At 33.7% G+C, this 72,089-nt stretch overlaps 2 protein-coding genes and 1 pseudogene across 2 annotated transcripts in view; 1 reads left to right on the forward strand and 2 right to left on the reverse strand.

Moving 5' to 3' along the window:
* The window catches only part of LOC133673343 (uncharacterized), a 909-nt gene extending 510 nt beyond the window's left edge, over positions 1 to 399 (reverse strand). The window contains exon 1 of the mRNA XM_062094078.1: positions 1 to 399. This exon is cut by the window's left edge and continues 510 nt beyond it. Coding sequence (XP_061950062.1) covers positions 1 to 399 — 399 coding nt within the window.
* Positions 400 to 8,613: 8,214 nt separating this feature from the next.
* Positions 8,614 to 11,729, reverse strand: LOC133672547 (pentatricopeptide repeat-containing protein At2g17670-like; annotated as a pseudogene).
* Positions 11,730 to 28,562: 16,833 nt separating this feature from the next.
* Positions 28,563 to 55,934, forward strand: LOC133672414 (butanoate--CoA ligase AAE1-like). The gene is made up of 2 exons (XM_062092821.1): positions 28,563 to 28,804; positions 54,313 to 55,934. The coding sequence occupies exons 1-2, from the start codon at positions 28,604 to 28,606 to the stop codon at positions 55,765 to 55,767; spliced, it is 1,656 nt and encodes a 551-aa protein (XP_061948805.1). The 5' UTR covers positions 28,563 to 28,603; the 3' UTR covers positions 55,768 to 55,934.
* Positions 55,935 to 72,089: the final 16,155 nt, after the last annotated feature.

The following is a 72,089-nucleotide window of genomic DNA, read 5'->3' on the forward strand; positions in this document are numbered from 1 at the left end:
ATTGCTTCCCATGCTTGAATCTCTAGCCCCACGCCTACGTATCACGGACTGCAGCTCCTGGACATGTTCTTTCATTGTCAAGAACAAGTCTCTTACCCTGCTAAGCACGTCTAACAGGGCAACCGAACCCTCAAGTGCCTCTTCCACTTGACTCAAATGCTGATGGTGAAAGGCTTGTTGGGTGAGTGGTGAGTGAATGAGTTCCTGAATGCAATTAAACAACTCTGCTAGCTTAGTCAAACTCATTTGAATAGTGTCAGCTGATAAAGGATTTGTAGATGATTCCCAAGCTCTTAGCTTGGTTAGCTGAGCTTCAATTTTGAGAGAATTTGGATGTGACCTAGAAGGCAAGCTAATGGACCTAACAGGGATAGATTTAATGGGAGACAAGCTAGCCATCTTTACTTACTGTGCAAATGCTGAATATCACTCGGATAGTCACAAATGAATGCCTTGAATGGAGACCATGCCCTACGTACCCTAATATTTATACGAACACAACGATGAGGAATTTGCTTGTTAATTCAATGCCTAAGGAGTAGGCTCATGTGATGGCAATGTGGGTGCAAGATTCTTGTAACCATTTTAGCCAGCAACCTACAAACCCTAAATTGTTTCTTAAATCTTGAGGTCTGGAAATGGGCAACAATAACAGTATTTATAATCACCATGAAAGTTTGTGAGCCATAACGCCTCCCCTAATCATTGATCGTACCTGTAACACTGACAAAAGTAGTTTTCAATTATATCCCTTGCAAGGAGGTCGTGAACATGAAAGGCTGGCAAATTACATGATTATTTAATCTCAAAATTAAGAACCCAAAATTAATTCATCAAGCTAATCATTTGACGAGAAAGATAACGACAAAAAGAGACACAATTCTGCATAAAGAAAGGATCTTTCAGAATCTAAGGTATTGTCGTCATAACCGGCAATGCATGCTTCATAATTTATAAAGAGGAGGTTCCAATTTCATTATGTACTATTATATCCATGGGCGCTGAATTCCGTAGTAATGTGTACCATATGGGATCAAGGTTTGCACCATGTACTGTCAATCATTCTTGGGGGACAAGGAGACAGTATCGTGCTCTATATGTTTTTTGTTTTTTTATGTTTCTTTGGCAAATCTTGTACCACGCACCTATGTGTGATGTATGGTAGGGGTGATTGTTATAATATTTGTTTTTTTTTAACATGCTTTTTAAAAATAAAAAAATATTAAATTGATTTTTTAAATAATTTTGGATGATTTTAATGTATTGATATAAAAAAATTTATTTTAATATATTTTTAAATAAAAAATTATTTTAAAAAACACACTACACTACTATCTCAAATACCAAAATCTTTTCAAGATGAGTGCGTAAGGTTTTGTACAGTAAAAGACAAAAAGACTGCCCACAAGTCACATGAGCATTTCATGCAAAGTTGTTACAATCACGAGCTCACTCGTAAAATCTTATGATTTTACAAGTCAACATGTATCTAACGTGCTATATTGGACTAAAAACTCGAAATCAGTAAAATTAGACTTAACTCGTGTAAAATCGGTAAACTCGGTCTGATTTTACGAGTTTGCTAAATTTGTGATATGAACCAAGTTAAGTCCAAATTTGGTCTTAAAATGTCTGCTGATCAGTTTTGCAAGATTGAACATATCTTTCAAACTGTATATTGGATAAAGTTGAAATTTTACAGGGAAATATTAGATACATGAAAATATATTGTGGTAAAGTTTCAAGTCAAATGGAGTTAAGGAACATAATATTTTAGAGGGTCAAAGTTAGTAAACTAATAATATCAAATATGTTAAATAAGGCCTTCGTGTACTGTTGGGGATATATCTAGAGCTATCGATGGAATTTTGCTAGCTTCGATTAAAGTTGGGATAGAAACTAGACATCTAAAACTTTCCAACTATATATCGTAGGCTCAATAATTCATTCAAATAAGAGAGAACGGCATGTTTGAAATCAGAACTCAAATCTGCCAAGAATATGCAAAAATTGGAGATTCAGACTACATGGAGAAATTTTAATATGAAATTTTTTTTTATTGTTCTATTTTATTTATTTATTTAATTTTAAACAATTATTTTTAATTTAAATTTTTTCTAGCACATTAGACATTGTTTAGGAGTTTATTTCATTATTGAATTTATGTTAATTAATTACTAATTTAAACTCATTAGCTTGTAACCTAAAAGGGGTCTATCAAAACTTATTGTGATGGGAACAACCAGGTTGTCACTAGATTTATGTGTGCTTCCTACCTTTCAGTGATTTTCCTGTATTGAGAAATTTTTTTCCGAGACTTTTTATTTTTCCATGTTATTAATTTATTGATTCATACTATATATCTCTCTTATTTTATTTAGATCACTAATTGATTTAAATATTGTTGACTCATTTTATCAGATTTTAATGTAAATTAATTAATTTCTTTGTTAGAATTATCAATAAATAATTATTTTAAAAAATTATTTATAATTTTATAATTCAAGTTTACAATCCGAGTTTATATTATATTTTTCATGTCGTGTAAAAGAAATATTTTTAATATTGTATTTGCACAAAGCACGAGGACATCGTTCCCATATCTCTTTGGGGCTGTCCATCCGGAATTCATACCTTTTGGAGCCCACTGAGGTCAAAAATTTATGAGCAAGCGATCACTAATCCTAAAACATTGTGTTCGACAGTCAAAAAGTGAAGCTCATTCCTGCCCAACACAACTGGTTTTTGCATTTCTATTCAACTTTGCATTTGGATATGTCCAAGCGCAATGCCAAATTTACCACTAGAGATTTCTCGAGATTATTACTGCAATTCAGATCATAAACACAGTACATACAACAAATTCACAATATTGCACTCGCTTCTCGATGCATTTTTGGGTATTTTTTAAAAGAAAGTTGAGCCCTATCCCTATATGTTTTCACTAAAATTAAGACATGAATCTGCAAGAAGATATGCTGCCGAACCTCTGACTGAAGAACATGCACCATTTTATTTAATATATATATTTTTTTGAAGTTGGGTCAATATCCCAGACTGCCGCACACAGCACAAAATTTTAAGAGAGTTAAGAATGCTAGGTGTGCATGTATAATATCCAAATTCAAGGCTGTCGTATCTTTTGCATACCTTAGCGACCACTGGCCAGTAGCTTTAGATATGAGAAACTTGGTCGAGGGGGATGCAAGGGCTGTAAAAAGATATTCACAAGAAATAATCAACACCGAAAAGAAAAGAAAAGAAAAGAAAAAAACACCTCAAATTGCAACAATCACTGGCATATTGAAGATAGGATAAATTAGGTAATGAGCATATAATGTTTTTTTAATAAAAACAAATTAACATGGTAGTAAAAAACTTTAATCAAATGACACGCTTTATATTATTTTATAAATCCTCATCTAATTATGGTAAAATTATATATTATTTTAATATATTTTTTTTTAAAAAATATTTTGAAAAATAATTATTATTGTACTCTAAAAACCTTCTAAAATGTTGAGGAAAAAAGGTTGGCATTAAATAAAGATCCCTGATAATCTCATAAGCAGCAAAAGGGTGCAAAATCATGACTATGTTTTAGTCTTCTGATGGCACAAAGGTGGAGGAGGAAGAAAACAAACTGAATCCAAATTTTTAAAGATAATTAGCAATTCTTGGAAAAATGACAGGAAATTCAAATTCAAATTCCCGGTCATTAGAAATTCGATCCTCTCTCAACAAGCATAATTATTTCTAAAGAAACAGAAAGCACAGTCTTACTTATTGTGATCCTCTCTTCGGATTTATTTACTTGTAGTTTCCCGGTCATTAGAAATTCGATAAAAAAGTTGAAAATACCCTCTCTTTCTGTCGGCATAATATTGCTTCATCTTTAAAAAATTTCTTCCTTTAGTTATTGACATGTAGAAAACCATATCAAAATGGTGTCAATGTTTTTCTTCTCAATTCTCAGGGCCAACAAGAATGAATATTTTCAAGCTAAAGCAGCCCAAGTAACAAGTTTCACAGAGTTATGACCAACGGCGCATTTCAGCAAAAAAAAAAGGATTAAATTGTTAGCCTGAGATGCATTAATTACCATGATACAAGCAGAGCAGAGAGAAAAAGAGCAGCTAAGCAAACAGAATTATTAATGCAGTAGACAATGATAAGGATATATAAAGCTCAGCATAATGAGCCTGCCGAAATACACTGAGATCGAGTCTCATTGTGTTTAAACTTCTATTTCTCTGTTTACCCTTAGATTCCTTTCTATTTGTAAACTCTTGTAAAGATAAATGTTGTATAACAAACTTTGGGTGTGTATATATATATATGGCAGAGATAACACATGCCCTCTCAAGCAATAGTAAAAATATTTTAATTCTTTCATGGTATCAGAACATCTCAAGCAATTGTCTCCCGCTGCATTTCATCTTCCAGCTCAAGTGATTTCCATCAAACTTGATGGAACTAACTTTCTTGCATGGTCTGCTCAATTGCTTTCCCTGTTTTGAAGCTATGGACTCATGGGAATTGTTGATGGTTCTGATTTTTGTCCAGGCTCAAGCGATTCTTAATTCTGCTTATCTAGCTTGGCAGTATAAGAACCAAATAATACTTGGCTGGATTATTTCTTCATTGTCTCCCACGACGGTCTCTACTATTTATGGCCTTGAGACTTTTCGTCTTACTTGGCAAGCCCTTGGTGCACGTTTTGCTGCGCCCTCAACTTCTCATATTTGTCTTATCAAGAGAAAGTTACAGTCTTTACAGCAAGGTTCCTTATCCTGTTAGAATTTTTTTAGATGAAGTTAAAACTCTTGCTGATGAACTCTCTGTTGTTGGGAAACCAATTGCTGATTCTGATTTAATCTTATATGTTCTCAATGGTCTCAATTCTTTATTTCATTCCTTTATCACTACGTATATGCTTTTTTCTCGAGAGAAATCTATGCCATTTTCAGATTTCCATACAGAACTGTTGAACTATGATCTTATGCAACAATTTCAGAGCCACTCTATTCAACCTGAGGTTGATTCCTATGCTCTTTACTTCCATAAACCTGGCTCCAAAATCGGTTTTCACTACAACAATGCTAAATCTCGCTTCTCAGGGATGCCTAAAGGCTCGGGTGGTGCTTCTTCTCAGTTTAGGCAGCCATTACCTCACTTACTTCGCACATCTTCCGTGGCTTCTTTTGAAACTCGTTCTCGCTCCCCATGCCAAATCTGTAAGCGTGAGGGGCATCAGGCCTTGGATTGTTTTAATTAAATAAGTTACTCATTTCAGGGACATCATCCTCCTATTGAATTAGCCGCCATGGTTGCGGAGGCTAATACCACTTATCTAAATCAACATCAATAGTATGCAGATAGTGGTGCTAATCTTCATGTTACCTCTGATATTACTAATCTTGCAACCTCTCAACATATGAAGGGGATGATTCTGTTAGGTAAGCAATGGAACAGGTTTTCCCATATCTCATGTTGGCGATACTTCTAATAAAACCTTGTCTTCTATTCTTGCTTTAAATAATATTGCCTATTGTCCTCAAGCCTTTGCTTATCTTCTCTCTATCAATAAATTTTGTAACGATAATAATGTTCTGTTTGAACTCACTGGTTCTGATTTCTATGTGAAGGACATCCAGACGGGGGACATGCTCCTGACGGGGCCAAGTGACAATGGATTGTATCCGATCAACCTTTGTCAACTTTCTTCCTGACCATATCATACTCTCACAATGACTGTTGGCGTTAAGGCTTCTACCTCCACTTGGCATTGTCGTTTGGGTAATCCTTCCACGGATATTCTTCATCGTGTCATTTCCAATTTTTCCCTTCCAGTTAGTGATTCAATCAATAAAAAGTTTGTATATGTCTCTTGTCAACTAGGCAAGTCTATACAATTGCCATTGTCTAATTCTTCAAGAGAATCTACCGCTCCTCTTGAAATAATCCATTATGATGTCTGGTCTATTTCCACTTTGTCTCTGAGTGGTTGTCGCTATTATGTTATTTTTAATGATGATTTTACTTGTTTTTATTGGATGTTTTCTATTTCAAATAAATTCGATGTTTATTCTACCTTTGTTAAATTCAATCTTTTAGTGGAAAAACAATTTAACTCCACTATTAGACAATTTCAAAGTGATAATAGTGATGAATATTGTTCTACCCTCTTTAAACAGTTTTTTAGTGACAATGGTATTTTCATCGACTGTCATGTCCACATATATCTTAACAAAATGGTCTCGCTGAGAGGAAACATTGCCATAATATGGATATGGGGCTTACTCTTCTTGCTCAATCTGGCTTGTTTAAAAAATTTTAGGTTGATGTTTTCCTAACTGCTATCTTCATAATTAATCGATTACCTACCGAAGTTCTTGATTATTTATCACCCTATGAACGACCTTTTCACCATCCACCTAACTTCACCTAATTTTGAGCCTTTGGATGTAAATGTGTTCCATGTCTTCGCCCTTACACAAATGATAAATTATCATATCATAGCACACCTTGTATTTTCATTAGTTATAGTTCTAATCATAAAGGATTTTGTTATTTAGATCCTTCCTTCAGACGTGTCTACATATCTCGAAATGTGATTTTTAACGAAGAGAAATTTCCTGCACAATCCATTCTCACAGATCCTGTCAGCTGCGTCCCCTCATCAGGTAAGACTCTAGGTTTGTCCTTCACTCTTCCCTTCCATATTTCCTGCTCATCCTCTGATTTTTCTCCTCCCCCTGAATCTTCTTTACCACAATAATCTCCTGCCTGTGACTCACCTGACACTCATAGTACTCTAGAATTTATCTCTCCTGCCTACCATCTCCACTCTTTTATCCCATCTCTTGCTTATGTTCACCCCGAGCCTCTGTTTTCATCTCACCTATGTCAGTTCTTAATCCTTCTGCTGCTCCCTAGGAGAGTGCACAGCTTAACCTCCAAGCAAGAGTTCTCTTTCCTTCTATGTCTTCCTCTTAGATTATCACCAGATCACAGACTGGTAATCTTACGCCTCGTAGGTTTCCTGATTTTCATTTATATTCTACTCATCACCCCTTCCAAGCATTGCATGTAAGTCTGGTTTTTCCTGAGCCACAAACCTACTCACAAGCGGCATCAATATTCGAGTGGCGTGCAGCAATGGACAATGAATTCCAGTCCTTATTAAAGAATGATACTTGGTCGCTGTGTTCTCTTCCTCCTGATAAGAATGTGGTTCCTTGTACATGGGTTTTTAAACTCAAACGGCGACCTAATGGTAGTGTTGAACGTCGCAAGGCTAGACTGGTAGCTGTCGGTTATCTATAGAGGAGTGAGGTTGATTTTCTTGAAACATCCAGCCTAGTTATCAAACCTTCTACTGTCCGCATGGGTTTTGCTCTTGCCATTTCTTTCCACTAGGACATTTAGCATCTTGAAGTTTCTAATACCTTCCTTCATGGCTTGTTAGAAGAGTAAGTTTCTATGTCCCAGCTAAAGGGTGGATCCAATACACCCCCATTTTATGTGTAAGCTTAATTCATAAATCTATCTATGGGTTAAAACAAGTCCTCGCGTGTGGTTTAATCGTCTGTTCACTACTCTGTTGGCTCTTAGTTTTCACAGTTCCCAAGTTGATCCTTCATTATTTACCTCACTTAGAGAACATCCATGCATTTCTGTTAGTTTATGTGGATGATATTCTTGTTACATCGAATGATCAGAATTTTGTTAGCTCTCTTATTTCTCAACTTCAAGTTGAGTTTGCTCCGAAGGATCTCGATCAGTTGACATATTTTCTGGGCATTGAGGCCACACACTATTCTACTGGCTTACATCTTCGCCAAACAAGGTATATTATAAATCTTTTGGATTGTGTGGATCTAATTGGTATTCATTCTTATCGTGCTCCCTGTGTGTCAGGCTCTAAGTTGTCCAAATTTGATGGTGAAATTCTACCAGACCCCTCTGAATATAGGCACACGGTGGGTGCTTTACAGTATGTCACTCTCACACACCCCGACATTGTATACTTCATGAATCAACTTTGTCAATATCTGCAAGCATCAACCTCTGCTCATTGAACAACAGCCAAATATGTGCTGCGATATTTAAAACATACACTTGAGTATGAACTCTTCTACAAAACTAGTTCCTTTGCCATTAATGCCTATTGTGATTCTGATTGGGCTGGTGATCTTGATGACAGACGTTCCACTTATGGTTATGGCGTTTTTGTTGGACCCAATCTTATCTCCTGGTCGGCTAAGAAACAACCTGTAGTGTCTAAGTCCAGTACTGAAGTTGAATACAAGTGTTTGGCTCTCGTTACTGCTGAGGTATATTGGTTGCAAATGCTATTGCATGAGCTGCATGTTTCTCTTGCTTCTGCTCCATTCACGTGGTGTGATAATATTAGTGCCTTATCTCTTGCCTTAAATCCAATTTTTCATGCACGATCCAAACACATTGAAGTGGATTACCATTTTGTCTGAGAAAAAATGGCCAACAAAGATATCCTTTTTCAATATGTCCCCACCTCTCTACAACCTGCAGATATATTTATTAAGGGACATACCGTTGATCGATTCTGTTTTCTTTGGGATAAACTTTCTATAACAAATCTCCCTGCCAGCTTACGGGGGAATGATAAGGATAAAGCTTAGTATAATGATAAGGATAAAGCTCAGCATGATAAGAATAAACCTCAGCATGCTGAGCCTGCCGAAAGACACTAAGATCTAGTCTTATTGTGTTTAAACTTCTATTTCTCTATTTATCCTTAGGTTCCCTTCTGTATGTAAACTCTTGTAAAGATAAATATTCTGTAACAAACTTTGGGTGTATATATATATGGCAGAGAGAACACAGGCCCTCTCAAGCATTTGCAGAAATATTTTAATTCTTTTAGACAACACACCATCTTTACAGCAAGTCCTTGCTCTCTAGCTTTCTTCAACCACTTCTACATACTCTCCATTGTAATATAAACAGCAACATCAGTTAAACTCTTACTCTCTACATCTTATTCAAACACCTCATAAGCTTTCGCAACTCTACCTTCCCTACAAAGAGCCAACACAACCGTAGCATAAGAAGCTGCCTCAAGCTTTATGCTATCCTTTTTCATCACCCTATATAATTCAATCCTATTATTCAACATTCTTCCTTTGCAGCGTATTATAAGTACATGAATTAGAACTACATCCTTTCAATTCCATCTCCTCTAACAGTGCCATCGCACCAAAAACATCCTCTTCTCTGCATATCCCATTCATCAATGAAGTATATGTAACCACATCAGCAAACTGACCCAATTCCACTATAATTTTCAAAAATTTCTTGGCTTCACTGACTCTCCCACACTTAGACAACCCAAAATTCAACATGTTATACATAACAAGATCAGGCAACACTCCTTCCTCTTTCATTTGCTTATAAATCCTAACAGCCTCAATCCCTTTACTTAACATACAGTAACCTTTCATAATTGTATTGTACATGAAAGCATCAGACTTTAGCCCACATTTCTTTAACACACCTACCAATCTATCACCCTCACAAATATTTTTGCATTACAAACATTATCAATCAATATAGTACAAGTAACAAGATCAAGCTTTATATTAAAAATATTCTTCATTTCATCAATAAAACTATAAACACTATTCAAAATCCTAATATTACATAAAGACTTAACTAGAAAATTGTAGGTTAAAATATCAGGCTTTGAATGCTTTTAAAAAAAATTCCTTTACCAATAAAACATCATAATCTACTCTCCTAACAGAACACAACGACCTAATTGCAACATCAATATCAACTTGATTAGGCTTAAACTCGTTATTAACCATAAAGTTTAAAACCTTTTGATAAGAAGATAGTGAAGAATCAGATTCTCTGCAAGATTGTGAAAGCAAAACACGGTAAGTTGATCGATTAGGGGATAAAGAAAGGAGGGTCTTGATCATGTGATCAAGGAGAGAAATGGAATCATCAAGGTGGGAATTAAAACGTAGGATTAAAGGAAAGAGTTGTGTAAATGAAGGTTGTCTAGTTGTAACACAATATCAAGTTTATTGCAAAACCATCATTGTAAAAACAACATAGGTGCATAGAATATAACTATAAAACATATCAAAAAATCTCTCATTTTGATTAGAGGGCCAAGCTTTGATGAAAGAGGATTAATCTTTGACTGAATTCTACCTTGAAACCTTATAAATACCCCTGAAAAATAAAAGCTGAGTAGCAGCAACAAGGAGAGAAAGAAGAGAGAGGAAGATAGAACAAAGGAATTCCAAGAGTTTAGGTTTAAGAGCCTAGTACAAAGATTTCCTTAACTTTAAGAGAAAGTTGCAAGCTTGGAAAAGATAAGGTAGCAACCATTGTTAGAGCTTGAAAAGTATTAAAAAACACTTTTAATCTAATAGGTGATGCCCATGAAGCACATCTCTAGCTCTCCATTGCATGCTTCAATGATGTTTTGAAATTGTTTTTGGTGATACATTGTATTAAACTTGTATTTTGATTAATGCATGAAATGTTGTTTTTCTTTGCTTAATTTTGATTTGAGTTGTTTGTTACTGTTTACTAGATGTTTAGAAAATATTTTGATGTATATTTGGTTGAAATAAAATGGTTTTTGTATTCTGTCAAATATGGTAGTAGGTGTTTGATGCTCTTTTTTTTTGGTTTATTAGTGTAATTTTTTGTTCATGAGCTTTATTTGGGTTCCAAGTTGTTTAGAGAGTCGATTTTGAGTTGAAATTTGATGTTGTTATTGGTTGCCATTGGGGCTAAAGTTTTGAAGGTGGAATCTAATGCATGATTTTGATGATTTGATCTTTTTTTTATTAGTTCTTTTAATTCAACTATGTTTGGTATTAGTAATGTGGTTTGTGAGAACCAAAAGCAGTGTGGTTTAAGGCTTGGAAGGCCATTTCTTGGGTTTAATAGTGTGCTTGGTTTTTCTAGGTTATTAGGCAATATTCTTCATGTTATTAAGAAGAACATTGCCTTAACTTTATGATTTGGATCAATTTTAGTCAATTTGTTTACACTAAACACTTCGTGATACTTGATTAGTTAATAATCTAGGGTTTATTAATATCAAGAAATGGAGTGATCTTGTTGATGCTTTCTTGAAACAATACAAGTTCAATATTGACAACACTACAGACCATAAAAACTTGATGGCGATGAAAAAGAGCAACAAGGAAATTATAAGGGAGGATGTTCATAGGTGGAAAAACAAAGCAATGCATATTATAAGCATTTGATGGGTAGCTCCACCCAATATTTTTATGATGTTATTATTACTAGGAGAATAGAACAAAGGATAAAAGGTGGTAGAATATTAAAACCTACCGAGAAGAAAGGGTTTAATAGGGGAAAACAGATGTTAATGTGAGTAATGTGGAAAGAGGATATATAAGGGTAAAAAGAATTAACAAAGCTACTAGACCCCATCTTCCCAAATATCCAATATTAACTTTGCTAAGTCTCTTTCGGTAAACCAGCCCACCAGCCCGCTAGAAAACCAAGCCGAAAATAAACCAAAAAGAGTTTATCAAATAAACTTAGAACAACTCCCGCCTTTACCTATGCCCTTAAAAGAAATGTATGCAAAATAGTTAAACATAGGTCATGTGGCCCTTCTTTTATTTTCACCACTAAAGCCTCTCTTATCAAATTGGTACAAATTAGATCTAACCTGTGAGTACCATGCCGAAAACCCTGACCATAATATTAATACTTTCTTAGCATTCAAGAGGAAGCTTTTGCAATTATTCAAAGCAGAAAAGTTAACCTGTAAAGATACCCCCAACATTAATTCCACCCCTGCCTAATCATGCTTATAGTAGTGAGGGAGTAAATATTGTGGTGTTTGGAAGAAAGAAAGAAAAGGTTTTAAGGGTAAATAAGGATATCTTATATGACATGCTAGTGTAAGTTGAGTGTTTTCTAATAAAAAATGAATTAGGTTCAAGAAAGAGTGATGATTTTTGTAGGTTCCATGAAGCAATGAAATATAACATCGATGAATGTGAAGAGTTTCACCAGAAAGGTGATACAAATGATGACTTGTGGTCTGTTACAGGTAAGAAATGAGGAAAATGATGATATCATAGGCATGATAAGTTTCTAAAGGAAGAAAGTAGAGATGTACAGGCTTCAACATATCGAGAATGGTCTATTGAATCGTGTCCCGACAAGGCCTGTTGTTACCTATAATATGAACTATAATGCATTGCCTTATAATTATAGAAATTCTCTTAATATAGAGGGTCCTGCTCCTATGTTTCAAACCAAAATTGATGGATTAACTCGAAGTGGCAGGTGTTTTACATCTGAAGAACTAGAAAGGAAATGGAAATTCAAACGTAAAGAGGTTGTAGATGCCATCAAAGATATAGAAACAAACAAACCTGTGAATGAGGAAGAAGCTGTTGAATTCCTAAAGTTGATGAAGCACAATAAGTATAGTTTGATAGAGCAACTGAAAAAAACCCTTGCAAGGATACCCCTGATACCTCTTATCCTAAGTTCTAAGTCACACCATAATGCGTAGGAAAAAGTGTTAAACGAGGCATATATGCCCCAAGACATGACCCAAAGCACTATAAAGCATCTGGTCAGAAGAATTCATGTGACAAATTACCTATATTCACTAAAAACGAGCTCGATGCCAAAGGAACAGGTTATAATAAGCCTCTATACATCATTGTGAGGTGTAAGGATTGCACCATTGGAAACGTATTGGTAGATAACAATCCAACTTTAATTGTACTCCCAAAACATGTGCTGGAAGAAATGCTAGTTTATTCAACGCATATGCTATCAAGCATCATGATAGCTAGGGCTTATGATGGTTCCTCAAGGGTGGGGACCATTGAAATAGAGTTATTCATTGGCCCGCATGTGTTTTTAGTAACCATGCAAGTGATGAACACTTATATGTCATACAACATATTATTAGGAAGTCATTAAATACACGCTACTAGCGTCATGGCATCATCCTTGCATCAATGTATGAAGTATATTGTGAATGGAACATTGGTGATAGTTAAGGCCAAAAAGACCTTGGCAATGGTGTAGAATGTGGTCGTTCTCTACATAGAAGCATAAGGGAGCAAAGATGCAAATCTCCATGTTTTGAAATTGTTAGTGCAAAATAGATGCTAGAAAACACAGTATTAAGAAAATCAATAATTTATAAAGCCACAAGAATGACAACCAAATATTTCTTAAAGTATAAACTTCATTTCTAGTATGATCCTATCTCTGGGAATCCTGAGAGGATAAGTCTGATAAGGTTGAAGACTGAAAATGATAGATTTGGGCTTGGCTTTAAGCCTGGAAAAAAAAACTATAAAAGAGCTATTGATATTCAAACCAGAAAAAATGTTGGCCAGGCTGAAAGGAAGGGAACTAGAAAAGGAAGAAATTGTCATCCCTTTGATCGAGAAGGTATCATTCCTAAGGATGCTTATGCAATGCACTATGAAGATATGAAGGATGTCCCTACCAAATACTTGGCTGTTATGGGCATCAACATATTGGAACAATATGACAACAAAGTCAAGAGCTACAATGAGAAATGAAAGGTTGTGGAAGAAGAAGAGTTTCTATAACAACTATCTGTCCATACCGTGTAAGAAACATTTGCAAAGATCTTAGTGCAAAAACTAGCAAGTAGCGAAAAATTTCAAAATTGAATGATCTAAGAGGCTGTTATAGTCCTCAAAAAGTAATTTTTTCCTTAAATTTTTGTTTATGGACCTTCATTGTACATATGAACAGGAAGAAATCGAGTTTGTTTTTTAGATTTGTAAGGTAATTAGACCTTACAGAGAATAATACTTTACGAGGTGACGTGCCCGCGCTCTACCATGGGCTTATAAAATAAATGCACTTGATAGTGTTATAATTGTGAACCAACACTAGATAAGTAATAGAAATTAAAGGTATGATGAAGCAAATATTTCATGACGGAAAAAAAGTTGTGTTGGTGATCAAAAACTTAGAGACTAAACAAAATGATTTGTAGCAATCTACAGTGTTTTATGAAGAAAGATACAGTGCTTTCGCCACATGATTTAGTTTTTCAGTTAATAAAAAGCAAAAAAATTACAAATCTAAATTCTCCACCAACTTAATATTAAAAAAAAACCAACAAAGATTATTTTGGAAGGAAAAAAACCCATGAGAAAAAACATTGCAACAATTGACAATGTTTTGTTAGGAAAACTATAACGCTTTTCCTAATAAAATAAAATAAAAAACCATTTAGAGAAATATTATAGCAATCCACAGTGTTTTGTGTTTTGTTTTTTGTGAGAAAAACTACAACGCTTTCCTCATATGATTTAGCTTTATTGTAATTATAATTCTTAACCAACTCAATATTAAAAAAAAATCGACAAAGATAATTTTGGAAAAAATCATAAAAAAATCACATGAAAAAACACTGCAACAATTCACAGTGTTTTAAAGAAAAACAATTACAAAGCTAAATTCTTAATCAGCTCAATATTAAAAAAAAAATCAACAGAGACAATTTTAGAAATAAAAATAACAAAACAAGCACCAAAAAAAGAAAAAAAATCATGTTGGAAACACTATAGCAATTCACAGTGTTTTGTAATAAAAGCTACAATGCTTTCCCACATGATTTAGCCTTATTTGTAATGACTTGTAATTGTAATTCACAAACAACTCAATATTAAAAAAATAAAATTAAAAAAGATAATTTGAAAAAAATATAACAAAAAAACCATGCGGAGAGACACTGTAGCAATCCACAATGTTTTATGAGCAAAGCTACAATGCTTTCCCCACATGATTAAGCTTTATTACAAAGTTAAATTCTAACCAACTTAATATTAAAAAAATAAAATCGATGAAGATAATTTTGAAAAAAAATATTACAAAAAAAGAAAACACAAAAGAAACTGGAAAAAAACCGTGTGAGGAAAAACTGTATCAATCTATAGTGTTTTGTGAGGAAAAACTTGTAATTGCAATTTTTAACCAGCTTAATATTTAAAAAATAAAATTGACAAAGATAATTTTTGGGAAAAACATAACAAAAACATAAAAAAAAACCATGTGGCAAAAAACACTGTAGCAATCACCAGTAATTTTTTAGGAAAGTTACAGTGCTTTCCTCACATATTGTAACTGTAATTTTTAACCAGCTCAATATTAAAAAATAAAATAACAAAAGATAATTTTGGAGAAAACCATAAAAAAAAAACCATGCAAAGAAACACTATAGCAATCAACAATGTTTTAAAGAAAAAAAATTACAAAACTAAATTCTCAATCAGCTCCATATTAAAAAAAAATTGACAAATATAATTTTGAAAAATAAAAAAAATAAAATAGAAAAACTATATGGAAAAACATCGCAGCAATCTACAATATTTTAAAGAAAAAAATTACAAAGCAAAAATTTTAATAAGGTCAATATTTAAAAAGTAAAATCAATAAAAATAATTTTGAAAAAAAAGAAAAGAAAAAATAAATGAAAAAAAAAGAAAAAATAGGAAAGTTGAAAAAAAAAGTAATTTTGAAAACAAAATTGAAAAAAAAAGAAAAAAAAGGGAAAAGTTAGAAGAAAAAAAAGAAAAAAAAAGATGAAAGCACTGTGGATTACTGGATTACTGTTGTAATTCACAGTGCTTTTAGGTGTTAGGAAATAGTGATTTCCCCACACCCTTTAGTTATACGTATAATTTTCGAGAAAAGTTACAGTGCTTTCCTCACATATTGTAACTGTAATTTTTAACCAGCTCAATATTAAAAAATAAAATAACAAAAGATAATTCCGAAGAAAACAAAAAAAAAACCTTACGGAGAAACACTGTAGCAATCAACAATATTTTTTAAAAAAATTACAAAACAAAATTCTCAATCAGCTCCATATTAAAAAAAATCTACAAATATAATTTTGAAAAATAAAAAAATAAAATAGAAAAACTATGTGGAAAAACATCGCAACAATCTATAATATTTTTTTAAAAAAATTACAAAGCAAAAATTTTAACCAGGTCAATATTTAAAAAGTAAAATCAACAAAAATAATTTTGAAAAAAACAAAACAAAAAATAAATGAAAAAAAAAATAGGAAAGTTGAAAAAAAAAATTTGAAAAAAAAAGGGGGCAAAGTTAGCAAAAAAAAAAAAAGAGGAAAGCACTGTGGATTACTGTTGTAATCCACAGTGCTTTTGGGTGTGGGGAAACGGTGATTTCCCCACACCCTTTAGTTATACGAGATGACATGCCCGCGCGCTGCTGCTGGTTTATAAAACAAATGCACTTGATAGTGTTATAATTGTGAACCAGCGCTCGATAAGTAATAGAAATTAAAGGTATGATGAAGCAAATATTTCATGATGAAAAAAAAATTGTGTTGGTGATCAAGAACTTAGAGACTGAACAAAATGATTTGTAGCAATCTACAGTGTTTTGTGAGAAAAGATACAGTGTTTTCACCACATGATTTAGCTTTTCATTTAATAAAAAGAAAAAAAATTACAAAGCTAAATTCTCTACCAACTTAATATTAAAAAAAAACAACAAAGATAATTTTGGAAGGAAAAAAACCCATGAGAAAAAACGTTGTAGCAATTGACAATGTTTTGTGAGGAAAAATATAGCGTTTTTCCCTATAAAATAAAATAAAAAACCATTTAGAGAAATATTATAACAATCCACAGTATTTTATGAGAAAAACTATAATGCTTTCCTCATATGATTACAGTGTTTTCACCACATGATTTAGCTTTTCATTTAATAAAAAGAAAAAAAATTACAAAGCTAAATTCTCTACCAACTTAATATTAAAAAAAAACAACAAAGATAATTTTGGAAGGAAAAAAACCCATGAGAAAAAACATTGTAGCAATTGACAATGTTTTGTGAGAAAAAATATAGCGTTTTTCCCTATAAAATAAAATAAAAAACCATTTAGAGAAATATTATAGCAATCCACAGTATTTTATGAGAAAAACTATAATGCTTTCCTCATATGATTACAGTGTTTTCACCACATGATTTAGCTTTTCATTTAATAAAAAGAAAAAAAATTACAAAGCTAAATTCTCTACCAACTTAATATAAAAAAAAAACAACAAAGATAATTTTGGAAGGAAAAAAACCCATGAGAAAAAACGTTGTAGCAATTGACAATGTTTTGTGAGGAAAAATATAGCGTTTTTCCCTATAAAATAAAATAAAAAACCATTTAGAGAAATATTATAGCAATCCACAGTATTTTATGAGAAAAACTATAATCCTTTCCTCATATGATTTAGCTTTATTGTAATTATAATTCTTAACCAACTCAATATTAAAAAAAAATCGACAAAGATAATTTTGAAAAAAATCATAAAAAAATCACATGGAAAAACACTGCAACAATTTACAGTGTTTTAAAGAAAAAAAATTACAAAGCTAAATTCTTAATCAGCTCAATATTAAAAAAAATCGACAGAGATAATTTTAGAAAAAAAATAACAAAACAAACAACAAAAAAAGGAAAAAAAATCATGTTGGAAACATTGTAGCAATTCACAGTGTTTTATGATGAAAGCTATAGTGCTTCCCCACATGATTTAGTCTTATTTGTAATGACTTGTAATTGTAATTCACAAACAACTCAATATTTAAAAAAAAATTGAAAAAGATAATTTGAAAAAAATTATAACAAAAAAAAAACCATGCGGAGGGATACTGTAGCAATTCATAATGTTTTATGAGTAAAGCTACAATGCTTTCCCCACATGATTAAGTTTTATTACAAAGTTAAATTTTAACCAACTCAATATTAAAAAAAAATCAACGAAGATAATTTTGGAAAAAAATATCACAAAAAAAGAAAACGCAAAAGAAACTGGAAAAAAATCGTGTGAGGAAAAACTGTATCAATCCATAGTGTTTTGTGAGGAAAAACTTGTATTTACTTGTAATTGCAATTCTTAACTAGCTTAAAATTTAAAAACATAAAATTGACAAAGATAATTTTAGGGAAAAACATAACAAAAACAGAAAAAAAAACCATGTAGGAAAAAACACTGTAGCAATCAATAGTAATTTTTGAGGAAAGTTACAGTGATTTCCTCACATATTGTAACTGTAATTTTTAACCAGCTCAATATTTTAAAGAAAAAATAAAATAAAAGAAGAAAATTTTGGAGAAAATCATAAAAAAATCATGCGGAGAAACACTGTAGCAATCAACAATGTTTTAAAGAAAAAAATTACAAAACTAAATTTTCCATCAGCTCCATATTAAAAAAAAGCAACAAATATAATTTTGAAAAATAAAAAATAAAAAAATAAAATAGAAAAATTATGTGGAAAAACCTCGCAGCAATCCACAATATTTTAAAGAAAAAAATTACAAAGCAAAAATTTTAATCAGATCAATATTTAAAAAGTAAAATCGACAAAACTAAGTTTGGAAAAAAAAGAAAAAATAAATGAAAAAAAGAAAAAATAGGAAAGTTGAAAAAAAATTGAAAAAAAAACAAAAAAGAAAAAAGTTAGAAAAAAAAAAGAAAAGCATTGTGGATTACTGTTGTAATCCATAGTGTTTTGTGTGGGGAGAACAGTGATTCCCCCGCACGGTCTAGAGTATGTTATAATGTATAATTTTTCTAAGAAATATCAAGTAATTTATTAGCTAAGTTTTTAAGCAATCTCAAATAATTTTTTTTGCATGTTTGAAATACATGTTACATGTTGGTTAATTTAGATTATAAGTAACTTCGTTCGCAGCAGACTTCAATTCAAGTAGATGGGACTTTATATTATTGGTTTTTGTACTCGTACCAGTTTGCCGACAACTAAAGAAAAAATTATCGTAGTTGTGTGAATACTATCATGATGATACTTGATCATAGAAGAGAACATCTTGTTTTTTATTTTCACATACTTGCGTTTTGTAACAAGTTAGTGCATGCATGACTATGTTTCTTCTGTCGAACCAGTTATATATCTTATAGAAATTAACAGCATATACGAAACCCAGCTGTGTTCTTAGAGGAGAAAGAAAGAGAGATAGAAAACAACTTCAAAGACGCCAATTGGTATTAATTAACTATTAAAAACAGCCGATGAAACACAAATCAATACAATATGTTTCAATGGAAGCCAGATGGGAAAGACTCATTTCAGTCTTGGTCATAATTAAATGCAACGATTAGGAGGTGGAGCAATGTTGGACTAATTTTTTATGTCCATTTTTCAAAGTTTATCTTATCTGATTGCTTGTATCTTCACTGTTTCTTCGATGAGTGGAGGTCTGTAGATACTTCATAATCTCTCAAGAAAGATCACTTTGGTGAAATATTGCAGGTTCAAAGCTTACCCAAGTGTATCCGTTGTTGGCAGCAATAAGGAACAATAGCTATGTAACCATAGGAATATAAAAATTATATACTTAACTATTTATTGCCTCTGAAAGTACCGAAAGGAAACATTTGAAACATCATGCTCAGATTACTTAATATGAAAAGCCAAAATGTAGTGGAGGCAGCTCATGCATGCAATATTATAGCTTTAATATTGTTAGCCTGCCTGCATACGTTTCCACATTCTCAACTTTCCTTCTTTGCAGTTGTAGGATTGATTTCTCCTTTTATGATTGATATCTATGCAAATTAGAGAACAGTCACTGTAAATTAATCATTTTTTGCTTCAGATATTGATGTCAAAATACGTTCTCTTATGTCATTCGATTGATGAAACTTTTTTTCTTTTTGTTTAATTAGAGATCTAATAGTTCTTGTGTTATATAATGCTCTGAGTTGAATTGAGAATTTTTCGAGTGATCTGAGATCAAATGTCATTCAAAAGAGTTTTCACTTTTGACAACCCAACTATTGAACGAAAAAAATATATTTTTGAGGCATTGGCTTGCACCTCAACAGGCAATACTTTTTGTTCTTCATCCCAATTGGATTCGTCAAGACTTTAGCAGAAAAGTAAATTAGAAAAAACAAAGATCGAGCTTCCTTAATCAATCTGTTTGTTTGTACAATCAGCAATAATATCCATGTCACTGAATACAACAAAGCTATCTCTTTTTTGGTTTCTTGCATGTGTTGCTTTGTTGATAATGACCATTATCTCTACTGATACCCCATTACCAGCCGCCCCAATATTAGCTACTTTCTCATCTCAAGCCTTGCTGAATATCACCGTAAATCCTTCAGCTGAGGCAGGATCATCCACATCCCATTCACCAAGTTTTTGTAGAGGCCGACTGTTATGATCTTCTGATGCCATACATAATAGAAGATATCTATAAACTTAAAAAAAGGAGCAGAAAACTTTTGTGTCTCAGTAATAATTTACAAAGTTTGACTCTTGAGTAACTGACAATTTTGATGATATTGAAGGCATTTAATGACGAGAAGATTTAATGATGTTTTCACTCGTCTAGAACACGGGGGTTACTATGGTTTGTTAGGGTTTTGCCGTGTTATGTGAGGTTCACATGATGGCGTGCAAAATTCGTTGCCTTATTTGACGTATAAATATTCTAGGCAGGGATATCTACAGGATCACATGAGATTAATTCTGTCAGAAGAAAAAGTTAGCAATTCAGCTAAATTTAGTCAGTCCTTCACCGTGAATTACGTGCCAAAAGGTGATGTCTTCTAGAAATATATATATTTCCAACGCGGGTTTGATTTGATTTTATTTTTGGTGAATTTATAAAGATTTAGATTTTTTCAAACACTGGAGCGGTGTGGTGATGTTCCTAGAATTAAAAGAAGAAGAAGAAGAAAGTTTATGACTTTTTTGTGTGAATGTAAGATCTTCGTATTCCGTCCCATGACCATTAAACATATATATACCATTCACTTTAAGACCGAAGAACTCGTGAAAATTTACTTTTTGTGCTTTCCCTCTCAATTTTGAATTTAACCTATTTGTCTTATATAAATATACGAAAAACATGTTTTTTTATTCATCACAAATTCTCTCTTTCTTAGTCAAGTCACCTTATTGCTCTCTCCCCCAATCTTTTTGAAGTGCTCATTGACATCAGCGCTGTCTCATACCAATCACTTAACAAGCAAAATTTTGAAATAGGGATAAGTAAATAGAATTAATGGACCTTGGCGCAACTTGTATTGAATCCTCTTCCATGCTCTGTACAGTCTCATGATCTTAATCTCACTAATATGGTACAATTTTTAAAAAGAGAAACAATAGTCTCCTGCAACATTGTATATTTCAAAATCTTGAGATACATTAACAAATCTTCAAACAAAAGAATAAAAATTGAAATATGATAAAATAAGAACTTTAAAAAGAAGTGATGATGTCCTAAAATTTCTAGTTGCTTGAGAACAAAACTTATGTGTCCGATAATTGGTTAATCTCTTGATTATAGCAATCTTTTCTTCTCTACCTAGCCAATGTGGCTGGTAGTCAATGCCTGATACCTGGTAGGGCAAGGTTGCAATGGGTGGTACCTGAATAAGATCTTTTTTTGTGGAAACAAAAGAGGACAACGGTCCATTAGACTGAGCCCCAAAACTAAAAGAGGTGAAGTCCTAACATCCACTTCTGGTGGGGGGAGAGTTGCTTTACTTATATGGGAAGTACTTCTCCTGCCGCTAATAGTAAACCTCATAAGAGAGGAAGACTGCCTCAGGCTCTTAAGGATAATGCTCTTAGCACTCTAGGTATGGAGGACATTGATTTTGTTAATGTTCGACAGATAAGAAAGTACACAACTCAAATGCCTGTTGAGGCTAAGCGTATCAACCAATTAACCTTGGGCTCCGCTTGGGGCATTTGGAAATTACATTCACCTTCTACATATATGCTTTGGGGTACACCTTTCCTCTTTCAGGATTTATGAGGGGATTTTTAGATATTACCAATTAGATCCAGGCCAGCTACACCCCAACAAGTGGATAATTTTTAGGATCTATTACCATCTAGCTACTGGCATCAATGGTGGCAATGACATGCGTTGATTTTTTTTCCCTTCACCAACAGGCTTGTATGAGTCATAAAGGGAGCCTTGTAGGGAAAACTTACTCATGTCAGAAAATAGAGAATGAGGTGGGTAATATTTTGGTAGTCAGCCGTAAAGATAAGATGCAATAGATTTGGGGTTTCTCCCACTATTGGTGGGTACCTCCCTCTAAAGTTTTCAATATTCCTCATCTGAGCTCAAATGAGAAGAAGACATATGTTGTATTGGCATCGGCCTCAACCGTGTACGAAGTCAATAAGATGGCCCTAGGGAACTACCATGCTCTATTGTAAAGTGTGTAGTTTCCTTACCCTTTTTGTTTTTATTACATCTAAGTTAACTACTACCTTTATTTTTGTATAGGATTGACAATTAAAGGAGAACGAGAAACTTCAACAAGGTTTGTAGAGGAGAGTTCACTAAGAGGATCTTTGTCTCTTATCTTGAGTATAAGCAAGACTAAAGAATAGATGGAGGGCGACCTCATCATCATCGATGAACTCCCTATCCTAGAGGATGCAATGGTGGGAGCCAAAACTCTTATAGAAATGAAAGCTAAGGGTAGTCACTCTCTCTTTTTAGGGAGTCAAACATATTTGACCTTTTGAAGTGTTTGCGGACGTTGTGGCCTACTTTAAGAGAAGAAGAGTCTTCACCCTTGTAGAGACTAGTGTTTTAGCCTCGAGACTCTCGACCATAGAGGCTTTTATGATGGCATTTCCTCTACATCGACTTCCAACCTTGTCTGTAGAGGTTGTCGTAGTTAGGCTCTCTACTTAGCTTTTCTCGAGGAAACTAATTTTAAGGATGTTTTTGCTGACCTCGCTCTTTATTAAACTCCCTTCAGTTTCCCCACCTTAACTAATGAGGAGAGATAACTTATGAAGGCTATTATTGGTGAAAGGTCAAGCCTTAGGAGACTAGCCTCGAGGTGGTGAGATTGCAAGAGAGGATCCCTGACCATTCCCTTAAACCTCTCAATGATGTCTGATACGAGCTATTATCACCATTTGGCTTTAACTTGACAAATGACCTTTAATGTAAAGAAAATTCTCATTTGTTGTAGTTTTGTTTTATAACCATTGTTCATAACACTTGGATTCAATAAACTTTCATAATATGTGTCATTCCAAGAGGCTCTAGATGCATAGAAGAACCATGTAAGGGAGCCCATTTCTAAAAATATAGGAAAATAGGTTATCTTTGAGTGTCTAAAAGAGAAGAAGGCTATTGTGGGGCCAAATTGAAGAACCTTAAGGTGGCCTATTCATCATTGAAAAAACATATATAAGGTGTTGTTCTTCAATTGGGCTACAATGATAAATTATTTGAGGCCACTTATAATCAAGTGGATATCATGAAATGAGAGATTTTGGAGGCAAAAATCATCCAAGATGGTCTAAAAGTTAAGCTTCTTACTATCAGGGAAGAAGCCTAAAGCTCTCGGGCTCAGCTAAAGGCTTTGAGGAACTCTCTTAGAGAGTTTTAGGAATTTTTTTTGGGTCTACAACTTTGTTCGAGATTGTTAGAGATAAGATATTTCTTGTTATATCCACCCTATATTTCTTCAATCAATCTTGGGGAGTGTAGATGGATTTCAGTGCTGCTTTCCAACCAGTCCTGATACCTGACTTTGCAGATGTGTTTCCTGTTAGAGTAATTGTTGCCCAACATTGGGAATATCTAGTTGAGGAGCCCGAGCTAGATATATGACCCTCATTCCCCCCTCCCTTTACTTATGTACACAACCCCAATCCTGTAGGGTTAATTCATGTAACATATATTTAGTTTATTTTATGAATTTGATTATGTTCATTTCTTTGTTAACTTGTGTTGTCTATATGGATCTAAGTCCCGTAGTAAAAATTCCACGTGAGGTTTGAGGCATTTAAGAAAATTTTTGAAAACCTATATCGGTTTAACACCCATACTTAGAAAAATATTGAGGGAATTCTCTAGCCAATCTACATGGGTCTAACACCCATAATAAAAATTCTATACAAGGTTCAAAAGGCCTTAGGAAATTATTGAAAATCTGTATCGGTCCTACACCTATACCTAGGAAAATCAAATTTTGGTAGGAATAGAGCTTTGAATCTTGCCTAATCTTAGTAGGATATGACTCTTGCTTGGAACCGAGAAGAAATCTGGGTTGTAAGTGTATCTTTATATTTCTAATAGATCGTTGAGATGATGTTAGGATCATATAGAGATTGGTGTTATTGCATTGTGGGAATCAAGTCAAAATTTTTTGGAATTGTGGGCCTATTGCCCTTGGGAGATCGTGTTCATCCCTGTTGTTGAGGCGTAGTTTATCCTATTATTAGAGAGTTGTGGAATTGCACTTGGGAGACTATGTCGATCCCTGCCTAGGTAAATTATGCAATCACATTAGAGAGAATGAAGTGATCCCTTCCAAGGTATATTATGCAATCCTATTAGGGAGACTAGGTCTATCCCATCTTTAAAAGGTTATGGGATTGTTACCCTGGGAGATTTTATCAATACTCGTTACTGAGGCAGTGTCTATCTAATTCTTAGAGAGTTATGCAATTGTACTAGAAAGACTGTGGTGATCCCTTCCAAAATAAATTGTGCAATCGCACTAGGAAGAATGAGTCCATCCCATCATTGGAAAGTCCTCAGGTATCATATAGAGAAAATAAAAAGTCATTTTAAATAAGTCATTCACATACAACAATCTTACATTCTTTTTTGTTGGATCAAATGTAAGAATATATTAAGATCAAAAGTAACATGCCACAAAAATAGCAAACAAATTATATACAGATAAGAGGGTAAGAGGAACCCCAAACCAAAATAAAACGGGAACAAGCTCCCGAGAAAAAACCCTAATTAGACAAGCCACAAGGCGAACAATAGCCACACTATGAGCTAACAAGAAGACAGATGGAACACACTTCCAGCAAGGAGAACAGCAACCCAGCAGTGAAGACATAGAGCCCATGCGTGCTAGAAGAGACCAAAACATATAGCCAGAAACCAAGCCGAGCCATGTAGATCCACAAGCTGACATCCATTCAATTTTAGAGCAGCTTCAACTTCTAGCCAGGAGGACAACAACATTACAGGGGAGACAGAGAGCCCGAGCGTGCATGAAGACTCATCAAAGAGCCAGTAACCAAGTCAAGCCTTGCAGAACAAACAAACCGACATCCCCTCAATTTTGGAGCAGCTTCAGCCTAACACAACCAAAAACAGTCGCACCTGCACACAGTGATAGGGGGACCACACATGCTCCACTCAACCATGCAGAGACAAATCACCATAACAGCCAGAATAAATAACTGCACTAGCAGCCAATAACAATCTTACATTCTTATTCTTATTGGTTATTGATAAATTTTCATTTGATCAAAGTGTTAGGTGTGAGGGTGACTCTTCCCTCTCTCTTAGATGATTGTCAAAGATACTTCACATGTTTTTTATGCAACCATATTATTTGATAGTTTTACTCATATTTATCTTGTATTTTGCCTATGTTTTATACATAAATACCTTGATATTCTTTATTTTATTCTTTGAAGGCACTTTTGGATGTAAGATTAAAAAAGAAGTAAATTGGAGATAATTGGCAGATTTGACCTCTGATTGATATTTTGTGCAGAACTTAAGCTCTAGAAGTTATAACGAAGTGATTCTAATGGCATTTGAAAGCTAACATCCATACCTTTCTACACATATATGGCAAGAAAAAAAAAAGATCATACAAATCACAGCCTTTAAATTCAAATCTCGCATTATACTAGTGTTGACATTCGACCATTCCAACTTGAATATCTTGAACTACAAAAGTTCATTTGATGCAAACTCAATTTGTTTGTATTCCTGACTTGAAGACCTATTAGCTTAACAATTGTTAGCAGAAAAAGAGCTCATATGAGATAGATATGATTTTTCTAAGATGACACATTAATTCTACCAGTAGATAGGTTTTGTGAAGAAACAAGTCTAAAGTACTTCTCAAAGCATCCAAACCATCATTCAAGTCTTTATTTCAGCAATTTAGCTCTTCTAAGTTAAAAGTCAAAGCTTGGAGATTTTATGAAAGGCTATTTATCCTTTTTTTAGAAAAATAGCTGTTAAAAAGCTTAAATGTAAATTGTCTACTTAGAAATGACTATTTTGTAGAAAAGGGATTAGGGTTTCCTAGGATTAAAAAGAAAGAGAGGAAGGAAAAGAGAGGACGACCAACCAAGAGAGATAAAACGCACATTCCTCCAACAAAACCTAAAATCATGTTTTCTCATTCTTTTTTATTAAGTATTCAGTAGACATGCAAGGCTATACTCTTTTTCTTGGTTGCAAGGACATGGAAACCTTGAGATTTCAAAAACTATAAAAAAAAATTTACCTTTTCTTTTCAGTATATATGATGAATATGTTTATTCTCCTATGCTTATTTTTCATATGATTGTTTATTTTAATTATTACAACAGACTCTAAGTTATTATTATAGACAATCTATTACTAAGTTCGATATCAAAATCGGAGTTGTGGTATATAAACTTGTGAAGCAACTGAATTTAATAATTATGGCAGATGTATGTTATTAACCTTAGGGAGAACATTCGAATGATCAAATAAAACATGGACTATGGACAATTATGTTGTCTAGATTAATCAACTCACCTAATTCTTAAGGCTGCCATTGAATTGAATTGCTAATGTGGACATTGTGGTTGTTTGATGGTTAGGATTAGTTATACAGTGGATCTGTTAACTAATCAACATAAGAAAATATAAATATTCAGAGTATAAATTGACGTTTCGTTTTCATGATCAGTTCTTATTTCTGTAGGTAGACGTTTATTTGCGAACAATGTTTGTTTTTCTTGATAAATTTTGGTTTTCTTTGATTTAACATTGATTTCTTCTTTCTGTTTACTTTTGTTTTAGCCTAGATAACCTCCAAACCCCTTCTTAATTGCATATCATCTAGCATAAAAATCTGACTTGAACATTCCTCATGGGATCGACCTCTTGCTTGCTCTATACTATCTTGTGTGTTGTGTTTTAAGCTTGGGTAATTAATTTATACGACCGCGACATCGCAACAATTTTACAATTTCAACCAACATTTCATTTGTACTTGTTGAAAGCTTTTCAAAATCTCAAGGCTCCAACTACATTCGTGAAGTTGGCAAACACATAACCTAAATTTTCTTATCTCATTAAGTCCATGGGCAAGTAAAAGAAATCATACTCTGACCTAGAATGAACAAATTACTACACAACCTTTTCTACTTAATGAAGAGTTGTTGGAACTCTAATGGAGCAAATATGCCAATAACTGTAGGGAGATTTGTGACACATCCTATTCAAGGAGTGTTTTGATCATTTGCATTTTATGGTGATTAGGGATATTAATAACTAGTTCATAAAGAACATTTGATGGCTTTTTAATCTTTCCTCACTAGCAACGTCAATTGATGATCTCCTAAAAATCCAAGTAGTTTGAGAACAAGGCATATGTATCGGATAATTGTTAACCTTTTGATTCAAGAAATGTTTTCTTCTCTGGTAGCTATTACCTAATGCCTGGTAGACCAAGGGAGCTATGACTGGTACCTAAAAAAATGTTATTTTAGTTGATTTTGGCACTCTTCAATGTTTAAATAAGTATTTTTTTAGAGAGAGTGTGTGTAATGATATTTTAGAGAGATTCTCTGAAAATATATATTTGTCGAGAGTATAGATTGTGAATCTCGAAGCTTTATAATCCATGAAGCTTATCTTTTTATAGAGAGGGAGGGCTTAAAGGTCATTTTTCATTGATAGCATTTCATGAAGTATAAATATCTCTTTCATAATATTAATGAGGAATAAGGTAACAGGTCATTTTAAAAACTTTTATAAACCTGTAGATATAGAGGATTGAGTATCTTTGACCTTAACTATTTATGTTAAGGGTATTTACCAAAAATTAATGGGGTCTTGTGACCTAATAGAAAACCTAGAAAGATCATTAGTTTTACATCCATCTAGACTCAACGAGATGCTGAGACTAGAGATGTTAGGTCTAGCAACCTACCAGATCAACATGTACATGTGCTTAATGCTTAGCTGAGCCTAGAAATGTTGGGTTTGTTGGCTAACCAAACTCATATATGTTTGGACTCAGATCATAGCTGAGTTTAAGAATGTTAGATCATTACCCTACTTTTGATCTTTTTATTGAACATGAATACTAGAAAAAAATAATTTAAAATATATTGATAAGTAATAGTAATATAATAATCCTAATTAAGAGAGGGTAAATCTAACCTAATTAAGGAAGGAAATGTGAGTAGATTGAAAACCTCTTACTATATATCAACCATTAGATGCAGATAGTCATTGGTCAACCAAGCATGACCTGGTAAAAATGAAGAATCACACGACACATAATGGGGTGACCACAAAGCTAGAGCCGTGCGTGCTTTTCATTGCCTCAATAGTCAAGGAGCATTTTTTTTCCAAATAAAAAGGCGGTTATGGGCTGACTCATGACGCAATAGGCATTATCTCTGTATTTACAAGCGTTCACTTCTTTCAAATTCAAGGAATATCCCCTGAGAGACGTAAGGAATGGAGGGCCTCGTTCTTTGCCCTGCAAATTACGTGCCTTTGTCACCAATAAGTTTCCTAGAGAGAGCAGCTACTGTTTACGGAGATAGAACATCAATTGTGTATGGCAGCTATGTTAGATTTTCATGGAAAGATACATTTGCGAGATGTCTCAAGGTCGCTTCTGCTTTGGTCCAGTTGAAGATTTTCCCTGGAGATGTTGTAAGTTTGGCTCTCCACACTTTGTTATATATATGCATTCTTGTCGAAAATATTTCTTATTGAATGAGCTATTGTCGAGTCCCACAGTCGAACCAAAAGAATTATGTGATGCAAGTGAATTTGAGAAGCCATTAAACTTTTTTAGTCTTCCCATATTGTGTGTTTGTGTTCTTTTTTCTTTCTTAATTCTTCCTTTCAAATTCTCGGATTAAATGATAAATTCAGCTCCGTTGAATATGAAGCCAACTGTATTTTCTGTCCTTGTTAATTCTATATTTTTATTGACAAACTGTTATGGTTCATTAACAGGAATGATAATATTTTAATGCAAATCAAATAGATTAAATAATTTTTTATATATTTATTTTGCTTGAAAAATAACTGATCGGATATATAAACTGGACTTGAAAGTAGGTGAAACTTAACTCAATATATATATATATATATATATATATATATAGTAAATCCTCATATTATTTTACTTTTTTTACTACAAAATTTAACACTCCTTCTTTTCTCGACGTTATAAACTTCCTTGAGCCTTAAACTTAGAAAAATATGGTAAATTTTTTATTTTTTCTTACATATTAGTATCATGTTTCCAACCTTCATATCATTTAAGGCTCTATTGGAATTTCAATAGAGTATACCTTTAATACGGATCATTCCTAAGTCATCGACTCTGGTATACACATTTATTTCACCATCTCAACACTATCCAAGTTCTCTGGACCTTAACCAGTTACATCATCAGTCAAGAATAAAATCATATATCCTTCCATATTCTTCATTTCATACTTCATATACAATTTCAAAATATGAATATTATGAACTAAATATATACAATAATAATTTCATAGAACTACAGTAGGTTTAAATGTCATATTTCAAACCCAATGAAAGAAGTTTAATAATTAAGTTATGAACATATATCCTTAGTATTGATATTATTTATTTACAAGTTATTCTCAAAATTGCATTACAAAAGATAATCAATGTATTTAAAATTACATCATCATCACCTAACTAAAAGAAATGTTAGGCACGATCAATTGTTTTGTTCGAGTAAGTGATAATTCTAAAAATGGTTTATTTTTTATAACATTAGAATATATTATAATAAATACATGTTAAACACACACACACACACATGATATAAACAAAACCAATTCAGCCAATGTTTTGGTAAATACATCAACCTATGCCAAATTTCAATTTAGTACATTTCTTTGAATCCTTGATAAACTTTTATTTCATTATAGTGCTTATAAAACTAACGTAATCCTCGATTTATTATTTTAAATGAAAACTTTCCTAACTTAATGAGATTTCGATAGAGTTTCTTTTATTCAAAAACTCTATCTAAATATTATCCTGTCATTTTCTATATAAAACTTTTCATAAAATTCCAATATCATTATCACATAAGTAATTTTTGTTAAAATAATTCAAATTAACAAAAAATAAATGCAAACATAAGAGAGAAAGATTGGGGTGTTCATTAATCACAACATTCTGAAGTGTAGCTTTAACTTAAATACAAAGAGATTAATATAAGCTAAACTGAAAATATTATTCTACCCTTAATAAATAAAACAAAATAAAAATATATATTTCTTAACATCTCCCTTTAAACTCATGATACGATAGTTACAAGCATCTAGAGTTTGCCAACTAGAAAACATAAACGAGACATTGAATGTAACTTGGTAAAGAAGTCTGCAATCTGCAAAGAAAAAGAAACAAAAGGCGGAGTAATGATGTCATGCTTGAGATGATGACGAGTAAGATGACAATCAATCTCAATGTGCTTAGTTCATTCATGAAAAACCGAGTTCTGATGTTGAAATAATTGAGATCAAATACAAAAAGAAGGCTAGAATTCTGAACAATCTGTATATTATGAATGCTTCGACTTAACCTAAATACAAATAAAGTATATATAGGTTAAACTAAAAGTACTATTCTACCCTTACTAAATAAGACTACATAAATATTATTTAACATCTCCCCTCAAACTCACATTGCGGAAGCTACAAGCATCGAGAGTTTGCCAACTAGAAAACGAAAACGAGAGATGGAATGCGCCTTGGTAAAGAAATCTGCAATGGTGCCATGTTTGAGATGATGACGAGTAAGATGACAATCGATCTCAATGTGCTTAGTGCGCTCATGAAAAACCGAGTTATGAGCAATCTGAATAGAACTCTGGTTGTCACAATACATAGGAGTAGGATGAGAAAAGGACACTCCCATATCAGCAAGTAACCAACGTAACCAAATAATCTCTTTGGTAGTAGATGTCATGGCATGATATTCTGCTTCGGTGGATGATTGAGAAACAATAGATTGTTTCTTGCTCTTCCAAGAAATAAGAGAATCACCTAAAAAGATACAGAACCTGGTAACAGACATGCGATCTATGGGATTGTCGATACACGACATCGGGTGACGGCTCCCGCTTTTTTTTGTTTATTTAACAAAAAGGGTTTTTTCTCAATTGGGGGAAACAAAGATTTTATTGGAGTCGCCATCTAGTAATTTGAGGGAACTAGAAATTCCAAATTAGACACTGGTCCCAGAGATTCGGGTACGGGGTTAGTTATGATTAAGGGAAGGTAGGCACCACCCTTAAAACATCCTTTCAATAGAAAGGTTACCCTTACTTGTGTGTTTTTGTTTAATTCAAATGCGATTATATTTTGGGCTTATTTGTAATTTTTTTTTAAAATGATTAACGTCGGTCCCTAAAAATAGGAGACACGTTAAAAATGACATCAGTCCCTAAAAATTAGGAGACTCGTCTAAAATATTGACTTTTGTCCCTAAAAAGGAGAGTTACGTCTGGGTTACCAAAAGAAATAATGAATATAATCCATTATATTTTGGGTTTATTAGTAATTTGTTTTTTTTCAAATGGTTAACGTCGGTCCCTAAAAATAGGAGACGCGTTAAAAATGACATCAGTCCCTAAAAATTAGGAGACTTGTCTAAAATATGACGTTTCAACCCTAAAAAGGAGAGTTACGTCTGGGTTACCAAAAGAGATAATGGACATAATCCATATTTGGTATTTACATTTTTAACATCGGTCCTTTTTTAAAAAGGAGACATGTCGACTTTGGTTTTTGTATTTTTTTACGACATGCAAGAAAATTTACAAGCATTTATATATATATAAAATATCAAAAATACCAGTAGAAACCCCCAAAAATTACATGAGTGCCACTATATAGGAAAAATACTGAAATACCCTCGGATTTCTCTGAAATTTACGAAAATGCCACTGGCGGCGCGTGTGGCTCACGCGCGGCTACTGTTGGCAGTGGCGAAATTTTCTGGCGAGATTTCCGGCCAAAAAATGGTTGATTCTGGTAGATCTGAGGGTGAGGATTCTGATGGTGGTGGTCTCGACGGCCGTCGATGGCTGACGAGGGAGAATCGTCGGTTTGAAGCTTCAGTGGCCGACAAAAATCGCGGCCCTTTTCCGGCCAGATGGGGCGGAGAAAACGCTGGAAAAGGCCGGTGTTTTGCTTTTTAGGAGGTAGGAGACCTTTCTGTGGTGGTTTGGAGGCTTGAGAAGGCCGGAGATGGGAGATCGGGGGGGGGAGAGAGAGTCGCCGGCGAGAGGAGAGAGAAGCTATGGGTTATGCTACGGTGTGAACGCTAGCACAGTATACCGGTGCAGCTGAAGCCTATGATCCATTGGATCTCTGATGAAAAGATCGTGCGGCTGTGATTGGCTTGATCTGCAGGTGATCAGACGGTTCGGATGAACATAGTTTTGATCTGGTGTGACGCGGTGCACCGAAATCTCGGTACACCGGGTGACGTGGCGCAACGGGATCAAAGCTTAGATTATTTCAAGGGCTGAGATGTGTTTGGGTTTTAATCTAGTGTGGTAAGCCCTATTGTATCCTATTAAATCAATGGTTCATATCTAAACACTATTAGATCTAACAGTTATGATATATTTGGTATTTTCTATATTGTTTTTTTAAAAAAATCAATATCCTACTCTCGTGAAGAAATAGTAAAAAAACTTAAATAGTAATCTGAATACTCTTTTCTTTTCTTTCTTTTTTTTTCTTTTTTTCTTTTCCTCTCCCCCTCTTCGTCCGCACTATCACTGGCTATTTATAGCCACTGACAGGGCATATACAAATCTCAAATTTCCACAAATCTTGTTTTTTAATCACCGTTTGCTTTCGGCGCAACTGCCCGTTTGACAAATTATTTTATTTTATTTTATTTTATTTTATTTTATTTTTTTATTATTATGTATAATAATATATATTTATATAGGTAAAATTAAAAACTCAAATCAGTATTAGAAAAACCCGATTCAACCGCTAAAAATCCATTTTAATGACCGAAAATTATGTTGAAACACTGGAAAAAAAAACTTTTGATGGGTATCAACCCGGTGAACCGCGTTTTGATAAAAAATAACAGTTTTGACCCAAAATGGTTTGAAACTCATTTTTTGCCCCGGTCGACATGGTCGGACCCGTATTGACTTGATGGACTCGGTTTTGACCGAAAATGACGGTTTTGACCTGAAACGGCCTGAAACTCATTTTTTACCCTAGTCGACATGGTTTGACCCGTTTTGACCCAGTGGAATCAGTTCTTATGGAAAGATGCGGTTGACTCGAGAAAAATATTTTTTTTTTAATTTTAAACTTTTTCTTAATTTTTTTGGATTTTTATAAATAATAATAGAAATAAAATAACATTCAAGAAAATCTTGGTGAATCTAAAATTGGGTTACAACAGTTGCCCCCTCTTTACAATGCTTACGGTGCAAAGACATTGGAAAATTCATTTTCTTTTGACTTTGCATAGTAAGTTTTGTAAAGAAAAACAATAGAAGTGTTGAAAAATACACAGATTTTCCGGTTGGTCTAATTCTTATGGGCGACCTGCCCAAGTGAAAAACATGAAAGTGTTTTCAATATTGGTTTTGTGAAATACATGAAAGTGATTTCAACAATGGTCCTATTTTCCAGATGACCACCCCGATGATAAAATGCGATGATAAAATGCGAGGAAACTCGCAAGTGGTCTAATTATTCTAGGCGACCTGCCTGATGATAAAATGCAAGGAAACTCGCAAGTGGTCTAATTGTTCTAGGCGACTTGCCCAAGTGAAAATGCAAAGAAACTCGCAAGTGGTCTAATTGTTCCAGGCGACCTGCCCGATGATAAAATGCAAGGAAACTCGCAAGTGGTCTAATTGTTCTAGGCGACCTGCCCAAGTGAAAATGCGAAGAAACTCGCAAGTGGTCTAATTGTTCCAGGCGACCTGCCCGATAGTGAAAAGGAAAGCAAAGAATTTTGTGAGTGGTCTAATTGTTCCAAGCGACCTGCCCGATGATAAAATGTGAAGAAACTCGCAAGTGGTCTAATTGTTCCAAGCGACCTGCCCGATAGTGAAATGCGAGGAAACTCGCAAGTGGTCTAATTGTTCCAGGCGACCTGCCCGATGATAAAAATGCAAGGAAACTCGCAAATGGTCTAATTGTTCCAGGCGACCTGCCCGATAGTGAAATGCGAGGAAACTCGCAAGTGGTCTAATTGTTCTAGACGACCTGCCCGATAGTGAAATGTGAGGAAACTCGCAAGTGGTCTAATTGTTCCAGGCGACCTGCTCGATAGTGAAGATGCGAGGAAACTCGCAAGTGGTCTAATTGTTCTAGGCGACCTGCCCGATAGTGAAATGCGAGGAAACTCGCAAGTGGTCTAATTGTTCCAGGCGACCTGCCCGATAGTAAAATACTTGAAAGTGATTTCAATATATTTTTGTGAAATACATGAATGTGATTTCAGCAATGAGCTTCAGGGTTGATGAAAAACTTCTAAAGGAAGTCATACCTGTATGGTTGAGATCTGATTTGTAAATCGATCTCCGAGATGATGACATCTTCTCAAGAAAGTCTTATATCTACGGTTGAGATCTGATCTTCTGTAAATCGATCCCAAAAGATGATGAAAGCTTCTCAAGGAAGTCATGTATGTACGGTTGGGATTTGATTTGTGGATCCCAAAAATGAGGAAAGCTTCCCAAGGAAGTATTGTATGTATAGTTGATATTTGAGCTGCCGTTCAAAACGATGGTAGGAGTAAATTCCTTATAAATCATGCAGTATTTGGCAAAAGACATCATCAACTTCTTGCATTTTCAATACTCTCAAAGTTCTTAACTTTTGAAGCTTTAACGATGTCTTCCTCTTCTTCCAATGCTAACCCAAACCCTGTTCCTGCAGTAGAGCCTGCAGTTTGACGTACTACCTTTGAAGTGAATGGTCGTCCAGTTACAATAGAGGATACTGTAATGGACAATGAAGATATTGTTGTAGCCATGGCTAGAGACATGATCCTACCTCGTGATGAAATAATGCTGGCAGCCAGGACCGATATTGAAGCAGTGAATCAGTCACTTGCTCTCAGTATCAGAGCTACTTCATCTTTGGTGAACGTTGCAGAGCGTCTTCATGCCAGAAGACTTGAGTTGAATACTCAGGTTCTTGATCTCCATCATCAGATTGAGAATTTAAGGAATAGACTCCGTGATGAGAGACGTCACAGAAACAACTTGGAGAGGAGAAACCAAGAGTTAAATACACGTGTTGACTTTTGGAGGGACTATGTTAACACACGACACCACGAGTTCGAGGAAGAGATGGAGCGTATGCATAAACAATTTGAGGAATTTCGAGGCATGATTAACCATCAAGATGAAAATATACCTGATCGTCCTCGCACTGTTTAACATTTGTACTTGTAAACCCTTTTTCCATGAAGTAAAATCCATCTTTCTTGTCTTCATTTATGAATTTTGCTTTTGTGGAATTGCCATATTTGATGTGATTTAGAAGAATCTTCATTTCATCTAAGTCTCGTTGGATCACGTTGGGAATTTTGTTTTATGAAATATCTGCAAAACAAATATGCAATGCCCATGAAGTTAGATGATATGCAATGCATCTTACTATTTTTGAAATATAGGTCCCCCCCCTCTTTGATGCTTCATCGTCATAGGGTGGCTTTGTTTGCATTCCAAAGCCTTCTTTGTTCTTTCGATGCATTGGCTCATTCATGTGCTAGCCATCCGCTCAGCTGTAAATGCAGTGCCCATCTTGGGCTATCCGTGATGATTACTGCTCTTGCTGTTTATCAAGCTTGACAATGCCCCCAAGTGTAGTGTTGCTTGATTCATCATTAAGAAGCTTAACAAATCGTTCATCTCCTGGATTCTTTCAAGAATTGTTCTCTAATTGATTGTGCGCATCGTGTCAACACCCATCAAGATTGTCAATCAGTTATGAACTCGACTTCAGTTGAAACATACCCTTCAAGTATATGCGGTCATCCACTTTCATGGAACTGTCATGTCATTCAGACCTGCATTTCATACTTTGCAGTAAAAAGCTCATCGGTGTATGCTCAATTTCTTTCTCAATAAGTTCTTCTCAACTCATCTAACCATATTATGAAAAGAAGTCTCTCGGCCTCATCAATGATGTTGCTTTTATCACCCATACTCATGTGGTGCAATGCGCATTTGAGCTTCAAATCAGATGGTCCCACAGTCAGTCTAGGTGGGTGCGGTGCATCCTTCCAACATTCATGCAAAAGTAATCATGTGATAACATCTTTCAATAGTCATAGCCATATTGGAGATGATAAACCAAGATGAAGATATGAAGATGTCCTTCAGGTACATCTTTGCTCTCAATTGTTGTCGGGGTTTACTAGATCATAAACTGTTCTTGAATATCATTGCCCTTAATTGATCTGAATGTTCTCATTCACTGATTATCTTTCTTTGAACCATATTGTCCTCAGTTGATTGATTCATCATTTGATCATCTCTACCCCCCAACTAATTTAAACACTATTTTTTTTCCTTCTTGGAGGTCCATTGTATTGCCCCCAGGAGTGTCGAGGAGAATTGATGTCATTTCTGTCAGGAATTTGCAAACTTGGTCGATGTTTTTCTTGTTTGAAAATCTTTCTTATTTTGGAATCAAATCTCACATTTCAAAGGTCATGGCTATTCAAGTCTGATTGTTGAAATGAAATCAGAGAGATGTCAATTTTTGAAAGTATTTTTGGAAATCAAGCTTTATTGGTCAAAGATCCAACACACGCTATTCAATGTAGTCCTTTGATTGTCTTGTACTTTTAAGAGAGAAAAAATTGACTCGTTGTAAGATTAAAATGGCTTTTTCCGTGGTTCTTTGTATCCATTTTAAACTTTAATTTTAGGTATATCTTTTGATTGTCTGTGATGAGGTGACCTTTTATGAATTTCAAGAAAAACAAGGTACCCGAGTCAATACTTGAGACTTTATCAAGAAAGATTGTTTCTTTTTCTTAGCAACAATTTTATCAACATGCATAATAATCAGTAGCTTGATTCATGAAGTCACGACCTGTATGAAACAACTCTTCAATTTTTGAGATCGCCATTTATCGGTTCAGATTGCTTACTTGATTAAAAAGGGCTTTTTAAAGCACGTAATGTAGGCTATGGTTCATGGCTATGAAAGAAAGGAATTTCACAAGCTCAAAAGGTGTTTGAGGGTTTCAAGAACCTAGGATCACCATCAATTACTCATCAATATCTTTTCCTCTCGTTGTCTTTGAAGAGATAGTGACATATAACCTTATTAATCTCAAATATCAAAATTCTTTTAACATGGGTCATAATGCAAATCCAACTTTTTCTTTGATGAATAACCAATCTAATCTTTTTGAAGATCGTAGAGGCTTTATCATAGACACACCAAAAGACATAACACTTGATTTTTTTCGGGTTAACTTTTGGCATTTGTTGTGTCTTTATCAATCTTTGGCTTTATTCTTCTAGCCCTTTCTCAATCATTGGACTTTTGTTCTAAGCCTTCCCTTTATCCATCGACTCTAACATTGTCTTCGTCTTTTCTAGGAAAAGATTCTCATTGCCCCCAGTGTAGGGTGTGATCCTAGTCAGGGTTTTTTATGAAAGAAATATTCTATCAGTTCAAAATGGGACTGCAAGGGATATATATTTTAAGAATTGTGAAAGGATGAAACAAAAATGGCATTTTCTCATTTCAAGCAAGGTCGGTTAGAACCGATAAATTTTGACCTCATCCAATGTAATGGTTTAGACTTGTAAGAATCATAATTCACGAGTCCATAACTAATGAATCCACTACGTGTCATTATGCATACTGCTAAAACGTAGCTACATGGTGTGTGGTTCAATTTCATGTGTGAGCTCAAAGGTTTCTTGGTCACCTCATGTCATTTCAGTAAGCATTGAGTCATTCAAGCAACATAATTTTAATCTTCAGGATTGACTAATCTTAAACGCATGTTGGAGCTTGATCAAAATATTTTGTCAAAATAACCTTTGAAAGAAACATCTCATGCTTTCAGAACAACAAAGGGACAAAGAAAAGACATGTTTCGTTAAAAGATGAGATGTGATCCCAAAATAAAATGCAGAATGACAAAACTCATAACAAAAAGGATCGACAGTTTAACACTCTTCTTGGATCAGCTTTTCTGGCGATATTTGTGTTTTGCCAAGCATTTCGATCTCTTGTCAATCTGAGGATGTTGGGGTGACAATATGGCCGATGATGTCATTTTGCACAAACTCAACTTGATTCTTAAAATTCTTGCAACTGTTCAACTGAATGGCACAAAATCCCCCAATGATATTCAAATCTCTTTTCTGGATTATACCACCTAGAAAACGATGGTTGTATGGGATTTGACAGAGTCAAGACAATAAGTTCGGAGTCTAACAGATGCTGGTGGACAAACTCGAGTGGTCAAGATATGTCAATCTAGGCAAAGATATTTTAGCAGTTGATGCTACAGTGAGACCTGGTTGGACCACATAATTAAGGCTTCCCATCGTCAGAGTCATCCTTTGATTCATCTCTCATTATTGTTCTAGAATCCTTGGCAGAATCTTCAACCATTCCCCTCTTTGTAGCTTGTTCAATTCTTTTGACAATCCTCATAACCTCATGTAAATCTTCCAATGTTGTTGTGGTTATTTATGGATTGGTAGAAACTTTCCAACAACCAGGTGATCTTAGTAACGCACAGAAACATGCAGCACCACCATTGCCGACGTGTGGAATCATGCATTGTCTCAACTAGAAGAGAAAATGATGAATCTGAAACCCTTTTGTCTCCTCTTGATTCCTCATTGGCAGTACAACAAACAAACACCTATAGTGGGAATTCTGCTTTGTTAAAGTTGCAATGTCTGCTCTTGTTTTCCTCAGAGCAACATCCGATACTGCTAGACCGGAATGATGTTCACAATAGAGATGTCTGGAAAGAAGGCCAATACACCAGGAACAGAAAGCTAACAGCTATTATGTGCCATTGGAATATGTGAAGGCTTTGAACAACTATCAGTGCAGTTAAACGAGAATAAGGGTTGACATTAGTTGATAACTGAAGGCACTGTTGCCGTTGTTCATGACTAAAAAGGAGAGGTGTAACTTCAATGGAACGTGGACAAGTAGTGTTCCCAGCAAGAGCCTGTACAGACGTTCCCTTTCCACTCTTGAAGAGCAACACTTATTCAAACAGATTTATGAGTCGAGTAGACCTCAGCAGGTAGGGGAACTTATGTTTCAACCCTTCAAGTAAATGCACAAATAAATGCAAAATGCCATATGTTTTATGCATGCTTGTTATTTGTTTCAAGTTTTCCTTTAGCTTATGACGAGGAACAGACCAGATCAGATTCTCTTAAGAAAGTTCTCACTGAGGACTCCAAACCTACAGGAACTTGAACCGATTTATGGGAGAAATTTGATGCCATAAATCAGAATCAGACTAAGCATTTCTCATGATGAAAAGATGATGAAATTGTCTTTCATTAATTTACAATATTAAAATCACAACAAGTCAATCTTTCCAAAGCCTTGGACCGTCATATGCTGAGATCTCATTAATTCCATCTCTGATCAACCTAAAAAAACTGATGGAATTCATTTCTAGTCATTGGTTCACCATCTGCTATTTGTTGGGCTATGCCTCTTAATCATGAAGCATAATTCTTGGCATCATTTGCTTGTACATGATAGCGCATAGCTTCAGAAGCCCAACATTCTACTTTTCTTTCTGCATTTTCTTTTTCTGATGACAAGGTTTGCTCAATAGAAAGCAAATGGTCCACATGCTCATCTAAATTGGCAATTATTACATCTTGATTTTGATGCTGCTCCTGAAATGATTCATTTTTCTCTTCCAATTTTAACACCATTTCCTCAGCTTTTGATGCTCTTCTAACCCATCTCTTTATGTTGACATCTTGCTTCCTCTTATCTTCTGACAAAAGTACATATTTTTCTTGTAATTGCTGGAACTCAAGTTGTTGATGTTGTAGTTGAGCTGACAAGTCATCCTTTTCCTGTTTTATGATAGCCAGAGCTTTTTCTCGAGTGGCTAGATTAGATTCTAACTTTCTTTTTTTAGCCCCTAACTCTTCCACTTCAGCATTCAAACTTAGGTTATAAGATTCTTATTGGGCGCAGACTTCTTCGTGTATATCTTCAGCAGACTAAATCAAAAACCTGGGTGGCCCTTCAAAAGGAGGAACTTTGTACCCTTTTCCTCTCTTCTTTTGCTATATTGGATATCCTTCAGTTGTTTTTCCTTCTACTCTCTTAACGGAAGTAACCCTACTAGGATGTTTCCATGCCTTCTTCACTGACTCCAATAATTTCTTCGAGGTCTTGAAATCTTCATAAAATGTTGCCAGTTCGGTAGTCCTTGGAATAAACTGCTCATGTAAGATCCTACATCGGAAGCGAGCGTCCAGATGCATGCTTATCTTGACTAGTAAGACGCGTTTAAAACCCTGAGGGGGACCTGGGTGGAAGCCCTGGGAATGGGTGGACCGGGGGGCCTAGAAGGGACAATATCTGACAGGGTGAGTGTGTTGCGCTACTCTGAAAGACGCGTTTTGAGGCCATACGTGGCTACCAAGAACAAACCCGTCAGGGGGACCTAGGTGGAAGCCCTGGACATGGGTGGACTGGGAGGTCCAAAGCGGACAATATTTTGCTAGTGAGGTGGGATGTTACAGCTCAAATCCAAATTGTCGTAAAACCATGTTAGGACAATAACTAATACAGCAGCAAGCTCCTATCAATGGGTCCCATGGATACTCACCACAATATGCCAAATAAGATTTGAAGTAAGAGTATCGACTCCTCCAATGAAATTGAGATTTATTTAGACTTAGAAACATTGATTCCCATGTGGTTCTTCTTACTTCATGCAAGTGTTTTTCAGCAAAATTCTCCAGCTTCAAATAAAGATGTCATGGGGTACCAACCAAACCTGAAATCTTCCCCTCGATCATATGACTCACAGTCCAGACAAACAACAACTGCAAGCAACATCTTAAACGACCCCTTCCGGCTTTTCTACAATAATTCAAGGATGAGAAAGTTTCTGCCAATATTGATGTAGCCGGGTTAATTTTAAGGTCACCACATTTTTAAATACATTGACAGCCTCAAAATCGATCATTCCCTCTGCAGATGGGAAAAGAACCAAACCATATATGCCTAAGGCTAAAATTCTCAATCGAATTTCATTGCTTTCATCGTGTAATCTCCTCTTGAATATGGCTTCTAGTTCATTCCAAAACCAAGCCTGACTATTTCCTCATTTAATTGCATGTGATTTTGCTAGTTGACAGTCTGTCTAGGTAATCCAAGCAAAGTTAGAAAGTGCATGCTCTATAGGTGTGTAAAAGTACACCTTTTCTGACTTGGGACAATTTAGCAGAGATTCATACTCCTCAATAGTAGGAGTCATATCCACAGTATCAAATGTGAAGCACCGATATTCTGGATCCCAAAACCCTATCATGGCCTGAAAACAAGCATGTTGGACCCTAGTTTTCAGTAAATGTGATAGATCCCCATATTGTTTCTGAAAAGTGATTTGATCATGAGAGGATAACTTTTCCTAGCAGTCTAGCAGTTGTCCTGTGCCAAGTGGTCTGTCATCTAATTTAACATGTGCTGGCAACTGAGACTCAAATTCTGATGGCAAACAATCCCCTTCATCATGTTGGCTCAATTCTGATCTGGTCAAAAATTCCTCAATAGTAATGGGTTTTTCCATCTCACACTTCCTGTAAGGATCGGTGGAGATTTAATGAGCATATGAAATGTATATGAACATGTATGTTCATGCATTGACATTTGTTTGTGTCCTAAAGGGTATATCCTACTTGATAGGATCTAGCTCAAAAGGTTTGGCTCAGTTTAGTCTATCCTTAAAGATATTTTTTGGTTCTTAGATTGCCCGAATTACTCGTGAAGTAATTGGCCTCTTAACCTTATACAACATAAGTAGGGGAGAAAAACTCCACAATACTAGTTGCATAGGGTGAGTTACAATCCAAGCAAAAGTCCAAATGAGAATCAGTGGACATAAGTCACACTTGCCACCTGAATCTTTCTTTTCTAATCTTCAAAAGGACGAGCTCGGGTCCAGAGCTTTTATGGGTTCACAGTGAAGTGTGTGAAGACACAAATAAATAAACATGCATGCATGTAGCAATATGGAAAATGGAAAATAATCACAGTAGATATTGCATAAAATAAATAATGCAAATAAAATAAATGCCCAAAAATAAATAGCGATAAGAAAGAGCAAATGAAAAGCAAACACAAGCAGTTAGCTCAACCCTAAGTCCCCAGTGGAGTCGTTATTCTGTCGATACACGACGTCGAGCGACGGCTCTCGCTTTTTTTTGTTTATTTAACAAAAAGGGTTTTTTCTCAATTGGGGAAAACAAAGATTTTATTGGAGTCGCCATCTAGTAATTTGAGGGAACTAGAAATCCCAAATTAGACACTGGTCCCAGAGATTCGGGTACGGGGTTAGTTATGATTAAGGGAAGGTAGGCACCACCCTTAAAACATCCTTTCAATAGAAAGGTTACCCTTACTTGTGTGCTTTTTGTTTGATTCAAATGCGATTATATTTTGGACTTATTTGTAATTTTTTTTAAAAATGATTAACGTCGGTCCCTAAAAATAGGAGACACGTTAAAAATGACATCAGTCCCTAAAAATTAGGAGACTCGTCTAAAATATTGACGTTTGTCCCTAAAAAGGAGAGTTACGTCTGGGTTACCAAAAGAAATAATGGATATAATCCATTATATTTTGGGTTTATTGGTAATTTGTTTTTTTTCAAATGGTTAACGTCGGTCCCTAAAAATAGGAGACGCGTTAAAAATGACATCAGTCCCTAAAAATTAGGAGACTTGTCTAAAATATGACGTTTCAACCCTAAAAAGAAGAGTTACGTCTGGGTTACCAAAAGAGATAATGACATAATCCATATTTGGTATTTACATTTTTTACATCAGTCCTTTTTTAAAAAGGAGACGTGTCGACTTTTGTTTTTGTATTTTTTTACGACATGCAAGAAAATTTACAAGCATTTATATATATAAAAAATATCAAAAATACCAGTAGAAACCCCAAAAAATTACCTGAGTGCCACTGTATAGGAAAAATACTGAAATACCCTCAGATTTCTCTGAAATTTATGAAAATGCCACTGGCGGCGCGTGTGGCTCACGCGCGGCTACTGTTGGCGGCGGCGAGATTTCCGGTAAAAAAATGGTTGATTCTGGTAGATCTGAGGGTGAGGATTCTGATGGTGGTGGTCTCGACGGCCGTGGATGGCTGACGAGGGAGAATCGTCGGTTTGAAGTTTCGGTGGCCGATGAAAATCGCGCCCTTTTCCGGCCAGATGGGGCGGAGAAAACGCTGGAAAAGGCCGGTGTTTTGCTTTTTAGGAGGTAGGAGACCTTTCTGTGGTGGTTTGGAGGCTTGAGACGGCCGGAGATGGGAGATCGGGGGGGAGAGAGAGAGTCGCCGGCGAGAGGAGAGAGAAGCTCTGGGTTATGCTACGGTGTGAACGCTAGCACGGTATACCGGTGCAGCTGAAGCCTGTGATCCATTGGATCTCTGATGAAAAGATCGTGCGGCTGTGATTGGCTTGATCTGCAGGTGATCAGACGGTTCGGATGAACATAGTTTTGATCTGGTGTGACGCGGTGCACCGAAATCTCGGTACACCAGGTGACGTGGCGCAATGGGATCAAAGCTTAGATTATTTCAAGGGCTGAGATGTGTTTGGGTTTTAATCTAGTGTGGTAAGCCCTATTGTATCCTATTAAATCAATGGTTCAGATCTAAACACTATTAGATCTAACGGTTATGATATATTTGGTATCTTCTATATTGTTTTTTTTTTAAATCAATATCCTACTCTCGTGAAGAAATAGTAAAAAAACTTAAATAGTAATCTGGATACTCTTTTCTTTTCTTTCTTTTTCTTTTTTTTTCCTTTTTTTCTTTTCCTCTCCCCCTTTTCGTCCGCACTGTCACTGGCTATTTATAGCCACTGACAGGGGACATACAAATCTCAAATTTCCACAAATCTTATTTTTTAATCACCGTTTGCTTTCTGCGCAACTGCCCGTTTGACAAATTATTTTATTTTATTTTATTTTATTTTATTTTTTATTATGTATAATAATATATATTTATATAGGTAAAATTAAAAACTCAAATCAGTATTAAAAAAACCCGATTCAACCGCTAAAAATCCATTTTAATGACCGAAAATTATGTTGAAACACTAGAAAAAAAAACTTTTGACGGGTATCAACCCGGTGAACCGGGTTTTGACCAAAAATAACAGTTTTGACCCAAAATGGTATGAAACTCATTTTTTACCCCGGTCGACATGGTCGGACCCGTATTGACTTGATGGACTCGGTTTTGATCGAAAATGACGGTTTTGACCCGAAACGATCTGAAACTCATTTTTTACCCTGGTCGACATGGTTTGACCCGTTTTGACCCGGTGGAATCAGTTCTTATGGAAAGATGCGGTTGACTCGAGAAAAATATTTTTTTTTTAATTTTAAACTTTTTCTTAATTTTTTTGGATTTTTATAAATAATAATATAAATAAAATAACATTCAAGAAAATCTTGGTGAATCCAAAATTGGGTTACAACAGGGATCACTACCATGATCAGCATCAGAGTATGCATGCAACTCCAATGAAGAGATGAATGAAAGTAAAAGACTCTGAAAAACTGTACCCCGAAAATATCGCAAAATACGAAGAACAACTGCCCAGTGAACAGTAGTAGGAGAAGCAACAAACTGACTAACAACATGAATAGCATATGCAATATCTGGACGAGTAATGGTGAGATATACCAAACTCCCAACAATAGTGCAGTATAAAGTAGGATATATCAAAGGTAAACCATCAGAAGAAGAGTACCTTGCGTTAACCTCAATAGGAGTATCTACAGTCTTGTTATCAGTAAGTCTAGCCTGCTCAAGAATATCTACAACATATTTCGTCTGAGAAAGAAGGTAACCTCTAGTTGAGTATGCTACCTCAATACCTAGGAAATATCGAAGATAACCGAATTCCTTCATTTCAAATCGTCTAGCCAACTCTATCTTCAAAACTAAAATACCATCAATATCATCACCAGTAATAATCATGTCATCAACATATAAAGACATAATGATACGACTTGCATCAGTGCACTTAATAAAAAGAGCAGAATCATAACTGCTAGGAACAAAGCCAAGAGACGAGATCACAATAGAGAATTTCTCAAACCAAGCACGGGGTGCTTGTTTGAGACCATATAATGCTTTCTTAAACTTACAAACATATCCAGAGTCATGTGAAATACCAGGAGGGGGTGCCATATAAACTTCTTCTTGAAGATCTCCATTCAAGAATGCATTTTTAAAATCAAGCTGAGAAATATGCCAATGACGAATCGAAGCTACGACAATAAGAGTACCAATAGTAATCATATTTGCAACCGGGGCAAATGTCTCTTCATGGTCCATACTATACTGTTGAGAGTATCCTTTTGCAACTAGCCTAGCTTTGTATCGCTCAATAGACCCATTAGAATTAGTCTTGATCTTATACACCCAACGACAACCAACAACACTCTTACCAGGAGGTAGAGGAACCAGATCTCAAGTATCTATCTTATACAAAGCAGAAAGTTTCTCATTCATAGCTTGCTGCCAAAGCGGATCAAGAATTGCCTTTTTATAGGAAGAGGGCTCAAAGAGACAATGAATACAAGCTAAAAAGGAAGTAAATGATGAAGAATAACAAGAATAAGCAAAATCTAGTAGTTTTGTGGATTTACGAATGTGGATGGACTAACGTGGAGGTGGATCCACAATCTCATATGAAGCTTGAGGGGCTGTAGATGAGAATGGAGCTTCAGGTGTGCCAGAGAGTAAAGTACCAGTACCTGCAAAGTTATGAGCACAAATTGAAAGAACATAGAGAGAGGTATCATTACCAGAATCCTCAAAAAAAGGATCTATACGAATAAGATCAGATTTTGTTAGGCTATGAGTAGTGGATGGAATAGAAAAAAAAGGTATATGCTCAAGAAAGATAACATGATTAGACACATAAAGTTTCTGAGTTATTTGATTAAAACAACGATACCCTTTTTTACCTTCACCATAACCCAGAAAGACACAAATAGCAGATCGAGAGGATAGCTTATTGCGTTTTACATGAGGATGAAGAACGAAACAAGTACAACCAAAGACTCTAAATGAGGAATAATTGGGGACATACCCATATAACTTTTCAAAAAGAGATAGACCCAAACTATGAGAAGATGGAATTGTATTAATCAAACTTACAGCAGTAAGAACAGCTTCTCCCCAAAACTCACTAGGAACAAAAGCAGACAACAAGAGAGAACGAGCAGTTTCGATAATGTGCCTATGTTTTCTTTCAGCTACACCATTTTGTTTAGGAGTATCTGTACATGAAGTTTGGTGGATGGTTCCATCTAAGGCAAGCATTTGACAAAATTTATTAGAGGTGTATTCCCCACCCAAATCACACCTAAAGCATTTGATCACATCAAAATATTGAGTTTTGATAAGAGCTCAAAAAGCTCCATATATCTCAAAGAATTTAGAACGATGTTTCATTAAATAAACCCTACAAAAATGAGTATGATCATCAATAAAAGAGATATAATATCAAGACCCTCCTTTTGTGGAAACAGGAGAAGGTCCCCACACTTCAAAATGAATCAAATCAAATGGTGAAGATGAAACAGATATACTTCGATTAAAAGGTAAAGCAGAAAATTTTGCCAGTTTACATCCACTACAATCAGAAGTGTCACAAGTTTTCAAATTTCCTAAAGCTCCTATAGATGCCAAAAATCTCAAACGAGAAGACGAAACATGACCTAGATGGGAATGCCATAAATAAAAACTAGAAGATGAAAGACTCAAACAAAAGGAAGACAAATCAGCAGTAGTAGCAGCAGCGACAACAGCAGCAACTAGCACTTTTAACTCATCCAAAATATATAGTCCATTCTCCCTACGGCCTGTCTCAATCAGCTTCTGAGACTGCAGATCCTATACACAACAAAAAGAACCAGAAAACATGACTAAATAATCATCAAAATCACATAATTGACCAACAGACACAAGATTCAATTTGAGTTTTGGAATAAGATAAATATTAGGGAGAGACAAGTAAGGTGTGACAACAGAACCAACACCTGCTAAGAGCATAGGAGTGCCATCAGCAGTCATAACAGGAATGGAGGACAAAGGGGACACTAAGGTAAAAGATGAGGAATCTGGAGACATATGATGGGAAGCACCAGAATCCAAGACCCATTCAGAGTGTGACATACCTGAGGAACTATGAAGCAACTAACCTATAGAAGAAGCGGACATTGCTTGTGGCTGCAAGGAGAGAAACTTCTGAAATTGCTCAGCCAAAGTATTAGGATCGGTAATAGAGCTTGGGGAAGTTACTGCTGTAATATTGTGGTGTGGTGGTTTATAACCCTGAGGTGATCAATGAGCATTAGATTGTGATTGACTGCCAGACTTCCAAGCTTGATTCTGCTATCTCAACTTAGGACATTGAGTCTTCCAATGACCTTTATGCTTACAGAAACTGCACTCATCGAAGCTAACCCTTGTGCAAGGCTTGTTCTGATGATTAGAGAATGGCTTAGAAGGTACTGCTAGTACAGAAGGATTTGAAGTAGAAACAATTCCCTATTCAGAATAGGACTGAAGACGTATTTCTTCAGCCAATAACTCACTGACAACAGAGTTAACAGAAAGCAGTGGAGAACGATGCAGAATTGAACCTCTGAGTCCTTCAAAATCACTGTGAAGTGCTATTAAAAATTATACCAATCGTTGCTGCTCTCTACGTTCAATATAAGCACCACATGCTTTTAATTATGTCGATTCTGTAAGAGCCAATTGATCCCAAAGATTTGTCATGGCAGAATAGAACTCCTGAATACTCATATTCTTCTGGTGAAAAGCTTGCATGTCATTCTCTAACTGATACTGTTTTGCAAAATTTTATTGCGTGAATAACTGTTGCAGATGATCCCAAACCTCCTTTGTTGTCTCATACTTCGCCAACTGTGTACCTATAGAATGCTCAACAGAATTGTTGATCCAAGTAATGATCTTTGCATTGTTTGCTTCCCATGCATCTATCGAAGCAGTATCTCCTTCTTCAGTATTCTTAGGTATCACATAAGTTCCACTAACATATCCCCACATCTTTTTACCCTTAAGAAAATTTCTCATTACATAGCTCCAATACGAATAATTCTTCCCATCCAACCCCACACTCACAGATTGAAGCGAATCATCTCTTTCAATAGCCATAATCAACAGTCACAGAGAACCAGAATGCAAAAGCAGCGGAAAACAAAATACAAAATTGCAAAAACTGAATAGAGATTGCAGAAACTAAAAAAATATCTTCTCAAAATTATACGATTACTCCAAAACACAAAACAAATTTGCAGAAACTGAACGGAAATACCAAATTGTAAAAGCTGAAGGGAAGACGAAATACTAAAATAATTGCAAAAACTGACGAAATAATTGAGATTAAGCCTCATTCCATAAAACCAGCTCTGATACCATGTTGAAATAATTGAGATCAAATACAAAAAGGATGCTAGAATTCTGAACAATCTGTATATTACGAATGCTTAGACTTAACCTAAATATAAATAAAGTATATATAGGTTAAACTGAAAGTACTATTCTTCCCTTAATAAATAAGACTACATAAATATTATTTAACAGTGAGCAATCTAAATAGAACTCTGGTTGTCACAATACATAGGAGTAGGATGAGAAAGAAAAACTCCCACACCAGTAAGTAACCAATATAACCAAACAATCTCTTTGGTAGTAGATGTTATAGAACAATATTCTACTTCGATTGAAGATTGAGAAACAATATATTGTTTCTTGCTTTTCCAAGAAATAAGAGAATTACCTAGAAAGATATAGAAACCAGTAACAGACTTGCGATCTGTGGGATCACTGTCATGATCAACATTAGAGTATGCACACAGCTACAAGGAAGAGGTGGATGAGAGTAATAGACTCTGAAAAACCGTACCATGAAGACATCGCATAATACGAAGAACAATTACCTAGTGAACTGAAGTAGGAGAAGCAACAAATTGACTAACAACATGAAAAACATATGCAATATCTGGACGAGTAATAGTGAGATATACCAAGCTCCCGATAATAGTACGGTATAAGGTAGGATCTGTCAAAGGTAGACCATCAGAACAAGAATACATTACATTAATCTCAATGGGAGTATCTACAGTTTTGTTATTAGTAAATCTAGCCCGCTGAAGAATATTTACAATATATTTTGACTGAGAAAGAAGGTAACCTCTAGGTGAGTAACCTACCTCAATACCCAAGAAATATCAAAGATAACCTAAATCCTTCATTTCAAACTGTTTAGCCAATTTTTTCTTCAAAAATGAAATACCATCAATGTCATCACTAGTAATAATCATATCATCAACATATAAAGACAGAATAGTATGACCAACATCAGTGCACTTAATAAAAAGAGCAGAATCATGACTACTAGAAACAAATTCAAGAGACGAGGTCACAACATAAAAATTTTCAAACAAAGTATGAGGTGCTTGTTTGAGACCATATAACATTTTCTTGAGCTTACAAACATACCTAGAGTCATGTAAAACACTAGGAAGGGGTATCATATAAACATCTTCTTGAAGATTTCCATTCAAGAAGGCATTTTTAACATCAAGTTAGGAGATATGCCACTGATGAACCGAACCCACAACAATAAAAGTATGAATAGTAGTTATTTTTGCAACTAGGGCAAATGTCTCCTCATAATCCATACTATACTGTTGAGAGTATCCTTTTGCAACCAACCTAGCTTCGTATCGCTCAATAGACCCATTAGAATTAGTCTTGATCTTATACACCCAACGACAACCAACAACACTCTTACCAGGAGGTAGAGGAACCAGATCCCAAGTATCTATCTTATACAACGCAGAAAGTTCCCCATCCATAACTTGTTGCCAAAAAGGATCAAGAATTGCCTCCTTATAGGAAGAGAGCTTAGAGAGACAATAAACAGAAGCTAAAAAAAGTAAAGGATGAAGAATAACAAGAATAAGCAAAATCTGGACTATTATGGACTTATGAATACGTATGGATTGATATAGAGGTGGATCCATAATCTCAAACAAAGTTTAGGGGGATGTAGATGAGAATGGAGCTTCAGGTGTGCCGAAGAGTAAAGTGTTAGTAGCTGATGAATGATGAGTATAAATTGGTAGAACATGGAAATGGGTATCTGAGGTACTAGGAACCTGAGATGATAAACTATTAGAATCCTCAGAAAAGGGATCTATATGAATAATATCAGATCTAGTCAAGCTATGAGTAGTGGATGGAATAGAAAAGAAATGTATATGCTCGAGAAAGACAACATGACGAGACATATAAAGTTTCAGAGTTATTGGATCAAAACAAAGATACCCCTTTTTACCTTCATCATAACCCAGAAAGACACAAATAACAAATCGAGTGGACAACTTACTGCGTTCTATATGAGGATAAAGAACGAAACAAGTACAACCAAAAACTCTAAAGGAGGAGTAACCAGGGATATACCCATATAACTTTTCAAAAGGAGAAAAACCTGAACTATGAGAAGATGAGATTGTATTAATTAAACTTACAACAGTAAGGACAACTTCTCCCAAAAACTCACTAGGAACAAAAGCAGACAACAAGAAAGAACAAACAGTTTTGACAATGTGCCTATATTTTCTTTCAACCACACCATTTTGCTCAAGAGTATCTGTACACGAATAATATAATTTACAATATCATTTTTCATTCAATACTCGTTCCATATAATATAATCTAAGTTGATTTCTCTCAACTTGATCATCATTTACAATTTAACATGTATTGAAATCTCATTACAACTCCTTATTCAACCTATATTCTTAATCTAATTAACAAGAGAAACTTCCTACAATTCATACACACACACATGTATACTCAAGTTTCTTTTTTATAATTTCTATCATTCAAGTTTTACTTTAAGAACACTATTTCTTATTTTAATCATAACCAAAGTTTTAGATTTTGGTTTTGGACATGGATTTTCTCTTTATAAATTTAAGATACTAGGCTACAATTTTTGTGAGGGAAGGAAACCTAGTTTTGCCCTTTTTTGTGACATTCATAATTTATCTAACAAGGTTCAGTATAAACCTTCTTCAGTTTTTAACCCATATCCAAAGTTCTACAACTCCAAATTAAATGAGGTTAGTCCCATTTAAAATTTAATATCTTTAACTATATCTTTCATGAGAAATATATTTCAAATTCTATCATTTACCAATTCAAACTTCAGCGACAAGTTAATTGATAAAACTATCCAGCAAAAATCCAGCATGACCTTTCTTTAGTTTTTAATCCATATCTGGAGTTCTATAACTAAAAATTAAATAATATTAATCCCATTTGAAAGTTAACATCTTTAACTACAACTTTCATGAAAAAAAAATTTTAATTCTATCATTTATTATTTCAAATTTTAACTGGAAGTCAATCAATAAAATTATCCAGAAAGGTTCTAGTTATTAGCTGGATGCATAACCATATACTTTTATGAAATTTTCCCCATTCAAGGCAACCATATTTATGCAATGTTCTTTAACATCAACACAACTTTACATAATGTCACAAGTCAACTAAACCAACAATTCTAAGCCTTTAACTAAAGTTGGTCGAAACCTCTATCCATGGTAAGGTAAGGATGGATTTCCTTTTCAATATGTGTACAATTAATTTATCATCAACTTTTTAAATGTTCACTTCATACATTCAAACATAAATTCTTCATTAATTGAGACAATTACAACTACTTCATGTGAACAAGACTTGATAGACAAACGATGGGTTCTTCCCTTTTTAATTAGTAATGTTTACATCTTGTTTCATCTATTCACTACCCATACCAATACAATTTTATGCAATCTTAATAAAAATTTCATCAAAATCCCAACACCCCTTGATTTCCCTTTTTGGTCGAAACTCATCCCATGGTGGGGGATGGAATTTTCTTCTTCAATTCTTCAAATTGAAACATTATCAAATCATTTATCATGCTTATAAATATTATTCAGACACAATTTCATCAATAAACAATCATTCAATCATCAAATTTACATCATGCATTTTTCAACTAAAATGTATCATTTCACAAGATTAACTCAGACCAAGATTGAATCAAAATTTCTCACCTCTTAAACACAAGAAATTTGAAGGAAAAAGATGTTCAAAACAAGTTTTTTCTTCTTCTAATTGTTTCCTCCCGACTCGTCACTTTATACTCTCCAAAACTTCAAGAAGTCTTCAATTATTAGTTTAAATTCCTTTAAAACTCTCTTTTGATCCTTTACTCACTCTTATCTAATGTTTAAATGGATGAATTAGGTGGAAATCAAGTAAAAATCAACAAAACTTTGCCTTTTTTTCTTAAACAAAGTGGCTAACCATGAATGGTTTCTAGGAGAAGCCATTCACAATTTAAATGCTCTCACTTTATTTATTATCCTCTTGCCCAAACTTTTCATTATTACAACTTGGCCCCAACTTAAACTTCCATTGTTTTATGCACTAACCACTAAAATTCAACATTGTAAAACTAAACAGTCGATATTTTTTCACCAAAAATCTGAATTTTATATACTGTATAATTTACTTAAATCATTGTGTGTCTTAGACTAATTCATTGTAGATTTCTATTTATAATTATCATAATTGTTTTCTTATAGTCTTTACTACTTTTAGTTCCATTCGCACTTTTGTGCGTGAGTTTATTCCGGAGATCAACATTTCTCACGCAAAAGAGACCTACATTAATTTATTCGAAACTTCCTTCTATTTTCTAAATAATATCACTCAAATTTACAAGATTTCCTTTTCAAATAATTATTTTAGTCGATCGAGAAACTTACATGATTTATCACTATGTAATATTTCGTGTACTAATTTATTTCTTTTTCTCATCTGAAATTTGAATTAATAACCTGAAAATGTTTATTTTGATACACAAATTTTATCTCTAATCTATCATTTCTCAATAAAAAATTTACCATTTCTTGCATTAATTTACTAGTTTGAAGCAAGATGTTTATAGGAAATATGATAACAATTTTTGAATATTTTTTATGTTAAAAAAATTAATTTAACCCAAGGTATAGCGGCTAACAATGTTGTAGTAATAATAATAATATGTCTACTAGGAGGATGGTGGTTCCATTGACTCATGACACAAAGTCCGCTTGTGACTTCCAACAAGCTATCATGTGCAAGTGCAATTTTCTTGCATTGAAATTGCATCGCATCTAATCTTTTGTTACCTTAACAGATGCCAACCCGATCATGATAACTATTAAAAACAAAAGTTGGACTGTATATTAAGTCATTTATCAATTCACTATCTGCTTGCTTAGTGCATATATTTTAGATTCAATTAACCCAATCCAACAGAAATCCGAAAGGCATATTCTATACAGTTAGAATATATAGAAGAAGCAAAAGCTACCATCTACCAAGCACAATGTCGCACCCCTTTTCCTATATAATTACATTGATTAATTATGGTTAATTGGTTCCAACCTGCCCTGATCCTTTTACCAACAAAAACGTAGTCTCTAACCGCTGAAATTTTTTATTTTGATCCTTGTAATTTTATTTTTATTTTGAAGTGTCAACTCTCTGTCAAGGTTTCATCCATTTAACAAACTCAAATGCATGAAATTGCTACTTGAGCTGCCCTTATAAGTCAAACGTCATGTTTTTTTTAGTAGATGCATGTAAGATTCCATATTGTTAAGGAACTGGTGGCCTAACGTATGTAGGGGTGACTTTCCAAGTAAAAAAAAAAACTAGTTTAACGGATCACTGGATCTTACATGTTGCCAAAATGATATTGAAATCTTGCCATTTCTAATAGTTGTCTTCCATGGCCAGGTTGTAGCTTTGGCTCCTAATGTTCCAGCACTTTACGAGCTGCATTTTGGTGTTCCAATGGCTGGGGCAGTTCTTTCTGCGCTTAATACCAGGTTAGATGCATCCACATTGGCATTGACATTAGAGCAATTGAACGCCAAACTCATTTTTGTGGATTACCAGTTCAATGATGTTGCACTCAAGGCACTGGACCTACTCTCTCTAAAAAGTGTCAAGCCACCCCACCTCGTGGGAATCCCCGAGTGTGACAAATCAATTTCTTCAATGGACTGCAAAAACATATCATGTGACCTGGATTACAATGGTCTTCTAGAAATGGGGAGAGATGATTTTACGATAATTCGACCGAACAAAGAATGTGATCCAATTTCAGTAAATTATACTTCAGGTTCCACCGGGAAACCTAAAGGAGTGATATACAGTCATAGAGCTGCCTACCTCAATTCTTTGGCAGAGATATTCAGATTTGACATGAGACAAATGCCAGTGTTTCTATGGACAGTGGACATGTTTCGATGCAATGGATGGTGCCTTACTTGGGCAATGGCTGCTCTTGGTGCTACAAACATCTGCCTTAGAAATGTCTCAGCAGAAGTCATATTTGATTCAATATCACTTCACAAGGTAACTCACTTCTGCGGTCCACCAGCTATTTTGAACACCATTGCAAATGCACCAGCTAGTAACCAAAATCCACTTCCATTCAATGTCAATGTTATCATAGCCGGTCCATTCCCATATTCAGAGATTCTCGCCAAGGTTGAAGGATTGGGATTTAATGTGTATCATGGTTACGGCATGACGGAAGCCCTCGGTCCAGCAATCGTTAGGCCATGGAAACCTGAATTGGATTCTACATTCGAAAATGAACAAGAAAAAATTATAAACCGCGAGGGACTGCACAACCTCTTAATTGAAGGGGTTGATGTAAAGGATCCAAACACCATGAAGAGCGTACCAAGTGATGGGAAAACCATTGGTGAAGTCATGTTTAGAAGCAACATTTTGATGTCAGGGTACCTCAAGAATTCAGAAGTTACTCAAGAAGCTTTTAGGGGTGGATGGTATCACACAGGGGACCTTGGAGTTAGGCATCAGAATGGTTACATACAAATGAAGGACCGAGGTAAGGATATTATCATTTCAGGGGGAGAGGCTATAAGCACATTGGAGGTGGAGGCAGTGCTGTTAAGTCATCCAAAGGTTTCAGAGGCTGCTGTTGTTGGACAATCTGATGCTCTTTTGAATGAGGTGCCGTGTGCATTTGTTAAAGTGAAGGAAGGTTTTGGTGCTAGTGCTGAAGAGATTACTAACTTCTGTGGTAATCGATTGCCAGACCATATGATTCCAAAGTCTATTGTTTTTGGGGATTTACCAGTCAATTTTTCTGGAAAGGTGCAAAAATTTGCTATGAGGGAGAAGGTCAATGGCAGCACCAGCCTTTCCAATTGTTGAAAGTAGTTTGTTGGCATGACAGGAGCAGCAAATTAAATCCGATAGCATATATCAACAGCATATTTTTATATTTAGTATTTGTACTTTTTAGTATCCTTGTGCGCCAGTTAAAATATATTTTTATTTAATCTTATAACAAGTGAAATAAATTAATATTCATTTAAAAACTTCAATGATCTAAATTTTAAAAAAAATATTTCTTTTATCGAAATTCTCTTTTATTATTTATATATTTTTTATATGTGCTTTTTATTAACAACATTTTTTAAAATAAATACTTAAAACAATTAAAATAAAAATTCATAAAAATTCTAATTATTTTAATCCACTCAAACTTTTTTTCGTTATTCATTCATTTCTTTTCTATTTTGACAAAAATATATCTTTTTTTTAATAGTAGCACATTTTTTAAATAAATAATCATCGTATTCTAAAAAACAAGTTTTAATAAAAAACCAAAAATCATGTCTTGATAATTTAAATGTTACTGTAAACACCAAAAATAAAAAAAGAGGGTAAAGCTAGAAATTGACCCCACCATCACTGCTGATTTTTGAATCGGCAACGGCACATTTGGCTGTCAATTTCTGAATCACACAATTTGCAACGAGTTAGTTTTCATTATCGGATTGTGTTGTCAGCAGAGAATTAGTTTTCGCTACCGAATTGTGTTATCTACAGTAAGTCAGTTCTCACTGCGCTGTCAAATTATGGTGTTTGCAGCGAGTCAATTTTCGTTGTCAAATTGTGTTGTCGCAGCGAATTAGTTTTCGTTGCTAAAATTATATTATCCACGGCGACTTAGTTTTCGCTGCCAAATTGTGTTATCTACAGCGAGGCAGATCTCACAGCACTGCTGAATTGTGGTGTTTGCAGCGACTCAATTTTCGCTGCTAAATTGTATTGTCCGCAGTGACTCGGTTTTCACTGTCGAATTGTGTTATCTGTAGCGACTCAATTTTCACTGCCGAATTGTGTTGTCTACAGCGAATCAGTTTCCACTACTGAATTGTGGTGTTAACAGTGAATCAATTCGCTGACGATTCTGTGCTCCAACAATCAGTCTATTGATGAATCTACATCACTAGCAAACTAGTTTTTCGCTAACTAATTTCTACAACAGATTTATGTATTTGTTTTGGTCAAGTGATTAAAATGATTGCTTGGTATGATTGTACTGTGTGGAACACTTGAGTATGAACTTGTGTATGCTTGAAAGATGCATGGTGACAAGTTGAGTGATTACTGAATATGAATGTACTGATTTATGGCCTTTGATGTTTTAGGTGTGAGACCCAGATCGGACCTTCATTAGGACAAGGACACCCAACGGGTGGAACAGGTAGGTGATTTCCACCCTCTTCTAACGTAACATGAATTTCTGAAGTGAATTTATTATGATGGATCTATTGTGGTGCTATATGGAATGCTAAATTGTCATGAATGTTCGTATAAGTATTACAAAGGATCTATTGGTGTATTGTATTAAACATTAACTATCACGAATAGTTGTATGAGTACTATGAAGGATCTATTGTTATATTATACTGAATGTAAATTGTCAAGAATATTTATATGAATATTGTGAAGGAGTTAATATAAAATGCTAAATTTTTACGAATATTTGTATTAGTATTATGAAGGATCTATTATTATATTGTACTGAACATTAACTATCATGAATAGTCGTATAAGTATTACAAAGGATCTATCATTATATTATACTAAATGTTAATTGTCACGAATATTTGTATGAATATTGCGAAGGATTTAATGTTGTGTTATGCAGAATGCTAAATTGTTACAGAGTGCTTGTTTGAGTATTACAAGGGATCTATTGTTGTGTTATATTGAACGCTAAACTATTATGGAATGTCTGTACGAGTATTATAAAGGGTTTGCTATTATGTTATAGTGAATGTCAAATTGTTATGAATTGTTTCAATGAGCATTACAAAAGATATATTATCATATTATAGTGATTTCATAAACTGTCTATGGAACGTTTGATTGGTTATTGATTAGCTTCGGCTAATGGTATCCTAAGAGGATGAATAAATAAGTAGCTTCAGCTAATGGCATCCTCAGAGGATGACCGAGATGAATAAATGATATAAATGATTAGCTTCGGCTAATGGCATCCTAAGAGGATGATCGGGATGAATAAATGATTAGCTTCGACTAATGGAATCCTTAGAGGATGACCAGGATGAATAAATGATATAAATGATTAGCTTCGACTAATGGCATCCTAAGTGGATGACCGGGGTGAATAAATGATATAAATAATTAACTTAAGCTAATGGCATCCTAAGTGGATGACCGGGGTAAATAAATTATTAGCTTCAGCTAATAGCATCCTAAGGGGATGACCAAGATGGACAAATGATTAGCTTCGGCTAATGGCATCCTAAGTGGATGACCGGGATGAATGAATGACTGGCTTCGGCTAATGGTGTTCTAAGGGGATAACTGAATTTGGGAGTTATAAGTTATGATGCAACCATATTATTTAATAGTTTTTTCCACATTTACTTAGAATTTTGCCTATGTTTTATATATAAAATTCGTTGATATTCTTTGTTATATGTGTTTGAAGGCACTTTCGGATGTAAGATTCAAAAGAAGTAAATTAGAGATAATTGGCAGATTTGACCTCCGATCGATGTTTTGTGCAGAACTTAAGCTCTAGAGGTCGAAAGGAAGTTATTCTAATGGAATTAGAAAGCTAAAATCCATACCTTTCTATAAATATATGACAAGAAAACTAAAAAGAGAAAGAGCATGGAAATCGCAGCCTTCAAAGACAAATCTTGTATTCTGCTAATGTTGATTTGGCCATTCCGACTTGAATATCTTGAGCTAGAGAAGTCCATTTGATGCAAACTTAATTTGTTTGGATTCCTGACTCGAAGACCTATCATCATATCAAATTTCAGTAGAAAAGGAGCTTATATGAGAGAGATATGATTTTTCTAAGATGTCACATGAATTATACTAGCAAACAGGTTTTGTGAAGAAACAAGTTCAAATTACTTCCCAAACATCCAAACCGACATCCAAGTCTTTATTTTGAAAATTTAACTCTTATAAGTCCAAAGTCAAAGTTTGAGGATTTTGTGCAAGGCTATTTCTTTTTTTTTTAGGAAAATAGTTATTGAACTACTTAAATGTAAATTGTCTTCTTAGGTAAGGACTATTTTGTAGGAAAAGAGATATTAGGGTTTCCTATCAAATAAAAAGAAAGATATAAAAGAAGAGGGGGGCAGTCAGCCAAGGAAAAAAAAATGCACCTTCCTCTAAAAAACCCGAAATCATGCATTCTTCTTTCTTTTTTATTAGTTGTTCAATAGACATACAAGGCTAAACTCTTTTTCTTGATTACAAGGACACAGAAACCTTCGGATTTCAAGAACTGTGAAATTTATTTTACCTTTTCTTTTTAGTTTATATGATGAATGAATATGTTTGTTTTCCTATACTTATTTCTCAGGATTGTTTATTTTAATTGCTAGAGCAGACTCTAAGTTATTATTATGAACAATCTATTGCTAAGTTTGCTATCAAAACTAGAGTTGTGATATATGAACTTGTGAAGCAACTAAGTTTAATCATTGTGACGGATCTATGTTATTAATCTTAGGGAAAACATTCAATCAAGTCAAGCATGAACTACAGATAGTTATGTTGTCTAGATTAATCAACTTATCTAATTCTTAAGGTTGTCATTGAATTTTAATTACTAGTGCAGACATTGTGATTATTTGATTGTTAGGGTTAGTTATACAATGGATCTGTTAACTAACTAATGTTAAGAAAAGATAAGGATTCAGAATATAAATTGATGTTTTGTTTCAATGATTGGTTGTAATTTCTATAGGTGTATGTTTACTTGAAACCAAGGTTTGTTCTCTTGACAGTTTTCTAATTTATTTAATTTAGCTTGATTGTTTAATTCTGTTATAGTCTAGATAATCTCAAAATCCCCCCCCCCCCGATTGCATATAGTATAGCATAAAAATCTGAACTAAAACTTTCTCGTGGGATTGGCCCCTTGCTTACTTTATACTATCTTGTTTATTTAAGCTAGGATAATTAATTTGTGCGACCGTGACATCGCAATAAGTTAGTTTCAATAATTGATGTGTTTATGTGTACTATGTTTTGTATATACCAAGTATATGAAAGAATTATGATTGTTATGTGACACGATCATTAAGTTGATGTCTTATCCCAAATGCAGAAGTGTCGAAGTAATAAATAACCCGACAAGACCGAGGTCGAATTATAGGGAGGTGAACTATATAAAATTATAAACAATAAATAAAAAGGAGTTGAAGAGAACTTTTGAGATGTGATATTGATGTAAGGATTAAACAATGATAAAATAATTGTCATGGTTAGAGGATCCACTAATGGTATTTCAAACAAGTATAGTATAAACTCTTTTTATTACTTGACTGGAAACCACACACAAAGGAGGTTCCAATCGGATTATAAATTGTTAACATGATTACATTAATTATCTTATTCAAGTAATGTCAATACTTGTAAATATTATCAGGTATTCATGGTGATAACTTATATTCACAAAAAAGCAAGTTCCTTTCATAGCTCAGGTGTCGGTTATATCATACCGTTGGCTATGAAAGTGCCAAGTATTTGTTGTACCAAGGGTTGTACAAAACAAATCTAGATTAACAATTTAACTAGCAAGGTATTAAAAGTGAGTAAGATAACAAATACAAAACATGTTAGTATCAAACATTAAAGTCCATGTTGAGTTTATATTATGCTTATTCTTACACCATTAGTGTACCCTTTTCACCTTAACAAAATAAACTTAGCTGAATATTATGAATAAGAGAAACATAGATAAATAAGATAAGAACATAATTATATAAGTATAGTAAAGAAAATGAAAAGCATAAACAAGAGATTAAGGAAAATATAACATGGAATAAAACTTGAACATACAAAATACAAAGAAAGAGAGCAAGAGCAAGATCTTGATCTGAAAACCAAGATGTCTAAATGCATGGCAAATGCCTCCTTTTATAAGCCAAAATTCAGACTATTGATTTGATGACTAATTGTTAAGTGGATGGCAACCGCTTGACTTGGTAACAATCCTTATCTTCTTATCCGCAGAAAACATCATTCCTAACATTAGAATGTGAATAGATAGTCTTCATGAAAGTTCTGGAAAATTATCTCAGCTTTCTAACAAAATAAGAATGAGGTCATTTGGACTTCTAGAACTTGAGATATGGGTTGAACACTGAACAGTGTCTTGGTTGCATGATAGATCTGACTTCTTTGTTGTTGCTACAATGTGAACTTGAAAACGGTCATTTTGAATCTTGAACTCCCCATAAAAGTTTTAGGCCTGTGTCTTAACTTTCCATCTAAATAGACAAGACTTAAATCTAAGTTCTACAGCTTCAATTGTGATCCAAAAACCGAATAGTGTTCCATTTTGAATTCAACAAGCATCTTTTTTCTAAGCTTAGCCCTCTTTTTGTCTTCTCAATTTCAATAGTTAAACTCATCAATCAATCTTTTGATTTATGTGATACGGCTGTATTTAAAATGAACATTTACCATAAATTAAAGGTATCTTATATTATCAGACTTCTTATTATAAAACATGTTTTAGTTAAGGAGTTATTGATACTTCAAATGCAAAATGATGATATAAAACCTTGTTAAAAATGCACTTTTAAGTACTAATCACACCCCTCAACCAGCTTATTACTAGTCCCTAGTAATCAAAGTGTTAAAACAATTTGCAAGTTTCACAAAGCAAGACATTCATCATTCAACTTCCATTAATCTATCAAAATAAACAAACTCTCATTAAATTTATAAATCTGCTTTATACTGTTGAAACAAGATATTAATAAACCTTCTTTTTATGTGCTCAATGTATGAAAACATAGATGATGGGGCTTTTATTGAAAGAAAACAATATTTTGTTCTAATATTTTTTTTTTAAGGTTAATTCATTTGGGTTGGGATTATTATTTTTTTTTATTAGTTTTTTTTAATAAAACACAATGCGTCCTTAACCCATATAGCGAGCTTTAGGCTAATGACTCCCAGACCAGTTGGTCTTAAGGCTTTGGGTGTTGAGACACCCCTTCGAGCTTAGTAACTCGGGTTGCAGATACTAATATGTAGATAGTGCAATGTTTGATTCCCTTAAGCTTTTCTCCTTAACCCATATAACAAGCATTGGGCCAATAGCTCCCGAGTCAGTTGACTTTAGGGTACTAGGTGTTAAAACACCCTTTTGGGCTTAATTTCTTAAGTCAAGAAAGCTATGAAACCAAACTTATCTACTTTTTTATTTTTTTCAATTTTATTATTATTATTATTATTATTATTATTATTACAAATTATATACTATCTCTTTCCCTTAGTTGTTACCTTTAACAAAAGAACATAAATAATGTAATAATCCAATATGCAACCCCCAATCATATGTTAAAGTGTGTGTGTGAAAATGAAGGTTTAAGAATACTTGTTAAATGAGTATATGAGCAGAATCAAGTAATAACAATGCGAGAGTTTGTAAACCTGAATATTTCAAGAAGTATTCTGATAGACCTTGATAACAATATTTACTAAGATGTGTCTCAAGAGACAATAAAATTCCTCCTTACTCTGCAATTCTAATAACAGTTTTGTCAAATGATTTTAATAATAGCAAAAAACAGTTAGTAAGTTAGTTTTTTTTTAATGTCAATTACTACCCTCTCCCCCAACTAAAACGAGACATTGTCCTCAATGTCCTAAGGTAGAAAGATAGAGTATAAAAGACATCACCTGAAACAGCAAACATTGACAAACCTGAAACACACTTAAACAAATATAAAAAATAACAAAACAAAATAATATGCTATTAATAAAACCAAAAGACACAAGGTTTTCAAGGTTTCACAAACGAAGGCTTAAATCCAATCTAAGCTTTTTAAGGCTTTCCATAGTTGACCAATTTATACGACTCATGGAGAGATCAATTATAGGGATGAAAGATTGTAATTGGTCAATCAATTGTTCAGTAGTATCAATAGAGATTATGATTTATCGTGCAAGTTATAATCATTTTCTCACATCATCGCATAATTTAGCATTTCACATAAATGTTCACAAGAATTTCTAAATGTACTTGTATTATACAATAAATTTCAGCATACATGTTGCATGTAAAATGATCAAGCACTTGGTTCTTTCAACATTTAAGAAACAAAGATCAAATTGGAGAAGTCCCCCCTTTATCCTTGTTTTTTGGTCGAAACTTACATGGCCTTGGAATCCAATTATTATCATCAATTTCTCATAATTTCCAACATATTATATGTCAAATGGACCTTTATTTCTCATCCCTATTCAGAATTTTTATTTCCCCCAAATTATGTATGAACCCTAGAAGTTAAAATTTGGGGTTCTTCTAAATAACTCACCAAAATCAACATAATAAAGGAAAAGGTTAAAGAATATGTCTTACTCTTTAAAGTTTATACCCAATTTGGAGTGTTCTTGAGAATATCTTCTTCAAGCTTCTTCTTCTTCTTCCATAACCCACACTTAATCAATCAAGCTCCTTTCCTCTAAACAAGTTTTCCCTTCATAAATTTCAGCACCAACACTTTTCTCCTTTAAAATCACTCATAAAACTCTAACTCACTTTTTGGGAAGGTGTTTGTAAGCTCTCAAATGAAGAATTTCAGAAATGGTTATCCCTCTCCCTTTATTTGTACTGCTCAGCGTGAAGAGTATAGAGGAATAATGAAATTCTATCAATTTACAAAAATACCCTTAATGTGTCCATGTGTAAATTTCTGTATTTTTTATCTTAGCGCCATTGGTATTGCAATACCTTTTTGAGCCCTGATTGCTCTAACATTTTAACCCAAGATAAACAGTAAGTCTAGAAATTCTCCACAAAATTTCAGCCCAATTAAACAGTCGAATTGGGAGATATGATTGACACCGTAAAACTAGACAGTTGATGTCTTTTACTTCTAAACTTGAATTTCATGCTTTAATTTATTCACTTAGAACATCATGAAATTTTTCCAAAATTTTTATTCATTAAATTCAATATTATCCTATCCATCACTAATTTATCAAAATAATTCTTTTATCCATTAAGACTCTTCTCTGGTTTCACTAACGTTATGAATTTTAATCCAAAATTCATAACCCTCATTTCGACTTCCACCATACCTTTAAATTTCCATACCTTTAAATTTATATATGGAGATCATTCTCTCCCTTACATGTCACATTTATTATTATTTCTACTATTTATTAATTTCTTTTCATATTGAGTCTCCATTACTCATCGAGGTCTTTTTACTTCGATCTTACATTTATATGAGGGTTTACATAACCAAACTACCTCTCAAAAGAATAATTGTTATATTTGTTGCATCATCAGTTTTATGGCAAGACATGAAATGTGTCATTAGTTTTATAAATCTTTCTACAACAATAAATATGGAGTCTCTTCCTTTCCTTGACTTAGCTAAACCCAAAATAAAGTTTATAGAAATATCAACCAAAGATTCCTTAGGAACAGGTAAAGATGTATATAACCCATGAAGCATTACTTTAAAACCCATGAAGCATTACTTTAGACTTAACTTGTTTACATGTTATGCATGTATCACAAATTATTTACACATCTCTTTTTATGTTAGGCCAATAAAAATATTCATGTAGAAATTTTAAAGTCTTAATAATCTCAAAGTGTCTCATTAATCCGCCATCATAAGCTGCTCTTACAAGCAATTCATGCATTGAACAATTAGACATACATAAAAATATATCATGCCTAAAAAATTTATTAGTTGCCACAAGTTCATATTGGAAATAAATTTCACCAAAGTTAGTATCATCAAAATAAAGTTATTTCACATACTGAAATTCTAAAAGCCTAGTATTCAAAGTATTAAAAAGAACATACCTTCATGATTATACATTTGCAACTATATTTTTCTTATCTTGCTTGTATTTGATAATACATAGGAATGTCTCAATAAATTCCATCCACTAGGCATGTCGACGATCCAACTTACCTTGACTTTTCAAATGTCTCAAAGATTGGTGATCGATGTGAATCACAAACTCTTTAGGCCAAAGGTAATGTTGTCAAGTCTTCAAAGTCCTCACTAATACATACAACTTTTTATCATATGTTGGGTAGTTTGAAGTTGCACCATTAAGCTTTTCACTGAAATAGGTTATGGGCCTTTTATCCTACATTAAATAACCTTTAATACATATACTTGAAACATCACATTCAATCTCAAAAGTTTTTGTAAAGTTAGGTAAAGCAAGTAAAGGGGCCAAAATAAGCTTTTCTCATAATAAATTAAAAGTTTTCTCTTGTTAGATTTCCCATTTAAAACTTACTATCTTCTTTACAATTTCAATTAATGGAGAAGCAATTATACTAAAATCTTTAACAAATCTTTTATAGAAACTAGCTAATTCATGAAGCCTTCTTACCTTACTTACCATCTTAGATATAGGCCACTCTTTTATAACCTTAACTTTAGCCTGATCCATCTCAATATCATTTGTACTAACAACTTATCCAAGAAAAAACAATCTTTTCTATGCAAAAGTCACACTTCTTTATATTAGCATACAAACTTTCCTTTCTAAGCACATCATGTACCTATCTTAAATGATCTATATGCTCATCTAATCCTTTACTATAAATTAATATATCATCAAAATAAATAACTATGAACTTACCAATGAATGCACACAATATATGGTTCATTAATTTCATAAAAGTACTAGGCAAATTAGTAAGTCCAGAAAACATGACTAACCACTCATACAAATCATATTTAACTTTAAAAGTAGTTTTCCATTGATTACCTTCAATTATTAAAAATTGATGTTATCCACTTCTAAGATCAATTTTAAATAAAAGACAAGATCCATGCATCTCATGAAGCATATCATTTAATCTAGGGACAAGATGTCTATACTTTACTGTTATGTTATTGATTGTTCTATAATCAATACACATTCACCAAGTACCATCTTTTTTAGATACTAAAAGTACATAAATAGCATATAGACTCATGCTCTCTTGAATGTGCCCCTTCAATATTAACTCATTTACTTGCCTTCGAAGCTCATTTGTTTCCTCATGATTACTTATATAGGTTGGCCTATTAGGAATGGTTGAACTTGGTACTAGGTCAATATAATGTATATTCCTCTTATAGGTGACAATCCAATTGGAATTTCATTGAGAAATACATCTTTAAGTTCCTTATTTTCACTCAACCTCACATTTTCACCATTATTTTGTAGCAAGGCATGTTCAATTTACTTTGTGTTATTTAGCTTCAATTGATCTTCATACAGTTTTCTAGGTGATAATAGTGCAAGTGTGTATGTTTTCTCCTTCTTTTCTAGTGAATACCTATTTTTAAAATCATCATTCTTGGCTTTCCTATTAAATTATCAAGTGTTGTCTAATAATAGGTGTCCAACATACGTAGAAATATCATGCAAAACCTCATCTTTATATCTCCCTACTAAAAATGAGATTAAAACCTATTTAGTCACCCTAACTTCTCCACATTCATTAAGTCATTAAAGCTTATACAATGTAGCATGCTTAATGGTAGTTAAGTTTAACTGTCTAACTAAAGTTGTGTTAGCAACATTAGTACAAATACTATTATAAATAATCATATTGCATAGCTTTTTTTTATGTGGCATCTATTATGAAATATATTCTTCCTTTTTGCACAATATCTTCTCTATTAACAAGAACATTCAAAGATCTCTTTATAACCAAGGACTCACCATTAATAGTATATTCAACATCATTAGCATCTTCAAATGTTGACATGCTTTCACATTCAGATTCATCACTAGGTGACTCTAATTATCTATCATATCTCAAAATCATAATCATTTTATGTGGATTCTCTAATGCATAATTCCCAAGTCCTTGACCTAAAACACTTAATATCTCGTTTATGCTTCTACTAAACATTATTTCTTCCTTTTTTTCCTTTATTGTTGCAACATGTTTTTTAACATATAAGGGTTTGACAACCTTAGGTATCTGCTATTAGCTTTGTTTGTGCATTACCCTCTCTCCTGAAGTTCGACTTCTAACCCTGAGATGATCTCAAATAACTGTATGGTCTTACACTACCTTTTCTTTTCAACTGTTTTTCTATCTTTATAGCCATGTGCACCATATCTTTAATTTCTATTTAATGTGCAATTCAACCACTTTAGCAATATTTCTATTTAAACCATTTAAAAATCTAGTCATTTTGGCTTCCCTATCTTCAAAAACATTAGCTCTAGTCATTGTTATTTTCATTTCCTTAAAATACTCATCAACATTTTTAGAACCTAGAGAAAAAAATTACAATCTATTATATACTTCCATATAATAATGATTAAAGACAAATTTCTTTCTCATGATTACTTTCATCTCCTCCCATGTATCAATGGGTCTTTCTCCATTATGCCTTTTACCTGTACCAAGTTGATCCCACTAAATAATAGCATAATTAGTGAATTTAACTACAGCTAGTTTTACCCTTTTACCTCTGAATATTGATGGCAATCAAATAAATATTCCATCTTTTTTTTCCAATTCAAATAAGACTCTAAATCATTCTTTCCCTGAAATGTTGGAATTTTAAGTTTTATGTTACCCAATTTACGATCTAAGTCATCTTGATCATCAAAATTCCTCTCTTAGCCAAAATCTACCACCAAACTCTCTCATTGGCCATGTTTTCTATAAGGGATTTTGGTGTGTATAGGACTTCCTTCCATGATTTACTACAGCATCCTCCTCATCATCAAAGTTTTCAGCTACACTTTCATCTGGAGAAGAAAGTGCTTGTCTAGTAGGCCTTTTAACCTCTTTTTCTTTACTACTAGGAACATCATATCTATTAATCATCTCAGTACTCAATTTATCCATCTTTCCCATCAAAGCCTCCATCATTACTTCCAACCTATCTTTTCTTTCTACATGATCCTTTGTTTTTTTATCGTGTCATAGTGAATACATGTAATAAAGGTTAGTAGCAAAAAAATATTTCCTCACACACTCCCTCACGAGTTTACACTCGATTTAATGTCATTACACTCGTGCTTCACACAATTCAATTAGGCTTTTCACTCTAATAATCTCACTGTGACCTTAACCTCATTACTCCATTACTTAGGTTCTAGGTAACTTAGCAACTTATCAAATAATCAATCAAAACAATGTAATGACTTTATAATAATAAAGACTCAAGTGTCAAGGAATATATGAAACTAATCAAAACAAAACTTGAGGATAAATTTACGAATAACAATCTAAATTCATGCAAAATATAATGACAAAAAGAAGACATGAAATAAAAGCAATGGAGTTATGTTAAGGATTCAAAGAAAACTAACTAATTCAAGAAGTAAAAATTCAAATTCAAGAATCTCAAGAAAACAATTAAAATAAAGCAAGAAAGAACTATACTAACTAAATTTTAATGAAACAAGGCAAGATAACCCAAGAAAAACATGAATTCAATTTGGCAATACCAAGATTTGGTATGTATCTATTTGAAAAAAAATCAAGAAAATATTCAAGAAACTTTTGGGTAACCCTAAAATTCAAGGGCTTGTATTCGGTTATGCCCTAACTTGTTAATTCAATCAATTCTTGCAATTATTCCTTCTTTTTTATCCATGTAATTCAGCAAGAACAGGATTTCTTTTTAATTTTTTTTCTCTAGGCCAAAATCAAGAAAGATAAAATATCAAGATCAAGAACACAATTTTTCTTTGTTATGTTCATCAAAATCAAGAATCTAAGTAAGATGATTTTTTTTAATACAGGATTTGACATAAACTTTGAGATAATAAGAGAAGAATAGATTTTTTTTTAATATATAAACAATATCCTATCCAAAACTGGAAAGAAAGAAAATCATGAAACAACATGAACTATAGATTAAAGGAATACAACCTGATAATAGCACAAGTCTAATACCACCTGATGCGAACACCTTCCAAGGTAAGCTAAAATCAAATTTGAATAGTTTGCAACTTGACCCAACAAACCTGCCTCGAAACACCAAAGTTACATGCAATAATCACTCTCACCTTACGTCTATAAAGAGACGTGAACAAGTACTATAAAATCATTCTGAATTTGATCAATTCTTTAAAGACCCTGTTATTTCAATCAAGAATTCAGTATGAGAATCTCTTAACCACATAAAACATAACATGAATGTTGATTTCTTTATTAAAAAAAAATAGTCTTACCTCAAAAAGTCTTTACAAAAGAAATTTTATACTAGAAAGAATTATAAATATAATAGTGTATCCCTAATGAATATGAATAAACCTAATAAATAATAATATTCCAATAAACCAAAATTTAAATAAAGACCCTAAATATATCTAAAAATTCTAATAATAACTAAAAGATAAATAAAACAACAACCCAACTAATTTAAATATGATTAAAGTTGTTTTTGTAATCTAGTGACAAAATCAAAGGCCACCATTTAATGCATGGTTCTCTCTCGTATTAATAAATTAGAAGATGTAACATGTATCACTAGAAATCTATAGATGTCTACTATTCAACGCACCTAGAATCACATTAAATTTCCTTTTGTAGCTCTAGTTATGACCAAAACAGTAGCTAAAGGTTAAAATTAGCACATTTGAATCTTTTTATTCCAATCTTTTTATAATGTCTGAATGCTTACCTACAAGTCATTCTTGAATATGAATTAAATTAATCAAAGCTTATACTTTACTATCTTCTTGAAGTAAGCCCATGTGTCTTGAAAAAAGTCCATTGAAAACCTCATTGAATCTTTTAACTCTAAGTCTTGTCATTGAACCAACTAGAACCTCTAATGGGTCTCTTGGTGTTGCTTGAATCACATTAAATAGGTTTTTGCAATTGATTCTAAGATGACTCTCACAAATTTTATTTTATTTTTTAGTCTCAAAAAACTCTTGCAACTCTCTAACAATTAAGTCTCAAGGGACTTTCAAAACTATTTCTTCATTCTCGCGTCCGAGGGGACTCTTGCAAATCTTTCTTTACTTTTTGTCTTAAAGGTCACAAATATTTCTTTACATTTGAATCACAAAGGACTCTCGCAAATTTTTCCATGTGTTTTTGACTCTCACAAATCTTTCTTTATTCTTAAGTCTCAAAGGACTCTTTCAAATCTTTCTTGGGATCGAGTCTCAAAGGAATCTCACAAATTTTGCTTTAATTTTAAGTGTTAAAAGGACTGTTGCAATCTTTCTTTACTTTTTGAATCTTAAAGGACTATTGCAAACTTTTCTTTATTTTGAAGTCTCGAATGACTCTTGTAAATTTTTCATCGTTATTGTCTGAAAGGACTCTTGTAGATTTCTATTTATTTTTTTAGTCTCAAATGACTATTGCAAACTTAATTCCAAAAAATTACTTTTGTGAATTCGAATCCCAAGTTATTCTTTCAAATTTTAATTCTTAAAAATAGTTACCTCTCGATTTGACCACCTTTCAAAAAATTTCCATGTATTTTATGTTTTCTTTACAAGCTTTCTAAACAAAATCTATTAAAAAAGCTTCTTTTTTTGGTAGACTTAATATCGTAAGTATTTTAAAGAGGGGTCATAACTTAGTTTCTTGCCCCTTAATTATCCACACAAAAAATTAAAAAATGAAACAAATATATATAAGGAATGAAATTGAGATGTATTAAGAAAAGTGTTGAAATTGGCTAAATAATTGGAAAGCTAATGACTGAATTATGAAAAGTAGAAAAAATAAGGGACTATTTTAATGCAATAAATGAAATTGAATGAAATACTAAGAACCAAGTTGAAATTGAATGATAAAGAGAGAGATAGAGAGAGAGAGAGATGAAGGAGATTTACTCAAAAGAGAAGCGAAAGAGATAGAGAATGGTGTGATAGAGAAAGAAAAGAGGAAATAATGTTTGGGAGTGTGGTATCAATTGCTTTTCAAAGTGTTTTTCACTTGGAAATGAATCAAAATAATGTTTTTTTTATTTTAAAAAAAATATTCTTGACATCAACACATCAAAATAATCTAAAAACAACAAAAAAATATTAATTTGAAGTAAAAAAATCATTTTTTTTCAAAAATGCTTTTGAAACGCAAAAACAAATAGGCCCGAAGATATGGTTTGTCGTAATGTGTTGACAACAATGTGTTTATAAAGTAGAAAGAGGATAATATAAATTGGACATAATTATTATACCAACACATAAAACCAATTTAAGAGGCTCGCACTCACTCAAATATTTAACCTTCAAATCAATAGATTTTATAATCTTTAAAGCAGATATGTCTGATAAGAATTGGATTAAGGTGAATAGCATAGGCACACATACCATTCTTTTTAAATTAATAGAAGTTAAATCGTATGGGGATTTCATTGTAGCTCTACACACAGATTATTGTGGATTGATACAGTAAAATTACTTTTTTACCCTTGAGTAGCTTAAATTTAAGCCTTTGATCTAGGGGGTGTTTTGGTCTTTTCCTCTAGCTCAGTGATCATTAAAAGATTGTTTGGGGTGTGTGCGTCTTTTCAAATTTTTTAACATAGTGAAAATATTTTTTTACCTCTAAAGTCAACAAAATTTAGAATTGTTGACCAAGGGCTTTCTTGACTTTTCACAATATTCACAACAGTAAAAATATATTTTTACCCCAAGATAAAAAATAAAAATAAAAAAGCTCCTGGACAAGGGTATTTCAGGTTTTTTCAATTTTCATGTATAGTAAAATAACGTTTTTATCCTTAAAAAAGACTAAAAAGAAGCTTTGTCTTTTGGGGATATTTTGGTATTTTCACTTGGGTACTTTGTGTTATTAAGAGGGGCATGAGGGGTGTTTTGGTATTTTCACGTTTTATTTTTATTTTTTAATTGAAAAGTTGTTGGTGTGTGTTCCACACGCACCAGCGAGTGATTGGCATCCATGTCATTCAAGTGGCACGTGTGACGCCACCTGGTGGCCAAATTTGATCATTCGTCGTCTTCCTGGATAATGGTTGGATTGCCGTAAGTGATCGATTTTTTCTTTCTTTCTTTTCTTTCTCCTGACAACTAAAGTGCACAATTATCTTCTTTGTTTGTTGTTATTCAATTTCAGTCCTCATTCTTTGAATTTCTCATTTCATCCTTATTCTTTTTATAGAAGTTTTGTTTTTTTTTTCAATTTTATCCTTCAATCATAATTTCTTATATGTTTTGTTTTTCATTTCAGTCCTCAT

The sequence above is a fragment of the Populus nigra genome, chromosome 14 (genome assembly GCF_951802175.1).
Source record: "Populus nigra chromosome 14, ddPopNigr1.1, whole genome shotgun sequence".
Taxonomy (NCBI): domain Eukaryota; kingdom Viridiplantae; phylum Streptophyta; class Magnoliopsida; order Malpighiales; family Salicaceae; genus Populus; species Populus nigra.

What these genes read in the sequence shown, in the direction of transcription:
- LOC133672414 (XM_062092821.1), top strand. Translation starts at nt 28,604, where the DNA reads ATGGAGGGCCTCGTTCTTTGCCCTGCAAATTACGTGCCTTTGTCACCA. An exon ending in AGATTTTCCCTGGAGATGTT is followed by an intron (nt 28,805 to 54,312) that starts GTAAGTTTGGCT and finishes TTCCATGGCCAG; the next exon opens with GTTGTAGCTTTGGCTCCTAA.